Source organism: Crotalus tigris, unplaced genomic scaffold (assembly GCF_016545835.1).
Source record: "Crotalus tigris isolate CLP2741 ecotype Arizona unplaced genomic scaffold, ASM1654583v1 scf7180000017644.4837335, whole genome shotgun sequence".
NCBI lineage: Eukaryota > Metazoa > Chordata > Lepidosauria > Squamata > Viperidae > Crotalus > Crotalus tigris.
In genome coordinates this window covers 3,408,892-3,469,839 of record NW_024096536.1, presented here as the reverse complement: position 1 = coordinate 3,469,839, position 60,948 = coordinate 3,408,892, and the positions used below count along the sequence as shown (strand labels likewise).

General features: G+C 39.2%; 2 protein-coding genes and 1 non-coding gene across 6 annotated transcripts; 2 read left to right on the top strand and 1 right to left on the bottom strand.

Annotated features, from left to right (window-relative positions):
• Nucleotides 1–655: 655 nt before the first annotated feature.
• On the bottom strand, nt 656–805 carry LOC120304731. Its single transcript, XR_005555810.1, has one exon. It is a non-coding gene; the product is annotated as a U12 minor spliceosomal RNA (small nuclear RNA).
• Nucleotides 806–1,111: 306 nt separating this feature from the next.
• On the top strand, nt 1,112–19,826 carry POLDIP3 (DNA polymerase delta interacting protein 3). Of its 4 annotated transcripts, none has more exons than XM_039335619.1 (9): nt 1,112–1,249; nt 2,011–2,398; nt 6,989–7,063; nt 10,052–10,147; nt 14,693–14,875; nt 15,820–15,897; nt 17,477–17,606; nt 18,585–18,651; nt 18,951–19,826. In XM_039335619.1, exons 1-9 carry the CDS (start codon nt 1,137–1,139, stop codon nt 19,123–19,125), a joined length of 1,305 nt encoding a protein of 434 aa, XP_039191553.1. In that variant the 5' UTR covers nt 1,112–1,136; the 3' UTR covers nt 19,126–19,826. The 4 variants fall into 4 exon arrangements, with proteins under 4 accessions (XP_039191553.1, XP_039191552.1, XP_039191555.1 ...); XM_039335618.1 differs by having other exon boundaries at nt 6,986–7,063; XM_039335621.1 differs by lacking the exon at nt 1,112–1,249 and adding an exon at nt 1,422–1,538 and having other exon boundaries at nt 6,986–7,063.
• A 2,967-nt stretch (nt 19,827–22,793) lies between these two features.
• On the top strand, nt 22,794–43,671 carry RRP7A (ribosomal RNA processing 7 homolog A). Its single transcript, XM_039335617.1, has 7 exons — nt 22,794–22,908; nt 27,702–27,844; nt 34,969–35,094; nt 35,810–35,933; nt 38,593–38,690; nt 39,296–39,494; nt 42,857–43,671. Exons 1-7 carry the CDS (start codon nt 22,845–22,847, stop codon nt 42,940–42,942), a joined length of 840 nt encoding a protein of 279 aa, XP_039191551.1. The 5' UTR covers nt 22,794–22,844; the 3' UTR covers nt 42,943–43,671.
• The last annotated feature ends 17,277 nt before the right edge of the window (nt 43,672–60,948 follow it).

Below are 60,948 nucleotides of genomic sequence, written 5' to 3'. Positions count from 1 at the left end.
TCCGTTGCTTCTTGTCTTGCCTTCAGGCGCCTTGGAAAATAGCTTGACTCCCGCTTGACTCCCTCTGCTTTGTGGCAGCCCCTGAAATATTGGATCACTGCTATCATGTCCCCCCTCGTCCTCTTCATTTAACTAAATTAATTAAATGTTCTTCATACTCCAATTCCTACCACTCACCATGCCCAATACCAGCAGACCTGAGTGTTTCTCAGTAGGGCCTGGTTGGTCCTTGAAGCACTAATGAATTTCGTAAGAGTAGAGCCATGCTCGTCTATGGCGGCAAGAAATCGGAAGGAGCATGGGTAGAATCTTTTCCAGCTAAAATATTATTAAAAGGCACACACTTTTTTCAGCTGCAGGCTCTCTTTATCAGATGCAGAAAACGGGTGGGCTGATAAAGGATTTAAGTTGGGATGAAATGGGCAAAGGGAGAAGATTGGTTGGCCTGTATCCCTAATAACTTAAGCTACGTCCTTAACGCAATGAGAACATTTCCACGTTAATGCAATTTAGGTTAACAGATATATACAGTACAAAGACAAATATATCACGTAAAAGTACAAAACGACAAGAACAAAACTTCGAATAACAAACTTCCATACAGGAAATCACTTATTTCACGAAATAGACGCTTCTCTTTTTAACAGTAAGCTCGCGGGCAGATCAGAACACCCAGGCATCCCGCTAAGTAGGCGGGTCACCTTTGGGACAACCTGTACCCGTTCAAAAATTCCTCTCACATTGTTAGTGAGGACTCGGGCGTCACCCCGAATCGTTATTTTCCTTACTCATAAGTTTAAGGCATACTAGTTTCACTTAGAGTAGGAAAGGTGACTGACAACAGAGTCGTTTCACAGGAGGGTGAATTGTATAAGGTGAAAGAAAAAAAATATAACAGTTTAAATCTTTACTGTTTACCCGCTCACTCGCTAATATAAGCAAAATGTTTTAGAATCTGGAAGAAATATGTATCTAATATCTCATTTTATATATGCAAATTAAAATGGTTGTCGCTTTGGGTTATGGGAAGCTAGCTCCTGCGAAATCTCCAATTCTTTATTACGCGTGATTTGTCTAAAGCCGCGAGAAGCTGAAACAAACGGGTGTAAGTGTGAGACCGGAAGTAGTTGTATCTCATGTCCGGGTGTCGGTCGCTGCGACTTTTCTCCCGGCCTAGAGGAAATATGGCGGACCTATCTTTGGATGAACTGATCAAGAAGCGCGGCGTCAGTGTCAATACAAAAGGGAGGTGAGTTGAAAGAACCATCACTCTGCAGACAAACTACGAGGATGGAACTCAGCGTTGACGACGGTCAGCTTCCCACTCCCCATCGTAGCACGCAGAAAAGATCCGTACTGTGTCCGGGAGGGAAGGCCCGCCCAGAGCGACATCCTGTCTTCTGATTGGTTTATCGTCTTGTCAGTCGTTATCTGCTAGAGAGTTCGGTTCTGTTGACCCACCGTGAACAGTGCGGGGGTGTCGGGTGGCAGGAAGGCAGCGCCAGCGGGTCTCCGGGCGAGAGGGGCACGGGACGCAGGTAGCAAAAGCAGCATGCTGTAGGTGAGGGTTGAGTAGGATGCTTTTCAAGGGTCTCCCCCAGCCGCAGGGTATCCTGCAGTTGCTCCGTTTCAAAAAGTGGTTTCTATTAGCTCCATCTTTTAAGTACTGTAGCTTCTCTGGGTTTTCGTCTGTTTTTTTTTTTCTTTTTGGACTGGGGCTCTTGGTTCTATGTAATACAAAAAAGTGTGTAGAAGTATCTAAAAATATTTTACTGACATATTATCCAAAAAGTGCATCTCTGGAAAAGCTACACTGCACATAGGCTGTCATTTACACCATAAACTGGTTTCAGAGACTTCTTGGAATTGTGGGCAAAACCAACATGCTACATTTTCATTAAGAACTATAAATCTGTTATCTATTCAGCCTTTTATAGTGAATTGGAAGTATTTGATTGATTTTTTTTTTCAAAAAAAAGCTTTAGTTAATATGTGGCGTTTCTCTTTCAGACTGAACATGAGGCCGGTCTTTGGAGGCATTAGATCTCGAATTGGAAACCAGCAAACCTTTTTAAGCAGATCATCAACTAGTGTTGGGTTTCAGCAGACATTTGATGCACGTCAAAAGATTGGTATCACTGATGCTAGGCACAAAATTGGTGTGAAAGATGCCAGGGAGAAACTGCTTCAGAAAGACGCAAGGTTCAAAATCAAAGGGAAAGTTCAAGATGCCCGAGAGATGCTAAACTCCCGGAAACAACAGAGTATAGAAAAGGTGACCAAAGTTATTGATGCTAGAGAGAAAATTAGTTTGAAAAGAAGTGCTCCAGTTGCAGTCCCCATCAACACCATTGTGGAAACAGTATCTCCTGCTGTAAAGATCACAAAAACAATACAAGTAAGATTGCTAATTCACTTTGTTTTTCTAATTTCAGGAGAAATGACTTTGTTTTCCAAAGAAAAATATTGACAAAAATAACAATGCGATTTATGTCAAACTCTTGACAGTTCATTTCAAATGAATCTCCCAGAATTCCTTATACCAAGATTTTATTATTTCATTCATTTAAATTTATTGACCACCCAACTCCAGTGGATTTGGCTGGTGTACAAAACAAAACAGTGAGAAACAATATTAATAGGCAGCTCAGACTGAAACACTTCTAACAATCCACAAAACAAAATAGGGATGTTAAACAATGACAAACATCAACCCCAGAATCCGAGCCAGGTTTTCAATCCTTTGTTAAACCTTAGGAGAGAGGGTTCCCTATCTCTGGGTGGATTTTGTTCCAGAATGTGGAGGCCACAACAGAGAAGGCATGCTTCCTAGTTCCCACAACATGGCATAATTAAATGGGGGGAGTGCACCCACTCTACTGGAACACACTTGGCAAATTATTGGAGATAAGTGGCCATCCAGGTATCCAGGACTTGTGCCATACAGGGATTTATTGGTAATAACCAGAACGTTGAATTGCATTCTCAAGATAACTGACAGCCAATGCAGCTTGTTTGCAATGGTGACACTTGGGCATATCAACATGCACTCATTACTACTACTGCAGCTGCATTGACAGCTTCATCTGTGCCACTTGGGTTTTAAATGAAGAACTGTACCCTGAACTGGCAGCAGATGACCTCTCTCAGTGGTTTCATGTAATGTTGAACAGGAGAAAGGGCATGAACCCTAAGGCATTCTCCCCCTCCTCCATCAATATCGACTAGAACCAGCCTGAAAAAGGAGTGAACAACTGGAGCCCAGTGCCTCCCACTTCTGATCCTTACAATCCAGAAGGATAGTATGGTCAACAAATTCAAAAGCTGCTGAGAGATTAAGGAGCACTAAGATGGGTGCACCACTCTCATCAGCAAGTGTATCCAACACTGTCTCTATACTATACATTGGCCTGAAGCCAGACTGAAACAGGTTCAGATTTATCAGAAAAGAATAGGATAAGGTCACAGAAGCCTCAGCAGTGAATAGAACAGAACAGAACCTTGGAAGTCTTGTAGTCCAACACCCCCCCCCCACTCAAGCAGGAGAACCTATGCCATTTCAGACAAGTGACTGTCTATTCTTAAAAACCTCTAGGGATGGAGCGCTCACGATTTCTGAAGGCAAGCTTTTTCACTGGTTAATTGTCCTCACTGTTAGGAAGTTTCTCCTTAATTCCAGGTTGCTTCTCTCTTTGATCAGTTTCCAACCACTGTTTCTCGTCCTGCCCTTTGGTGCTTTGGTGAATAATGTGACCCCCTCTTCTTTCTGGCAGTCCCTCAAATACTGGAATACTGCTATCATGTCACCCCTGTTTCTTCTTTTCTCTAGACTAGCCAAACCCAAGTCCTGCAGCCGTTCTTCATATGTTTTAATCTCCAGGCCTTTGATCATCTTAGTTGCTCTTCTCTAAACTTTTTCCAAAGTCTCAACATCTTTTTTGTAGTATGGTGACCAAAATTTATTTATTTATTTATAAAATTTATAAGCCGCCCCACTCCCGGAGGACTCTGGGCGGCTAACAATAAAAACAGTCATCCAGGGGTCAGATTTTATAAACCCCAGGCCTGCCGGAAAAGCCAGGTCTTAAGCAGCTTACGGAAAACCAACAGGGTGGGAGCGGTCCTAATCTCCGGGGGGAGCTGGTTCCAAGAGGTGGGCGCCATCACAGAGAAAGCCCTCCTCCGCGGCCCCGCCAAATGGCACTGCTTGGCCGACGGGACCTGAAGGAGGCCCAGCCTGTGGGATCTAACCGGACGAAGGGAACTATGAGGTAGTAGGCGGTCTCGCAAATAGCCTGGCCCTGAGCCATATAGGGCTTTAAAGGTAATAACCAACACCTTGAATTGGACCCGGAGACCAATAGGCAACCAGTGCAGCTCACGGAGGATAGGTGTAACGTGGGTGTATCGAGGAGCACCCACTATCACTCGTGCGGCTGCATTCTGGACCAACTGTAGTCTCCGAATACTTTTCAAGGGTAGCCCCATGTAGAGCGCGTTGCAGTAGTCCAGAGGTGAGGTGATGAGGGCATGAGTGACTGTAAGGAGAGCCTCCCGGTCCAGGTAGGGTCGCAACTGGTGCAACAGACGAACTTGTGCAAAGGTCCTCCCAGCCACAGCTGTCAAATGATGTTCCAAATTCAGCTGTGGATCAAGGAGGACACCCAAGTTGCGAACCCGCTCTGAAGGGGGTATATTTGGCTGCAGTATTCCAGATGTGGTCTTACTAGGGTTTATAAAGCGATACTAATACTTCATGTGATCTTGATTCTATCCCTCTGTTTATATAATCCAGGATTGTATATTAGCTTTTGTGGCTGCTGCTGCACACTGCTGGTTCACGGTTAAGTGATCGTCCACTAGGACTCCAAGGCCCCTCTCACAGTTGCTGTTTCTCAGCCAGGTCTTGCCTAATCTGTATTTATACCTTCAATTTTTCCTGCTTAAATGTAAAACTTTGCTTTTCTCCACATAAAATTCATTTTGTTGGATAGAGCCCCATTGTTCAAGTTTGTCAAGATCTTTTTGGATCCTGAGCTTGTCTTCAGGGATGTTGGCTATTCCTGGTTTTAGATTAGAACCCGATTTATCTCTCAACTACTTAAGACCAGGACATCAATATTTTATAAATTGTATCTATGTGAACTGTTGAAGAGGTTGTTTTCTTAACAGATGAGTGAGGCTGACACTCTCCAATTCTGAACTTACAGTGGCAACATTTTTGTAATGATAGGAGAAATAAATGCATGTAAGACCTCTAGTCATCTTTTCTCTAGATCAAATATGAGGAACTTGCTCTTTCATTCACCATAGTAAAATAATATTTGTCTTAATGCAATGTTCCAGGTGTATGGGAAATACTACTGCAGTTAGGTTTATAACATAGATATTTATTTTACTTACATCTAAGAACAATATGAATTATATAGAACTGCATTATTTATATGACAAATTTGTAATCTCTCCTGTATTTTCCTCTTGTATAAATTTCAGCAAGAGGGGCAACTTGATGCTGTATAGCTGTTTGGGGCTTCAGTTCTTATCAAGATAGTATGAGCAGTATTTAGAGAACATCAAGTTCATACCCTTATGATTATATGAAAATTTATACAAAGCATTGATTTATGTTATATCTTCAGTAAACAAAGCAGCACTTCATTTAAAAAAACAAATAAGATTCCTTGAGTTGAACTAGGCTCCTGGTGATTGCTACTATGCAGTTTTTTGACAGTACATGGAAGTAACATGTCTTTTTAAAAGTCTAGCTGATAGGTTTGCAATTCCCAGATTTTCCCCTTTGACAACTTTGATCAGAACTGTTTATTTCCTACAATCAGTCCAGATAGGCTAGGTGCTATCACTCACTAAGGCAGCTTTTTTTGTGAGTTTGATATAAGATGCCATTTGATGATTCTGTTTACTCCATTAAGCACACCATAAAAGAGAAAAGGGAAGATCTCTTGAAGAGGAAAGGTACTCTCGAAATATTAGAACTGCACTACTCATGAAGATGGCAGATTGATACAAATGTATCAGCCTGCCATCTGTCTCACAAAGCTATATTATTCAGTAATTTTCAGTTTTCCCACAGGAACAATGGTATATTGTGCACATAGAACAGATAGCGTATGCATATACATACCTATTGAAATTCTTGGAAAGATATCTTAACATCGCAAAGGTAATATTCTGTCTTATTTTCCATCAGGAGAAGAAAGGATTAGCTTAGCCCTTTTGTCTTTCTTCTCCAGTTTCATGCTAGAAGCTTCCCAATCTTCTTGTCTCTGTGCCAGGTACTCAAGCTTAGGGCACTCTACAACATGTTAAAATGTCATCCAGTTCTTCCTTCTTCGTTCAGTTGTAATCTATAGATTGTCAACTTAAAAATGTGGAGTCAAACAAATTCCAAGAATTCCCTTTGCTTTTTAAGTTCCATTCTAGGGCAGAAGTATCAGCCTGCTCCAGAGGCTGATTGATCATGGTAAATATATTGAGTTCTGGCTGTAGAATTTGCTTTTAAAACCAGTCAATTACTTTTAATAAGCTTGTCTTACGGAAAAAAGTACAGTGATTTTTCCAGAATTTTGTTATCTCACAAATAAAATCAGGCTCATTCCAAATATCTAAATAAAAGTCAGAAAGCTTGGGGCAATGATTCTATAAAGCATTGTGCCTTCTCTGAGAACCTTTACAAATAGTTTAGAAGCAGAACACAATTATGGGACAAAGCAGTTGCTGCAATTATGCTTTCCTTTTTAATAGTACAATATTATTTGTTTAATTTCTATATCACATTAAAAAGCCTTTTATTACAGATAGTGGAAGAGATTGTAGAATAATGCAGTTTAAGGCTTCAAAAATTGGGTAAATGGTTTCTTTGTTATTACGGTAGAAGCACTAAAGAATAACAATTCATATTTTTGTAATCTTTCTTGAATTTATTAATGCTGATTTTATCTTTTTCTTCTCCTACCCCAATAAACAGCAGAAGGCTACAATTCCATCGCATGCTCATTCTGCAGGTATGAAGGTCAACATTGTGAATAATCACACCCCCAAACAGGTGTGTGTCTTTATGTAACTATCAGTTCAACCTACTTGTATACATTTTGCTACTATGCGTACAATGTTGACAAATCATTGGAACCATCTTATTTGGGATTATTCATTATTGATCTGTGCTCCTTAGCTGTGTGGTATCTTTAGTTTTGCAGTGTTAGAAAGCTATTAGGATATATCAGGAAATGGCTTGGCAAAGCCAAATCTGCTGTTCCAATCCACTCAAAAAAAGGGCTGGCAAAGGTTCCCCCTCTTCATGAGATTGATGGGATATGGGTGAAATGACAAGCTTTCTGTATCTTAACTTCCATACTATGATTTTTTTCTTGCCCAGACTTCCCAGGGATAGGGGTTGATATAAGTACCATCAAACTCTTAAATATTGCCATTCTTCACTCTGCCTGCCCATCTATTGTGATACTTATCAGTAGTAGCTAATCGGCCGAGATAAAATGAAAATATTGACATAGCTACTTTGATTGTCTTTGGTTTAATTGCTATCATTTCACAAAATAATGCTTAGTTAAGTATTGAAAAGATTTGACCCCAAGTAAATAAATATCTTTGCATTTAATGTACTTGTTTTTGAGAATGTAAGCCTATGTTTTTGAGAATTTAAAATGCTATGTAGAGCAGAATGTTGCATAGCATCCATAGTTAGTGAAAAACTAAGAAGTAGCTCAACCTTCAACATTATTTTCATTGAATGGAAAACTCAAATTGGCTGCAAAGAGCAATAAATGAATTATGAAATGTTTCTTGTAATCAGTAGAAAAGTAAAGGTTGGATTTCCCCCCCCCCCGCCTATATTGTGGTTCCAGTCCTGTTCATAAACACTCCTGTTCCATTACCTATCATTTCAAAAACCACACGTCATAAATGTAAAAGTCTAATTAATATAATAATCAGTTTGTCACTTACAATGTGAATTATAGCATAAATGAGCATCTTCTGTTTCACTGTATTGTCAAGCTTTCCTGGGTTTCTGAACAGTTTTTGATATTACCTGATTGAACAATTTTGAAGCATTTCAATAAGTAAGCAATACATGAATGGAAAAATTTATATTTCTATATTAAAATAGCCCTCAAATGCTGCACAGATTTCTTCAGAATTGTGATTATCCATGTCTGATTCACCTCTAAGAAGTATTGTGCTAAGAAAAAATGGTTAATTAATTTGTGCCATAGCATAGACAGTATGTTTAAAAAGATCACTAATACATATTCTTGATAGCTAGAAGCAGAATTGAAATCTATAACAGCTTACTAGTTGAGGTTAGCTGTTACAGTGGGGCAAAAAAGTATTTAGTCAGCCACCAATTGTGCAAGTTCTCCCACTTAAAAAGATGAGAGAGGCCTGTAATTGTCATCATAGGTAGACCTCAACTATGAGAGACAAAATGAGAAAACAAATCCAGACAATCACATTGTCTGATTTGGAAAGAACTTATTTGCAAATTATGGTGGAAAATAAGTATGTGGTCACCTACAAACAAGCAAGATTTCTGGCTCTCACAGTCCTGTAACATCTTTAAGAGGCTCCTCTGTCCTCCACTCATTACCTGTATTAATGGCACCTGTTTGAACTTGTTATCAGTATAAAAGATACCTGTCCACAACCTCAAACAGTCACACTCCAAACTCCACTATGGTGAAGACCAAAGAGCTGTCAAAGGACACCAGAAACAAAATTGTAGACCTGCACCAGGTTTGGAAGACTGAATCTGCAATAGGCAAGCAGCTTGGGGTGAAGAAATCAACTGTGGGAGCAATAATTAGAAAATGGAAGACATACAAGACCACTGATAATCTCCCTTGATCTGGGGTTCCACGCAAGATCTCACCTCATGGGGTCAACATGATCACAAGAACGGTGACTAAAAATCCCAGAACCATGCGGGGGGACCTAGTGAATGATCTGCAGATTGCTGGGACCAACGTAACAAAGGCAACCATCAGTAACACACTACGCCGCCAGGGACTCAGATCCTGCAGTGTCAGATGTGTCCCCCTGCTTAAGCCAGTACATGTCTGGGCCCATCTGAAGTTTGCTAGAGAGCATTTGGATGATCCAGAAGAGGATTGGGAGAATGTCCTATGGTCAGGTGAAACCAAAGTAGAACTGTTTGGTAGAAACACAACTTGTCGTGTTTGGAGGAGAGAGAATGCTGAGTTGCATCCAAAGAACACCATACCTACTGTGAAGCATGGGGGTGGCAACATCATGCTTTGGGGCTGTTTCTCTGCAAAGGGACCAGGACGACTGATCCATGTACAGGAAAGAATGAATGGAGCCGTGTATCGTGAGATTTTGAGTGCAAACCTCCTTCCATCAGCAGGGGCATTGAAGATGAAACGTGGCTGGGTCTTTCAGCAAGACAATGAAGCCACTCCCGGGCAATGAAGGAGTGGCTTCGTAAGAAGCATTTCAAGGTCCTGGAGTGGCCTAGCCAGTCTCCAGATCTCAACCCCATAGAAAACCTTTGGAGGGAGTTGAAAGTCCGTGTTGCCCAGCAACAGCCCCAAAACATCACTGCTCTAGAGGAGATCTGCATGGAGGAATGAGCCAACATACCAGCAACAGTGTGTGCCAACCTTGTGAAGACTTACAGAAAACGTTTGACCTCTGTCATTGCCAACAAAGGATATATAACAAAGTATTGAGACGAACTTTTGATATTGACCACATACTTATTTTCCACCATAATTTGCAAATAAATTCTTTCCAAATCAGACAGTGTGATTGTCTGGATTTGTTTTCTCATTTTGTCTCTCATAGTTGAAGTCTACCTATGATGACAATTACAGGCCTCTCTCATCTTTTTAAGTGGGAGAAGTTGCACAATTGGTGGCTGACTAAATACTTTTTTGCCCCACTGTACTTCAACACCAACCCCGTCTCTTTAAAATATTGATTTTTGCAGCTACAGTGAGAAATATACAATTCATTATTTCCATTAAAAATTATACCAACTTATCTTCTGTTTTAGTGCCTATATGATACAGAGGATGATGATGAAACTGTACCTCCCTTTCCCAACAAACAGATGAAAATCACCGCAACAAATAGCTTCCTGAACAATGCAGTAAGGATCTGGTTTTGTAATCTTTCTTTTCTGCCTTTAGTGGACATATACAGATAAACATGCTTTTTCTCTATTCTCATTGGATGGACATCCTGGTTCCAGCTTTCAGATTTGTACAGTTTTTTGCAGCTATTCTAGAACAAGGTGACAGTTACCTGTATCTGTGGCAGATGCAGAGCCTCATAGAATTAATGTGCCATTAATTTGTCTTTCCATCTTTTGAATTAGCTAGCAATTGAAATCTGTCCAGATTCCATTGTACTGCAAACTAACTCTATCCTTCATCATTCTGGTGAAAGATAATTAAAGAGGCAAGAGGTAATTTAGTCTTGTTTTACTATCAAATCACCACAGTTCTGGGATATAATTTCTGATGTTGTCTTGAAAGTCCATATTATTGTGATGAAGAGTGCATATTATAAATATTTGATCATGTTGAGACTCATGCATTGTACAAAACAGTAACTAAACAATATGTTAATATCACGCATGAGCCCAGTCAATATATTTTGATAAGACAATGGAAGATATATTGCAGATCAATTATAGAATCATCTCTAAAAATGTTGCTTCATTTTTATCTCTTATCAGTTAAAAGTGCAGAAAGGAACTTATCATTCTTTGCTGAACTAGAGTACAAATGCTTTTATTATTTACCTTAAAAGCCATATTTTATGAAATACATATGGCCAAAGGTCCTTCAAAATAAGGAAGGAAGGAAAGGAAGTCTCAATGTCCATATTTAATCTAATTAGTCAATTGTCAATTCTGTTCAGGATAAAAGAAGCTATAGTTTAAAAAACATACTTACAGCAGTAAGTAATGGTTGCCTTAAAGGAATTATTTATTTATTTTTTTAAATTTTTATTTTTAACCAACAAGACAAAACAAAACAAAGCAAAACATAACACACATACACACACAATATATACTCCTCCTTTTTTTACAGCAATTACGTAACAGTAATCTAATATTTACATTTCCCCCTTATTCTTTAAATATTTGTACTTATAGTCCCATTATTTCTTATTTACATTTTTCTTCCTTCTTCCTTCCTTTACATGTTCTATTTCTTACTAAGAATAATTCATATGATTATTATTATACATTATTGTACACATATTTTTACTTTTGACCTTTCCATATTTATTCTCCTCTATTATTTCTAGTCTCCAACCAGACATACACCTTGTTCCATACTATATAATACTCTGTGTCTTCCTTTTCTTTTATCTCTTTTGTTAATTTGTCCATCTCAGCACAGTCCAGGATTTTTCTTATTACTTCTTCCTCTGATGGTATATTCTCATTTTTCCAGCACTGTGCATATGCTATTCTTGCCGCCGTTATTATATGTAAAATTAAGTACCATATTTCTTTACTATATTTTCTATTTAAAATACCCAACAAAAAGATCTCTGGTTTCCAGTCTACAGGTTGGTCTATTATTTCTTGGATCCATTTTCTTATTGTAGACCAGTATTTTTTTGCAACTGGGCATGTCCACCATAGATGATAATATGTTCTATGTACTTTTTTACATTTCCAACATGTTGGCGAATTATTCTGGAACATCTTGGCAAGCTTTGCAAGTGGAAGATGCCATCTGTAAAACATTTTCAACTGGTTTTCCTTGAATGCCACTGACATAGTCAATTTTATATTTATTTCCCATATTTTTTCCCATTTCTCCAATTCTATATTATATCCGAAATTTTTTGCCCATCTAATCATTGTGTCTTTGACAACCTCGTCTTCCATTTTATATCTCAATAGGTATTTGTATAAATTGCTAATTAATTTTATTTCTGTTCCATGTATAATTTTATTCAATTCTTGCGGCTCTTTTTGGATTTCATATAATTTTTTGTCCTCTGTATATTTAGATTGAATTTCTGTAAATGTCCACCAATCAATCTCTCTGCCAATGTCTTGTTCCAATTCTTGTTTTGTTTTCAAATTTCCCTGTTCATTTACTAATTCCTTGTATCTAATTATCTTATTTATATCCAATAGGTTTGGGTATTTCAGAGCTTCTGTTGGGGATAACCACATTGGAATTCTTGTACAATGTTTTTGTTTTATTTTTTCCCAAGTGTGTAGCAATGCATTCCTAACTATGTGTCTTTGAAAATATCTGTGTATTTTATGTTTTTCGTCCCATAGGAATGCATGCCACCTTGCTTGCAAATCATGTCCTTCTATTGTTAAGATTCTGGTATTTTTCAAATCCATCCAGTCTTTTAGCCAAGTTAAGCTTGATGCTTGATAGTATATTTCCGACTCTGGTAACGCCAATCCCCCTTTATCTTTCGTGTCTTGTAAAAGTTTTAATTTAATCCTGGGTTTTTTCCTTTGCCATATAAATTTAGTGATCAATTTATTTAATTCTTGAAAGAATGTTTTCCCTAATTTTATTGGAATAACCTGGAACAGAAATAATATTTTTGGCAATACATTCATTTTGACTGTAGCGGTCCTCCCTAAAAATGAAATTTGCAAATTATCCCAATTTTCTAAATCTTTTTTTATCTGGTTTATATTTTATCATAATTGTCTTCCTTAATTGAGGAGCATTTTGCTGTAAGCCAGATCCCTAAGTATTTTATTTTCTTGTGCCTTTGTAAGATTTTTTGTTATTTATTTGGATTTATTCCTATTAATCTTAAGTCCGGCTACCTCACCAAATTCTTCTATTTTTTGAATCAATTTAAAGCCGGTTTCTAATGGATCTTCCAAAATAAATACCAAGTCATCAGCAAAAGCCTGGACCTTATATTCTTCCTTTTTAATTTTTAAACCCTTTATTTCTTGGGGTCCTCTCTGATTTTTGTAAGAAGTATTTCTAATGATAAAATAAATAGAAGAGGAGAAAGTGGGCATCCTTGTCGTACTCCTTTGGTTATATCAATTTTTTCTGTCATTTCTCCTTAAAGGAATTATTATTGGTTGTGGGTTTCAACCAAAATTAGTGATCTGTGCTTAAGTCATTTTGTTTGCTTACTCTTCTATTTATCTACCTAGATGGCTTACATAAAGATTAAAATAATAGAATTAAAACAAATAAAAAACAATCAAATGGCAAGAATAACTACAGGACATCAGGGAAAAGGATCAAATTCAAAGATCAAAATATGATACCAGGGAGTAGATTATCTCATCCTACCAGTTTCCTCATCCATTTTTGTTTTTATTATTTTAGCTCTAAAGCTGTGTAACAAAATTGCATGCAGTAATCCAGAAAGATTCCTGCTCTAGTTTTAGAATATATAATTGAATTTTGTGATAAAGAGAATTGGTCGGAGGGAAAATGATGTTTATTAAAACATATAATTAGAATATATTTTCTGGATGAATAATATCATATTAGAATTCAGTGTTCTATTAATAGATGGTGGGGGAAAAATTTCTTCAAAAGTATTGAGAGTTTTATGAATGAGAATAAGCAGATTTAAATGGGTAAATCTGGTCCCACACTGTATGCTAAATTTTTAGAAAGGAATAAAACATAAGAGATTTCTTCTGCTTGATTAAAACCACACTAACATCTGGTTTGAACATTTATTCAGTGGCGGTGTATTTAGTTAACTTTTATTAAATCATACGTAGCTGGTTTCACAAACATATTATCTGAAATTCGAACAAACCATATTGTGCCTTAATATGATGTGTAAATCTTTGGCTTGCTGGTATAATAAGGCTGTGCAGCACCTTGAAAATAAATCCAAAGAATTGCTTGGGTCCCTGTGTAAGCATAGCATCTCTCTGTTATTTATTAAAGTAGCTCAACCTTTTTCAGGCTTCTGTGAAAATAGTGGTGGTAATTTGACAAAACCAGTCATTAAAGTTAAAGTAAGTCTTAAGACTATTTTGTAGATCAATTTTCAAGAAAGATGGAGCTTATTAATTTTTGTTGCAATATTGTTATTTTCTTGTTTCAAATATATCTGAAAAATGAGAAATATTTGAAAAATTTCACTTTTAATTACTATACTTTGCTCAGACATTTTGTACTTTTTTGTTATCCTCTGTCTATCCTATTATTATATCACAGGAATTATTTGAAATGCCTCCTATAATATATTTAGTATTGCCATTATATAAATATTTTGTTTTCATTAATAGTATCTGTAACTATGTGATTTTAATATATATATTCTAAATTTGATGAAACATTTATTGATAGAGGCAGTGTATTTCATTAAGCTTACTGTGGTGTATGACATTTTTAGAAAAAACTAAAGTATAATAGTGTGATAAAATTAAATCTTTATTTTTAAAAAAAACATGAAATGCTTCAGTTTTTAGTACAGTCTAAAACTCCAGCCAGTAGATCCTTGTTAGATGAAAACTAAAGGAAATATTTAGTGGGTTAGTTTAACTCAACAGCTATAATTCTTGTCTAGCCCACATGAGTTTGTTCCTGCAGCTAAATTATCTGACATGGGAGATCTTGCTATGTAGTACTATTTGGCTTTTGGTCTTCGGGGAAAAAATAAAAAATTGCTTCTGGCATTTCCAATATTTTATGTTTTGTTTGTGCAGGCTGGACACAGTGGCAACAAGTTTTCTCTCTCAAAGACAGTCCCTCTTACAAAAGTTGTCCAGAATGATGCATATACAGCCCCCCCGGTCCCTCCTTCCCCCATCCGAACAAAGGCCCTCACAAACATGTCTAGAACCTTAGTGACCAAGGAAGAACCCCCTAAAGAGCCTACAGTGGTCGAGGTGAGCTGGAGAGGGGGAGGGGATGTCTTTGTGTGCTGTCCATAGAATTGTAAAATTCTTTTAAAATTAATTTTATTCTAAAATGAGATGAACAGATATTCTGTCCTTTTCCCAAGTGCAGAGATGTAAACATGAGGCTACAGTCACCAAAGCACCTCCAGAGTACTGTTTCCAGATAATTCTGGAGAACTATATTAATTTTGCTGAATTGTGTTTAAATTAAATTAAATTGCGTTTAGTTTTTGTGTTGCTCATTTTTTGACATGGCAGTTTCCTTCATGCCACATTGAGTGTGTGTGGTTCACAATTATGAATGTGCTCTCCCTCACCCCAGCCAAAGTGCAGAATTGTATATAACATGAGCTATTTGTGGAATCCAGTATAAATTTTTGCTGTCTGAATATGCTTTATATGGTGGTTGGATATTAGTTGGGGAATATAGGTAGTCCTCAACTTTTGACCACAGTTGATCCTGAAATTTCTGTTGTTAAGCAAAATGGTTATTAACTGAATTTTGCCCCATTTTACGACCTTTTTGCCAAAGTTGTTAAGTGAATCACTGATTCATTGCAGTTCTTAAGTTAGTAACATGGTTATTAAATGAACTTGGCTTCCCCATTGACTTTGCTTGTCAGAAAGTTACAAAAGGTCGTCATATGACCAGTTGCAAATTCAGTTGCTTGTGCCAGTTGCCAGGCAACTGAATTTTGATCATATGACCATGGGGATGCTACAACGGACATGTGAAAAAAGTCATAAATCGCTTATTTCAATGCCGTTGTAACTTGGGTCACTAAACAAATGGTTGTAAGTCAAGGACTACCTGCATTCTGAAAATAGTAGAAATTTAACTAGATTTTAAATTTTCACTTTGCTTATGTGCATTATTATATCATTGATGTTTCTTCTATTTATTGCTGATGTTTGCCTTATTTTTATTATAGCCAGCCTTTAGTCCTTTAGAGGGTACTAAAATGACTGTGAATAATTTACACCCCCGTGTTACAGAAGAGGATATTGTTGTGAGTATTGTATGTTTTTGAAGTCTGAGAGTACACATAATTTTCAACTTATAATCACAATTGCTTCCAGAATTTCCGTTATAGATTGGTGCAGTCATAATACAAATCACCGTATGATTGGACCCGATTTTATGACCATTTTTACTATGGCTGTTAAGCAAATCACATGGTTGTTAAGCGAATCCAGCTTCCCCAGTTGATACTTCCTGTCAGAAAAGGTCATAAATCGCAGTCATATGACAGCAAGATGCAAGATGGTTGCCAAGCACCCAAATTGTGATCACATACTATGAGGCTAGTACAATTGTAGAAGTGCAAGGATAGGGCATAAATCAATTTTTCCAAGGTCATCGTAAATTGGAAATGTTGTTAAATGAACAGTCATAAGTCAAGGAGTGCCTGTAGCCTGTTTTCTGAATGTTTCCATTAAATAATGTAATGAGGGACATGTTTTTGAGAAACTGGAACGTTTTATCAAAAGCTAACAAGTAACCTGCTTAAGCTGATCTCCTTCATCCCTTAGATATCTTCAAATGTACAATAATTGAAATACCAGAACGAATTTAATAGTTCCAAGAAAAGCCTTATGTATGTGACACTGAAGTAAAAAAGCCTAGAATTCTTCAGTTTCTTGTAAGCTTGACACTGTATATAAGTATACAGTAGTTTCAAAATCTAAGGCAGTGGTTCTCAACCTGTGGGTCGGGATCCCATTTGGGGTCGAACGAGCATTTCACGGGGGTTGCCAAACAACGCAGTCCGCCATTTTTTTCCCCTTTTCCTTAGCTGTGCTACTCCATTTTATTCTGTTGGCTTTTGAAAGCCAGTAGAATAGACTCTCTTGAATAGAGTCTAATTCTATTGGCTTTCAAAAGCCAATAGGAATTGTCCAGGCTGTCTCTGCCCTGCTGAGCCTGCCAAAAGTCCCATTCTGCAAACGGTGCTGCACCAGTTGAGTAGTCCTTGACTTACGACTGGTTGGGGGTTGCGGCATTAAAAAGGTTGAGAACCACTGATCTAAGGAATCTAGAACATGCAGGCAATGCTGTAATACCTCACTCATAGACCTTTTTTGCTATAATGCAGAAACTCTTCAATACTAGATGTTTTCTTAACACAAATTTAATTTACTGATAAGGCTTCATAAATACAAAAACTGGAAGAGATATCTAAATTATGTTAGACAAATATTTGCTCCCTCCATATTTAGAAAAAGCATGTCTTTGATTATTGTGTACTCTCAGCAATTACAGTAGAGCAGGGAACTTTATGTCCTGACTACATGACTATGTTTGGCTTGCTAATGAGGGACACAGAAAGGTGGAATAAAGGCATCAAAGCAGTGTTGTATTTATTATTTTATTTGTTGCATTTCTGAACCATTTTTTCCCAATGTGATGGTGCAGATACAGTCTCTTCCATCTCAGTACCAAATATTTCTGTTTACTGTCTTAAAACGAAATACATGCATTAGGTAGTATCTAAATCTAGTATCTTGCTGATATTGCTTTAACAGTCCTTTGTTGTTTAAAGCTATGGCAATACTATATTCTTTATTCCAAAACAACTTTTTCCTCAGGAATTATTCTGTGTGTGTGGTGCCCTAAAGCGAGCTCGTCTGGTAAACCCTGGGATGGCTGAAGTTGTCTTTGTGAAAAAGGAAGATGCCATCACTGCATATAAGAAATATAACAACAGATGCTTGGACGGTGAGTATGAACTTCATATGAAAGGTTGAGCTTTTGTTTCTTTGTTCTTGCTTTGCAAAATATTTTAAACATTTTCAGGAAAACAGAGTCAAACAATAAAAAAGATTTCTATTTTACCAGGATTTTACAGATTTTTGTAATTGGCATTTTTCAAATTAACAGTGATTTTTCTTTTTATTATCAAGAGGAGAAAAATCATGGAAGCAAGCCTTCTGACAGTAAATATATAGTGAGGAAAATATGAAAGAAAGAATAATCACTAATATCTGAAAATAAGACCTGGTCTTATATATTTCTTTCTCCAAAAGGGGAAATTAGGTCTTATTTTTGAGGGATTCTTATTTTTTTCACTGTTTTGCCATGCTCAGCAGCACTGACAGCCTGATCCAGCAGAAGTCCACCTGGCTGCCACTGGCCCACTTCTGCGGCCACTCGCTGCCACTCGCGCACATCACCTCTGGCCTCCAGTTCACCAGCAGAGGCCTTCAGGAAAGGCCTCTGCAGCCGAGAATTAAGCCCTGAGTTGACGCGCGTCACTTGCTGGCTTCCATTTCCCTGTAGAGGCCTCTGCCAGTGAAACAGGACGGCGGGCGACACGGCGAGCAGCTGTAGAAGTAGGCTGGTGGCAGCTACGGGGGCTACTGATGGACAGGGCTGTTGGTGCCGCCATCGCAAGGCAAGGCAGGTGTCGGGGCTTGGGAGGTCTGGCTGTGAGGGCCCTGAGGTAAGCGGGTGTGGGGCACCTCATCCCATCCCCCACCTATCTTGCCTCACCTTGTGGCACCGCAAACAACCAGACGGACTGGACGGGCGGCCAGTTGCTCAGCTCTTAACTAGTGCTTATTTTGGGGGTAGGGCTTACATTAGGCGCATGCATAAAAATCAAGGTAGGGTTTACTTTCGAAATAGGGCTTATTTTCAGGAAAACACGGTAGCAGTACTTTAAAGCATCTTTTGATCTTATTTTTTTCTCACTAGGACAACCAATGAAATGTAATCTTTTCATTAATGGAAATGTCATCACATCAGACCAGCCTATTTTGCTGTAAGTGTATTACATTCATAAAGTTGAAGATCTTTAAAGACAGAATATAAATGTAAGATGTAAATAATTTTTGCTTTTCTTAGGTTATCAGCCTGAAAATATGAAAACCTATTTGAGTTCAGCATTGATAGCAACCATTTCATTCCTGATTATCACTCGGTGTTGGAGATTCTGGCACTCCTAATTTTGTTCTTCCTTTTTCTTTCCATTATTCTTGTATATAAAAAAAAATATTATTGCTTGAGTCTACATTCTGTAAGGAGGCTAAATATAATGTTATTTCTTGTAATTTTGCCTAGTCGATTGAGTGACACTCCTTCAGTGAAGAAAGAAATTGAACCACGTCGGACAAACACAGGAACGTCTTCAAATCCCCCAGCCGAAGTGGATCCTGACACCATCTTGAAGGCACTCTTCAAATCCTCGGGGACTTCTGCTACTGTGCAGCCTACAGAGTTCAAAATCAAACTTTGAAAAGTAGCCGTCAAAAGTGGACTAGTAAACTGAGTGTGGAAAATTGGGAGACATGGGAACACAATTGTTGTGTTGGACTACACTCAAACCTTTGTTTTTCTACAGTTGCTACCTTTCCTGTACAGTAGTGTTCCCCTAAATGTGTTTGTTCTGTTTTCATAGTTGGAATTTTTCTCCCAATATTTCTAATGGAATAATTTCCCCTTTCTCTACCGAAATCTGTATCATCATATAACTCTCCCTTTTTTTCACCTGCCTCCCCACTGCAGTATCCAGCCAGTTAAAAGTACACCTAGTTAAAGGTGTGATGAGCATTTGTCGTGGCTTTCATTCTTTTAGTAAAAATGGTGACCCTTTTGCTTTATACAATTAATAAACATTTCATTTCAATATATCTGTGTCTGTGGAAGAGACTTGCTATAATACTGTACTCCCAGGCATTGATAATAGCTGTATGCTACTCTAAAATTGGTAAAAAGAAAATAAATAGCAAATGAAATGTTCATGCAGCAACTAATGGAAGAGATTATGAAGGAGTGAGAATATGTGTAAGTATATAACATATTCTACACTACTTTCATTGCCATGTATTCATGTTGTTAATATGTTGATGGAGGAATATTGTTGTGATCTTCAGGATGTTACACAGAAATGCTTTTTCTATTGGATTTGTTTGAATGCCAGTAAAGTACTTAGCTTCATTATCTAGTATTTATATTTTTTCCAATTTTTGATGAGATTTATACTGCAAAGGAAAGTATCTTCCAGTTAAACAGTACAAGATAGATAATGATACAGTAAGCTGTTTTTATGCAGTGCTTTAGAATCACAAATAGTTCTGGTAGCCCTGATCTCAATAGAATTCAAGTCAGACCTTTATTTTGTTACGTTTTTCTGAGATGTTGGCTCTAAAACAATTGTCCATAAGCTAATTCAATGCAATTTTGTCTCAGGCTACAAAACAGCTGGTCACTTAGCAGTTGATTGTTAAATATAAAAACAAGGACTAGAGGTTGACATAGTGGTAATAACAGTGTTCCAATATCTCCGGTTGCCAAAAAGAAGAGAAGGACAAGCTGTTCTCCAAAGCACCTGAAGGTAGGACAAGAAGCAATGGATGGAAACTAATCCAGGAGAGAATTGACCTAGAACAGTGTTTCTCAACCTTGACAATTTTAAGGCATGTGGACTTCAACTCCCAGAATTCCACAGCCAGCATTGCTGGCTGTGGAATTCTGGGAGTTGAAGTCCACATGCCTTAAAATTGTCAAGGTTGAGAAACACTGACCTAGAACTAAGGAGAAATTTCCTGACAGTTAGAAAAATCAATGAAATGGCCTGCCTCCAGAAGTTGTGGGTGCTTCAACATTGGAGGTTTTAAAGAAGAGATTGGACAACCATTTGTCTGAAATGGGACAGCTAGTCCTTGACCTACAACCACAATTGAGCCCAAAATTTCTGTTGCTAAGTGAGACATTTGTTAGAGAGTTTTGCCCCATTTTATGACCTTTTGTGCCACAGTTAAGTGAATCACTGCAGCTCTTAAGTTACTAACATGGTTATTAAGTGAATCTGGCTTCCCCATTGACTTCGCTTATCAGAAGGCTGCAAAATGGGATCACACTCCAGTTGGGACACTCCTATCATAAATATGAATCAGTTGCCAAGCATCTGAATTTTGATCACGTGACCATGGGGATGCCGGAATGGTTGTAAATGTGAAAAACTATCATAAGTCAGTTTTTTCAATGCCATTGTAACTTCATACATTCACTAAATGAACTGTTGTAAGTTGAGGATTACTCTCCTGCTTGAGTAGGCTTGGAGTAGAAGACCTCCAGGGTCACTTCCAACTCTGTTATTCTGTTATTTGAAATATCAATAGAAAACATTGCCCATTCTGTTCTTAAGGAGTTAACACGTTTATATATATTGTATCTCTTAAGTCCTTTTCTCTGGATAAGATTCTGCTGCTGCCTTGTAGCACTATTTCTATGAAAAAGTGGTGAGGGCACCTTAAATGAATTATTCAACATAAAATAGAGAAGGGTGAGCAGTGAAAGAAGTTATTTAAAACTAAGAAAGATGTATTTTATGTCCATGTGCAATTTTACCTGATGTACAAATTTTTGCTAAAAGATTTTTTAAAAAATCTTTTAAAAAAACCACCATGATAACACAATGAAATAGCACTGGATAACTCCTTAGACATTGAATTTTTGTTCTCTCAACTGCAAGATTTAAACATTTCCATGTGTGCTAAAATCCTTTAATAATAGCTTATTCCACTGTAAGCCTGATGCTCAGTAATTGTTCTTCATTCTGTAGTGTCTGGGTCTAATTTCACAAGGATGTGGCAGTCAAATTGTATCACTTCAGGATATGAATCATTGTTCCCTATGGAATTTGCTAATCTGGATTACTAATTTTACTCTTACTGGGGAAATGTACTTTTGAACAAATAGGTATTTTTTGTGCAGAAATGCAATTCCTTGTGTGTGTCCTTCACTAACAGCAGTGGGGTTGGTTACAGAGAAGGTTAACCAGAGGACATGATGTAATATGTTTCTGAATAAATACTGTACTTGTTATACAGAGAATATTCTACTTTTTTTAAAGATGCAAAACATGAAATTTGTAATATTTGATTTTGGGTGTGCCTCTAAACAATAGCTGATAGCCTAAGTCTACTTAAGGATGTGGGTTTGTTCAGTACTCTCCTATGGATGAGGAACTCTTTTAGAGGATTTTTACTTTAAATTTGCAAATCAACTTCACCCTTAGATATTGCTTTTCATATTCAGGAAAATTTTGATGGGAGTTGTTTGAGAAATCAGAATAATGGTGATTAAAATAACTACATGAGCTATACCCTGAATATATGTTTAACTTTTTCCATTACAAAACGAATTTACAATTCCATTACAATTCAAACTTTGTTTAAACTGAGGATATTGGCTCATTTTTACCCCAATTAGCTGGAAGCTCCTAGCCAACCATGATTTAAGTTGATCAGGGATCAGACTCATCAGAAATCCTATGATTCGTGAGTACATCGGGAAGTCAGCCGAAAAAACAGCAAGTCCCTTCCATATTATTGTCAAGAAATTGTCCTCATTTTGAAAGGAAAATCTTCCATATGCTGATATACCCGTCCTATCAAACCGAAAGATTCCTCTGTGAATGCTTCACACACATGGAAGGCTTCCTACGATGCTTTTAAAAACGATGTAATATTGGACACTACACTAGAAATTTTCAGCTCCAAAATTAACCCTGGAAACTAATTTCCCGTGTGGTTTTTGCCTCGGAGCTTTTCTATTTCCAGAATCTCCCCTTTCCTCGCCGATTACGAAGATTTCATGAATGTGAAAACAGGCTTTGAAAAGGGGGCTTGGCAAAGCATATGTCACTTGCCTCTATCTCATCACAATCCTAAAACCTTCTTAAAAAAAAAAAAAAGACAACAGGGCGGTACAGGGCTAACCCAACTCAGGCACACGCATAGGGCTGAGTTTTCGGAAATAAAACCCCTCCTGGCTTGTGGGACTTCGTTCCGGGCAAACAGACGCGTTTGACAAAAACACCCCCACCCTCCGAAGGCTGCACAGATGCAGGCACGAAACAACCCTTTGATTTTCCCGGGAAAGCGATTGGTCCCAAGAAACCTCGCGATACTCAGCAGTTGTGAAAGATAACGCAATTTCCTCCGAGCCAAAATGGCGACCTCCGGCTCGAAGTGTGTGAAAAACGGAGAAGCTGTTGCCACCCTGGGATATACAGGTGAGTAGAAAATAGGGCTGGGAGATGAAGAAAGAAATCTCTGTTAATGCTGAAGCTGCTCTCGGTTGCTTTACGGTTTCAATGGCCTCCGATCTCGTTTTGACAATGTGCTGATACTCCTTTTGTTTCTTTCGCTAATGGGGCATATATATATAATTTATATATAGATGCAAAGTGCCTGCAAATAAGTCAATAGAGTGCTGCGCTTCTTCTTGTAGTTGGAAACTGGTTTTCTGCAGGAAGAGATAATGGAGGCAGTAATTCAATAAATTGACCTTTCTGCGAAGTAGCTTAGACGGGAAATCTAAATTCACGTGATCTGAGTATTCAGTAAATGCATACATGTACATAAATATCCACAAAAGAATATGCTTCCACTTTTTAGCAGCATTATATAAAGTGCAAAAAGATGTAAGAAATAGTAAATCAGTAAAATGAAGCAGGAGATAAAAAAGATAACTAAATCAAGCAACATCTGCAAGGAGAGCAGAGGGGTTCAGACTGACCAAAGCAATGGAGTAGTGTTGTGATGCAAATCCCATTCCTTTTTTCACATAAACTACCTAGTTGCCCAAATATCTGATGTGGTGCAATATTTATTATTTTTATACCACCTTTATTATTTTTTATAAGTAACTTGAGGCAGCAAACATATATAATACTCCTTCCTCCTATTTTCCTCACACCACCATTGTGAAATGGGATCCTGCAGATGCTGCTCCCAGTGCCTTTCTATCCTTGCAATTCTTCCTGTTTCCACCAAAACTATCATACATCCTCTTTTGTCTGTCTTGTTTTGAAAATGATATCAATTCTATCCATCACCATGTTCTTGTTCTTTTCTTCCCCCGTCATCTAGCCATTGCTCATTCATATATTTGTTTCAGAATTCAGTTTTCTTTCATTTTCTCTGTAAGATCGAACCACTTAACATACTTTTCTCATGAGTAACTCACATTTATATTGATGTTCATTCAATACCCAGGTTTTACTTTGTGTCTTGTTTTAACTATAAATATTTCTTAGTATTCCATTCTCACTTCATTCAGTATTATTTTCACATTTCTAATGGTATACTGAGATTTGACATATGTAGCAAAATGGGCAGAAATTTGCTTTTATACATATCCATAGTTACCTCTTTCAAAAAAACATCCATTCCTGGCAAAGACACTTATTGCCTATTAATTTTCGCCAGTGTTTGTGTGTCTGTAAACTTCTGTATTTTCCTGCTAGTAAACATTTTGTCAGATTTACCCAAAATCATCTACTTACTCTAGTTTCTCATTATTTATTAATAACTTGCAATGTTTCACTCCTTTTTCCTATAAAAAATAATAATCTTTGATCAATTTTCAAATGTGTATTTTTGCCTCATTTAGCATATGTGTTCACTGCAATTTATACAGGTTCTCAACAATGTGAGATTTTCTGCATTCATGTTTCCAGCTAGTAAACTTCTAATGTACTCAATCATTCTGGATACATAGATACAAAAAAAGGTTTTGCTCGATTAAACATTTATTTTATTTATTTGCAGTGCTTCTATTTAAATATTTTCCTATACAGAAATAGACATAAAGTGGAAAGGAAATATTAGAGATTCATGTAATCCATATTCCTCACTCCACTCAGTTCAGCAAAAATAGTTTACAGTTGTCTGGAGTCCATGAACATTAAGGTGGACAGATGCAGCAAATATATCTGTAGAAGTGGAGACAGATCTTACATATATATTTATGTGCATTTCAATTTCTGAATTTTAATGTTCTCTGTATGGAGAGAAAAGTCTGCTTGAGCTTCTCTTGCTTCAGGAAGTCCCCCCCCATCTAATCAAGAGTCAGTGAAATTAAAAATATTTCTCAAGAAAAAGTGTTATTAGTTAAGAGAGAGCCCGTCTCTTTCCAGAACATGCTTATTTAATCAGTCCAATCCTCTTAAAAGGATTTAGCAAACAAACAGTAAAATGCAAAAATAAATATTTCACAAAAGAAAAATAAGTAAATAAGCCTGTACCTATCTTACTTTGTACAATTACATACAGACCTAGTAATAAAACATTTTCTTCTTTACAAATGATTGTTTTTTCATTTATGAAATGTTTGCCAATATTAGTTTTTCTTCTCTCAAGTTACTTGATTAGCAAATGCTTTTCTTCCTTTTTAGCTATTCCAGTCAAGTTTTCTGAGAAGCACCAGTCACCTCATTATCTCTATCTCAAGCATTTAGCAATAATAATAGCACATATACCATTTCACAGTGCTTTACAGCCCTCTCTAAGTGTTTTGCAGAGTCAGCATATTGCCACCAAAAATCTGGATCCTGATTTTACCAACCTTGGAAGGATGAATCAACCTTGAGCCGGTCAGGATCAAACTCCTGGCAGTGGGCAGAGTCAGCCTGCAATACTGCATTATAACCATTGCCCCATTCTTTAGTCCAGTGGTTCTCAATCTTCCTAATGCCGCAACCCTTTAATACAGTTCCTCATGTTGTGACCCCCAACCCCCCATCCAGCTGGTATCAAAAACTTGACCAAAAAAAGGAAAAAATGGGAAAGTAGGTAGTCCTCAACTTACAACAATTCGCTTAGTGACTGTTTGAAGTTACAACAGCACTGAAAAAGCGAATTATGATCATTTTTCACATTTATGATTGTTGCAGCATCCCAGGGTCATGTGATTTACATTTGGATGTTTGACAACTGATTCATACTTATGACGTTTGCAGTGTCCCAGGGTCACGTGATCAATGGCCAGGGGGCGTGGCCAGCTGATCACTCAGGTTGCAGTGCCTGTGGGGGGGGGAATCCATGGGTCTCTGGGATGGGACTGGGATGGGTGCCTGCCTTCCTTCCCTCCCCTTGTCCCTTCCTTCCTTCTTTCCTTTCTTTCCTTCACCCCCTCCTTAGTCTCTTCCTCCTTCTCTCCCATTGTCCCTTTCTTCCTTCCTTCCTTTTCTTCACCTCCTGCTTAGTCTCTTCCTCCTTCCTTCCCTCTCTCCCATTGTCCCTTCCTTCTTTCCTTCCTTTCCCCTCCCTCTTAGTCTCTTCCTCCTTCCCTCCCTCTCTCCCCTTGTCCCTTCCTTCCTTCCTTCCTTCCTTCCTTCCTTCCTTCCTTCCTTCCTTCCCTCTTTGTCCCTTCCTCCCTTCCCTCCCTTCCATTATTCCTCCCTTCCTTCCCTCTCTCATTGTTCCTTACTTCCCTCCCTCTTTGTCCCTTCCTTCCTCCCCCCCTCCATGCCCAGGAAGGGACAAGCGGAGGGAAATAGGCTGCCAGCGTGGCTGGGGGCTTTACTGCCGGCAGACCCGCCTGTGCACTGGCAGAGACAGAGGAGAGCTCCGCCCAGCTCACTTGCTCAGCTTCGCTGAAAGACATGCCGCTTGCTAAGTTAGCAGAAGCTCCAGGATCAGTGCCGGGCTACAGCTGATTCACGCTTCTGCTAAATTAGCTGGCTCGAGCAAGTTTGCTGGGCAGGAGCCAAGGAGAGCAGCTACAGCTGCAGAAGCGTGGATCAGCTGTAGAGGCTCGCCCCAATCCTGGACAAGAGGGAAGGAAGGAAGGACGGAAGGGGAAAGAGGGAGGGAAGGAGGGACAAAGAGGGAGGTGAAGGAAGGAAGAAAGGAAGGAAGGAACAATGGGAGAGGGAGGGAAGGAGGAGGAGACCAAGAGGGAGGGAAGGAAAGGAAGTTCCAGCCAGGAGAGGCATGCCAGCCCGGCTGCCAAGAAACAGAAGAGCGCAAAGCCAAGGAGAAGAAGGTGGCGGTTTCCTCCCAATGGGGGCTTCTTTTCTCCACCTCTTCCCTGGTTTGTGGGGAATTTCTCATCACCAACGCTGACAGGTGCTGCTTCGAGCCCGCTACGAGCTTTCTCGCCCCCTTTGCTTCTCCCCCCCCCTTGCTTTCGTGAGGATTGTGGCGCCCTTGGGAAGCCAATTCTGCTTTGAAGCTTAGGAGAGGAGGAGTCCCTTCCTCCTTCCCTCCCTCTCTCCCTGTCAAGCCCCGGCGGGCTTGACATGAATGGGTGGAGGAGGAGTCGAGGACGGGCGGGGTGGCAAAGGAGACCAGCGGCCATCGCCAGACCTCCCGGCTGAGAAGCGCAAGTTCAGGGGTCGCCAGCTGATGGGCGCAGGAGTTGGGCGCTGCGGCGGCCTCCCCTTCGCTGACCTGCATGCACGAGAAGTCAATCCGGTTGCTGCACAATGAGTCCCTGGGGAGGGCAGGGCCTTGCTCTGCGCCTGCACTCTTCATGCACCCCCTGCAGGGCACATTTGGTAGAGTTCGTGCAGACTGCCGCCAAGCAGCATATTTTCCACAAACAAGTGAGGTGGAGCAGAGGAAGGGAGGGAGAGAAGGCAGTTGACAAGCCCTGCCTAAGACCATCGGAAATATGTGTTTTCTGATGGTCTTAGGCGACCCCTGTGAAAGGCTCGTGCAACCCCCAAAAGGGTCACGACCCACAGGTTGAGAACCGCTGCTTTAGTCATTCATCAGTACAGTTGTTAGTGCAAATAAACTTGTGGGATGCTACTCTTTTCCTGAAGATGAGAAAGGCTCTAATTCAACAATATGAAAGGCATTAGGTTGGGAAAAGCTGTCTTAGACTGTCTTTCAGGATTGCTACCTGTTGCAGAGAAACTGTGATCCAATTTTGTTTAGGGGCAAAGTATTCTATTTATTGAAATAATTGTGACAGCACCTGCAATGATTGCTTTTTTATTTATGAAATGTTCACCAATATTAGTTTTTGTTCTCTGAAGTGACTTGATTAGAAAATGCTTTTCTTCCTTTTTAGCTATTCCAGTCAAGTTTTCTGAGAAGCACCAGTCACCTCATTATCTCTATGTGAAAGAACACAAAGTCAGAGAGGGCAGAGATCCCAAGAGGCCTCAAAACCGAACACTTTTTGTCCTAAATATTCCTCCATATTGTACAGAGGTGAGTTATTTGGGGAAGGAGAGGAAGATTATATAAACTATGGGGATTTTGACATTCAGAACAGAGATATTACAAATGTCAGTAACAAGATAACTTTGAGAAGATAATATTGGATTTTTATGAATAACATTCTGATTGGAATATAATTCTGCTAATGAAAATTTGTTATCTTTTTCATTCTGTTAATTGATCTTATTTTAATCTATCTGAACTTCTGCCTAACAAAGTCCCTCTAACTTGGTGCCCACATTTCCATAGCTCAGATATTAACATTGAGAACATCAAGTATGGAACAACTGATTCTAAATATTTGCAGCATTGGTTGGGCTGAATGTCCAACTAAAATATGAAGAAAGCTTTGCTAAGAGAAAGTTTACTTTTTTAAAAAAAAATTGAGCAAATAAAGAAGTAGTATAGTTAAAGGAATACATAGGCCTCTTTTGCTCTTCCCTGCCTCCTATCCATGAAAGACAGAGTTAATTCTACCTCATAATTGTGATCAGGCTTACTGCCAAAAGAAAGGTGCAGTATGCTAAGACTCCAGAAGAAAGGTACAGAATGTAAGAGCTCTTAAGAAAGAATACACCGTTTTCAGGGGGCCATGCTGACTTTTTTTTTTTTAATTGAAAATTTTAAAAGTTTTTACAAATAAGGAGAAAAAAAAAATAAAAAACAAAAAACAACCCTACCCAACCACCCCAACCCTCCCAGTCCATCCCCCCCACCTTCCCAGAGCTGAATATAGGCTTGATTAAAATTTCTAAAAATCTTTAAAAAAAATTAAAAAAATATAAACCATTAATATATCTAAATACATTACCTAAGCTTATAAAATAATTAACAATAATATATATGTAAAAAAAACAAAACATAGATATTAAAAAAAAGAGAAAAAAATTACTTAAAAAGAAAGAGAATAAAAGAGAAAAGAAAGAAGAAAAGATATATATATATATATATATATATAAAAGAAGTAAAATAAGATGAGATAAAAATAAAAAATATAAGGAAAGAGAAGAGAAAAAAAAATACAATCTATAAAATATTAAAATTTATATATAGGTTATTGAAAAACTAAGTAATATTTTTTTATATCCAACTTATGTTGTATAAAATCTATCCATTTTTCCCATACTGCAAAAAAATTCTCTTCCGATTGATCCTTTAAAAAAGCCGAAATCTTTGCCATTTCCGCCAAATAAGAAACTTTTAAAAACCATTCTTACAAGGTAGGCAAAGATTCCTTCTTCCAGTATTGCCCTACTAACAACCTTGCGGCTGTGATTAAATTTAACATTAGTATAACCTCCTTAACATCACAATCAGTAACAATACCCAACAAAAACAATTGTGGGGTAAATTTTACCCTCCTTCTAAAAATTCTTTGAATATTCCACCATATCTTAATCCAAAAAGCTTTTATATTTTTACACGACCACCAAATATGATAATAAGTAGCATCCAAACAACCACATCTCCAACATTTAGGCTGTAAGTCAGGATACATACGAGACATTTTTTGTGGATCAAGGTGCCATCTATAAAACATTTTATAAAAATTCTCCTTTAAGTTCTGGGCTTGTGGAAATTTAACATTCCTCACCCAGATGGTTTCCCAAGTGTCTAGTAGAACTGGTTCACCAAAATTTTGTGCCCATTTAATCATACATTCTTTAATTAGTTCTGGTTCTGAATCCAGTTCTACTAGCACCCCATAGATTCTCTTAATATGAGTTCGTCTTTGGTCTTTTACTTGTTTAAAAAGATTTTCATCTTCTCTAAGCAAACCCATATTACGATCTATCTTCCATCTATCCACTATTTGTCTATACTGAAACCATGAATATGTAATATTTTCATGTGCTAAATCTTCCAAAGATTTTAAGTGCCAATTTTTACCATCCCATCTGAGTAATTGTGCATAAGAAACACTATCCATCTTAACTCCTCTCCTTATCCCCTCTATCGCATGCCAAGGTATAGCCCATAATGGTATTTTAAAATCACTTTTATAATATTTCCTCCAAACCCGAAGTAAAGAAATCCTTATAATATGAGATTTAAAAACCCGGTCAACTTTTTTATTAAAAATTAAATAGGCATGCCATCCAAAAAGTAAATCCCAACCCTCCAAGTGGAGTATTTCTACATTTGTTAAATTAACCCAGTCACTAAGTAATGTTAAAGCCACAGCATCATAATACAATTTCAAATTCGGTACCTTGAGTCCACCTCTCTCACGAATATCTTGCATAATTTTAAGCTTTACTCTTGGTTTTTTCCCTGCCCAAATAAATTTATTGATACCTTTCTGCCATTCATTTAAGTTAACCTCATTCTTTAGGATAGGTATCATTTGAAATAAAAAGAGAAACTTTGGCAGGACATTCATTTTAATCACCGCAATTCTTCCCATAAGGGATAATTGCAACTTCTCCCAATTTTTCAAGTCTCTTTGTACCCTGACCCACAACCTTTCATAATTATTTTTATACAACTTTGCGTTAGAAACAGATAAAGTGACCCCCAAATATTTTATCTTATCAACAACTTCAAAATCTGTCAAGTTAACCAAAGTCTGCTTATCCAAATTAGTCATATTTTTGGATAATATTTTAGTCTTATTATTATTAATTTTAAATCCCGAAACCCGTCCATATTGGTAAATCAATTGTAACAACTCTACTACAGAATAGGTAGGTTGAGACAAGGTAACCACACGTCATCTGCAAAAGCTCTTAGTTTATATTCTTTTTTATTAACTTCTATTCCTTTTATTTCCTGGGATTCTCGAACTTTAATCAGCAGAATTTCCAAAGTTAAAACAAACAGTAGTGGTGACAACGGACATCCCTGTCTTGTCCCTTTTTCTATTGTGAAAACCTCTGACAAGCCCCCGTTAACTATAAGTTGTGCCATTTGTTTTTGATATATAGCACCAAGAGCTTGTAAAAATTTTTCTCCAAAATTCATCTCCTCAATTAATCTTAACATAAACTGCCAATTCAATTGGTCAAAGGCTTTTTCAGCGTCTAAAAATATCAGTCCTGCGGAGACTTGGTTATTCTTATCTAAGTATTCTAGTAAGTTAATAATTTGTCTAACGTTATTCTTCATATACCTGCCAGTTATAAAACCCGTTTGGTCCTTATGTATAAGCTGGTGGAAAACCCTCATAAGCCTATTGGCTAAGATTTTTGCAAAAATCTTATAATCTACATTTAAAAGAGATATAGGTCTATAATTCTTTGGTAAAGTAAGATCTTGATCTTCTTTTGGAATTAAAGATATGAAAGCTCTGCCCCATGACGGAGGAATCTCTAAACCCTGTAATATATTATTAAAAAGCTCACATAAAGGTTGAATCATCTCTTCTAACAAAGTTTTGTAATAAATAGATGTCAAGCCATCCGTACCCGGTGCTTTACCTAATTTTAATTCCTTAATCACTGTCACAATTTCCTCAGTGGTAATTAAACCATTAATTTCTAGTTTCTAATCTTCTGTTAATTTGGGAAAGTTGGCTTCACTTAAATAATTATTTATATCTAAAATTTGTACATTAGTACTCTTATATAGTTTTTGATAATAATCTAAAAAAGATTTCTTGATCAACTCCTTCTGGTACACCAATTTACCTTTATAATTTATTTTATCTGTAATTCTCTGTCTCTGTTTCTTTCTCAATTGATAAGCCAACCATCTCCCTGGTTTGTTGGCATTACAAAATGTATTTTGTTTCATGTACAATAAGTTAGTTGCGGTTTGATCAGCCATCAACATATTAAATTGTGTTTTGAGCAATTTTATAGATTCTTTAACCTTTTCGTCTGTGGGATTTAGAATCAAAGATTTTTCTTTTAATTTAATCTCATCTTCCAAATCCTTACGTTTCTGAATCTGCTTTTGTCTCTGCGCACTATTCATTTGTATCAAAATCCCACGCATGAAGGCTTTACCTGCATCCCATACCATTGACATTGAAGTTCCTTTATGCATATTTAAAACAAAATAATCCTTTAGATGTTCTTTTAATTTTTGAATATTCTTTTCTTGTCTAAATAAATTCTCATTCATCCTCCACGATCTCCTCTCCTCTTTTTCATCAACCAACTCCATCCAGACTGGACTGTGATCTGTCAACATCCTAGGAAAATTTTTTACATTCTTTACCCTAAAATATAAATCAGTTGTAATAAAAAAAAAGTCAATTCTTGAAAAGGATTGATGTCTATCTGAAAAAAAAGTAAAGTCTCTCTCCTCCTGGTTGCGTTCACACCAGTAGTCTCGCAGCTCCCAGTCCTCTTTCAAGTCAAAAAAAGCTTTGGGTAGTTTAGCCTGTTTAAAAAAAGTGGAAGATCCTTTTTTATCTCTTTGTATATCTAAGACACCATTCCAGTCTCCCATTAATATCACAGATCTATAATCCAACAAAGTTAATTTCTGATGCAACAATCTATAAAATTGTTCCTGTTGTTGGTTTGGTGCATATAGTCCCACTATAAGTATTTTCTTACCATATAAACCAACTTCAATCATAACATATCTCCCTTGAGAATCAGATTCTACCAAACAGGCTGATAAGTTTTGCTTAACATAAATAACTACACCCCCTTTTTTCCCAGGAGCTGAAGATACAAAATGAGATCCCAAACGAGAATTGACTAAATATTTTTGATCTTTAAATAAAATATGTGTTTCCTGCAAACAAATAATATCATTATTATGTTGCTTTAAGTAGTGAAAGATTTTCTTTCTCTTATTCGGGGAGTTAAGGCCGTTAGCATTCCAAGTCAGGAGCTTTACCATCTCCCTTAACCAGAAGCCTGGAGAAGACTGCCTGAAGGTCTGCCATTGAAGAATGTGTTGCAGAACTCTTGGGTCTTGCTCCTCCCACCGGCAACAAAGCACTTTCTTGGAGAGATTCTTTAACTTCTTTCTTTTTTTGTTCCTTTTCCTTGCGTCTATGTGCTGCACGGGTCATTTTTTGCTCTTTGATCTCTGTTTGTCGCAACCATTCCGTCTGTAACTTTCCAGCAACCATCACACCTAATCCTTCAGACTGCTGTTCTGCCTCTTTAGCATCCAGAACTTTCTGCATCATAGATGACGATGAGCCTGCTCCCAGGACCGAAGTATAAAACTCCTTTGCTTTAGCGACTGTGTTAAGTCTGTAACGCGTCCCCGCATGGCTCAAAACAATACCCATCGGAATCTCCCATCTGAATGGAATCATTCTTGTTTTAAGTTCATTGGCTAAAAAAGAAAAGTCTTTTCTATTTCTTAAAATTTTAGATGGGATCTCCTTTAAAGTGATAACATCTTGAGCAACAATCTGGAACCTCTTATTGTAAAAAGCTTGTATGATTTCATTGCGCAGAGATCTCTTTGCAAAATAAATCACAACATCTCTTGGTAAGTTCTTCTGTTTTGCGACCCAGGAGTTAACTCTGTAAATTTTTTCCACTTCTCTACGTAATCCATCTTTCTCCCTATTCAAAATGATGGCAAGGTCATTAACCACAATCTCTATCAAATCTTGATTCATATCCTCTTTCAAACCCCTGATTCTTAGGGCATATTCCATTTCCCTATACTGAGACATAACAATATCATCTTGTGAAATTTCCATCTTTTTTTCCATACCTTCAAATTTATCTTCCAGGATATCAACTTTGTCTGCGACCTCTTCCACTCTAGAATCAAGCTTCTCAACCACAGAGGCCAATCCTGATAGAGCCGTAACTATATCTTGCCTCAAAATAGTATTATTCTGCTCTAAGAGGTTCTTCATTTCTCCTCTAATTTGAATTTTGTTCTGATCAAAAAGCTCCTTCATTTCCCCTTTAGTTTCAGATTTGTTCTGATCTAGAAGCTCCTTCATTTCCTCTCTGATTTGGGATACAGCATTTCCCATTATATCTTTCATATCTTGTACAGATAATACTGGCAAAGGAGTAGATGGTGGTGTAGCTTTAGGTTGTTGTACTGGTAAGATTGCAGGAGAAGAAGCCACCTTAGGAACTGTAGGAACTGCTTGCCTCTTTGAAACCATTTTTTTAAAAGGATCTTGTTCCCTCTTTCTTCCTTCTTGAAAAAAAAAAATACTAGAATCCTCAAAAATTAAAAAGGAGCAAAGGAGAGTCCAAAAGAAACTTTAAAACCACAAAACCACTTTCAAAAAAAAGTTTAGAAAGTTTAAAAGAGAAAGAGCTATATAGTCCATTACATTCCGTTTAACTTGCTTCTTTCCGGAAAAAAAAAAAAAAGGGCACTTTCAAATCGCCATTTTACTTTCACTCTCCAAACCGACAAAGAACAAAAGAAAAAGAAATCAACATAAACTAAAAAGCAAATAAAACTCAGTAAGTAAAATCCTTTATCCGGCTCTGTCCGCTTTAAAAGTCACTCACCCGATCGTTTTAGGTGCGGAGATGGTAGTGGCGTTTCGCTTTGCTTCCGAAGAAGCAAAAACAGCTGGGAGGCGGAGATAACACGAACTCCGAGGGAGCTCTCTTTTCACCCCCCAAAAAGAAAAGTCCTGGGGGGTTTAAGAGTCTCTACCTCTATTCGTGTACTTCTCTACCCTCTCTTTTCGCCCGGGAGGGGGATTTCGAGCCGCGGGACAGCTGGTATACGCTGTGCTCCGCGGTTCTGACGCCGTCCCAGGAGGACGGCTACAATGTAGCCGCCATCATCGACGCTGACCACCGGAAGTCGCCATGCTGACTTTTTGAATGACATGTTGGTTGCTGGAGGCCAAAAATTAAGGTATAAAAAATAGTGAGCAGGATAAATGGAATAAAAATAAATACAATTAAATATATGTAATATATCTAGCCATTTATTTTATAATTTCCCCCTTCTCTCACATTAAAAATTATATAAGCATGGAAACTTTTAGAGGATTCTGGAACCAATATCAAAGGTTTTCAAAGGCCACGTTCATGAGTTGGTCCTCAAGCTATGAGCCCTGATTGAAGAGAAGAAAGATGTGAGCAATAACCTGCCTGCTACAGATAGCTGAAAATGTTGGGCAGAATAGAAGAAACGATTTCATCTTTCAGAAATGTCCACTCTTTAACTATGCCATGAATTATGCTGAAACCTTTTTTTTCTTTTAGGAATGTTTATCAAGGCTGTTCTCCAGCTTTTGCCCTGTACAATCTGTGGAGGTGTGTGAAAGGCCAAAGCCAGGAGATGGGACAGAAACACCCAGGACCAAATTCTTCAATAACAAGATACTCTTGGTAAATTGGGAATGTGGAAGAAAATAGCACGATGAAGGAAGCTGTGGTGTTACCTTTTTAAGAGGGACAAATGAACACTTTTGAAAAAGACCAAAGCAAATGTTTCATTTGATGGTCAAGTATTGCCTTATCCCTCACATTGTTCTTGATTCCTTTATGAAATAATCAGGTAGTGTTTATGTTGTGCATCAAGATCTTTAGAGTGACGAACTTACTATGCACTGTTGTGGTAGCTTTAGCTGAAAGGAATTGGGTCCCTTTCTAGATTGCTTCCGTTTGGCTGTGCTCATTTTATAATCTGGATTATCCTAGATATTTTTTGAAGGCTGATTGCTTGATTCTTTAAAGGAGGCAGAGGCAAGGCCCTTGTTTTGGACCAGGCAATTTTTGGATCTGACTTATTTTAACAACTAATGTGCAATATCATATTTAGCTGAGTTTTTTTCTCTGGGTTCTAGGTTAGACCAGGGTTCATAAGTATTTCCAGACCTATATGTGAGAGAACAACCTGCAACTAATCCCAGGCAAGATAGACATTGATTCTAGGGGCTGACTTGTACTTTACATATATGTGAATTTTGTTTGTAAAAAATATCATAATGGCGTATGAACAGTCAGGATGAGGCTGGAGCAGCTATCTCTATGGCAGCTATCGCCCTTAGTTTTTGGATCACATGTAAGTGAAACCTGAAACAAAATGCTTCTTGCTTCACAGGGATTCCAAGTAGCTTATGTGGTATTCAAAAGACCTGCTGGAGTACAGGCTGCCAAATCCTCATCACTACAAAGACCCCATATAATATCTTCAGAGAGCCATCCTGTGCAGACTGGCATTCACAGTAAGTTAAGCACAAATGCTACACATTTTCCTTTTCCAAGCCTGGCATACAGAAGTCTACATTTAGGGCTGTACTCAGTCCCTAAACTAAGAAATATTGGACAGAACTCTCTTCACACATTTGATTTCAGACTTCTGATTTTTTTTTTTTTTTTTTTGCCTGATTTGATTTATGGTAAAACATTTAGAATGAAAATCAAAAAGGTAATGGAAATACAGAAAGGATTTGAGTTCTGAGCAATGAAAAATGAAATGCAAATATAATAAAATATGTACGCTAGCTAAAAGGCTGTTTGTTTTTTTCAATTAATGATTCTGGATGGTTGAAGATGCTGGTTACTGCCTATAAATCTCTTCATGGCATAGGGACTGGTCACTGGAGGAACTACTTAGTTCCCTTCGACAGAATCAACAGGCTTTAAGTACCATCCCTTCTCTGTGCCTGCCTTCCTGGAATGTGTTGTCTTCCTGGAATCTGGATGACTCTACCCTGACAGCATTCTGGAGGGTCTTAAAGACCTGACTCTTCTCCCAGCTCTGGGCTAGGATAATTGTAGTTCATGTTGGTTGTGTGCTGTTTATGGGTTTACCAGATATACTGTCTGTTTACTGGTATAAGATTATACTTGCATTATGAGCTGCCCAGTATCAATCTGGAGTTAGGCAGTGCCTTTATCAAACAAACAAAACAGGTAAAATTAAATCCAATAGACAAACAGCTTGAAGAATAGCCTTGACACACAGGAAGTTATTGAATAGCAAGTATCTTTGCTTAAAGTAACATTAATAAAAATAAAGAGGCCTGATAGTGTAAATTGTTCTTCTTAATCATATTTTTCCTAACTGAAAATCCAAATAAATTTTAGCTTACCTAAGACTTGTTTTATTTATGTCAAAATTAGAGGTTTTGATTTTGGTCTACAATGTATTGCAGGCAGTGATGGACATTCCTTGTTATTTCCATGACATACTGTTGGTCTATGAACTGCATTGGCTATCAGTAGGTTTACAGATGTAATTCAAGGTGCTGGTTATCCCCAGCATTAGAGTCTGGTCGTCTGAAAGACCACTTACCTCTTGCTGACAGAATTACAATGCTCTGAGTCCCATCAATTAAACAGTGCTATCTGGTGGGACCCTATCAGGAAGTGAACCTGCCTTCTGGAACCCCATTTCCGCAAGATTTGCATGTCCCTCAACATTGCCCTGTTTAAACAAGCCCTTCAGACTTGTCTCTATCTGCAGGCTCTCATTTAATGTAGCTGGACATCTCAGAGAATATTTAATAACAGTTGACTGCAATTGCCCTGCTATTGGAGATGCAGTTCAATAGACTGACTCACATGATTTGACATCTCTTATTGTCATATTTTGGATTTAATAATTTGATAATGTAATATTTCTCACTGTATATCAAGGGTATTTTCCCAGTATTTAGAATTTACTAAGGTTTGGGAATTTTTTGCAAACAGGAATGACCAAAATAATTACTATATAACACAGGCAGTATAATACTGATTTCCAATGGCGGATTGCTGTTATATATTGGAATTAACTTCTCTGTGGGTGTAGGTGTATGATAAAAGTGCAAGGCAAATTGATTAACATTTTTTGGCGTTGCTGCTTATGATATAAATGCCCAGATGTTTTTTCTTTAATCTTTAGTAATCTTAAATCACATTTATTTGTTAGATTTCTATTCAACTTCTTGTACAAGCACTCAAGGCAGCATGCATAATGTTCCTCCTTCCTGTTGTTTTCTCACAATAGTCCTGTGAGTTAGGCATGAATTGGTCCCAAGCCAGCATTTATAGCTAAAGGAGGATTAGGACCTGGATTGCCCTAAAGGCAATCCAGCCTCACAGCACTATATCCCCACTGGCTGTCATATTGAGTGTGTGAATGTATTTATATTGTTGGTTTATTTGATGTAATTAAAATATTATAAAACATAAATCTTTATGCTTAGATAAACCATGTTTTCCTGAAAATAAGACCCAGGTCTTATTTTTGGGAGGAATCTTTTCCACTCACCTCGTGTTGACAGCACTAGTAGCCCCATCCAGCCAGCCCACTTCTTCTGTGGCTGAAGGAGCAGCTTCATTCTGCAGCTGAGAATGGAGCTCCGGCCTGCATTTTGCAGTCAGAGGCCTTTGCGGAAGGCCTCTACAGCCGAGAACCAAACTGTGGATTGAATCTGTAGCTCGGCTCTCTGCTGCAGAGACCTTCCAGCAAGGTCTCTAACTGCGAAATGCAGGCTGGAGCTCCATTCTCAGCCGCAGAATGAAGCTGCTCCTTCAGCCACAGAAGACGTGGGCCAGCGAGGCAAGTCTCGATCCATGGGAGACCTGGATGCAATGGTAAGCTCCACCCCTGCCCTACCTTGATTTTTAGGCAAGCACCTTGCCCCAAAACTAGGGCTTATTTTTGGGGTAGGGCTTATATTAGGTCCACCCCCCCCCCAAAAAAGCAAGCTAGGTTTTATTTTCAGGGTAGGTCATACTTTCGGGGAAACACGGTAGTTCAGTTTGTCGTACAACACTGAATCTTGTTCAGAATAGATGAAGAAAAATTTCCAGATTCTCAAAGGATTTTCCCCTCTTTTTATATCTTGAGAATTGCACTACAAAGTTACTGATTACTTTGTTCTAACTTTTCAGAATGGATTGCTAGATACGCAGCCTCAGTTGTGGATCCTGCTGAGCTGAAGACAGAAGTTGACTCTTTCATGCAAAATTATGATCAAAAGATTGCAAAGGTAAAGCAACCAAGGACATAATTGTTGTTGGGAAATATTGCCTGTCCTCAAAGTTCTTGATCCACCTCCTCTGGAATGGGTTAGGATTAGTAATGGCTGGCGTGCTGCAGTGATTAAAATGTGTAGGTGGAGTTTAGTTCTTCTCAGCCAGAAAGCTCATTGAGTGATCTTGGACTAGTCATTATTTGTCTGAGCACATTATCTCACAAAGTTTATTTGAGAATATGTAAAGAGGCAGAAGAGAAAAGCAAAAGTGGGATGTAAAGTGATAATATAAATGTCTTCAATCTAAAAATTACAGTGGTTTTTCAATACATTATCTATAGTTTTTGTACCACATTGTGTCCACCATCCTGAACTTGGCCAGGGCATTTTTCTCTCCAACATGTATCACATGTCTAAAAAGTGGTTATTTGGACAATTACATTATCCACATTTCATGAGAACAAAACTCCTATTATAAGAAAGCTCACTTTGCACAAAACTGGGATTTCTTCAAGTTAAGAATGGCCTTCTGGATTGTAAACACTTCTTGAAATCAAGTATGACATCAAACTGTTTTCATACAAACTTGAGATTTTTTTTCTTTCACATTCCTGGAACAGGAAGAAGCCAAAGCTGAAAGGGAAGAAGGTATTCCTGATAAGGAAGGGTGGGTGAAAGTGACAAGGAAAGGCCGAAAGCCTGGCCTTCCATGGACAGAAGCAGCCAATTTGCAGGCTCTAGAAAGAGAGAAACGCAAGCGAGCACGCAAGGAACTGCTCAATTTCTATGCTTGGCAACATCGTGAAACCAAGAAAGAACGTGAGTTCTTTACCTTTCATGAACTGTTTCATACATAAAATTCAGGCAACATTTTTTATTAATCACTTGGATGAACAGTTGTAAGGAATATTTATCAAATTTGCAGAAGAAAACTATTGGGGTGGAATATCCAATAAGACAGAAATAACATTTGAAATAATGTTGTTAATTAGAAAAATTGGCTGAAAGTTATATTATAAATTTCAACAGATCAAGCAAAATTCTTCAGATGCACAGATATAGAATGTAGGCTACCTGATCTGGTAATAACACCAGAGATTTCTGCAGTGGTTTGCCATTACCTGCTTCCAAGGGCTAAGAGATAATGACTGGCCTGAAGCTGAGATACTGTTTCTAAGGCAAGAATAGAACTCAATCTCCCAAGTTTCAGCCTGATATCTTGATCACTACACTAAACTAGCTCTCTAGGATATAGCACATTTCCTAATTATAAAGGAGCATAGTTTGGATAACATCAGACTGTTGTTTAGGTAACATAGTCCCTTTGTAGGCAACCTGGACAACAACTAAAAGTTGTTAATATCATTTTCAAAAATTTGGGTGATCAGTGATGATGCAGTGAAAACATACGTTGTTTTGGTGAAGTTAGAGAAGGAAAATTGAAACAGAGAGTTTGTTTTCATTTGTTCTGCTTCTTAAGTCAATAAATTATGGACAGTGTGGAACCCCATTATCTCTTAAAAAATAATATTCAAGTTACTCTAATAGCACTATAAGCATTAATAATGACTAAAATTTTGAAAGATTATGAGCAACAATGAGGGAAAAAAAATTGATCTCCTGCTGATTTTGTACGTTTGCCCACTGACAAATAAATGATCAGTCTATAATTTTAATGTTAGGTTTATTTTAACAGTGAAAGACAGAATAACAACAAAAAAATCCAGAAAAACGCATTTCAAAAAATTATAAATTGATTTGCATTTTAATGAGTGAAATAAGTATTTGACCTCTTCGCAAAACCTGACTTAATACTTGATGGCAAAATCCTTGTTGGCAATCACAGAAGTCAGACGTTTCTTGTAGTTGGCCACCAGGTTTGCACACATCTCAGGAAGGATTTTGCCCCACTCCTCTTTGCAGATCCTCTCCAGGTCATTAAGGTTTCGAGGCAGAAGTTTGGCAGCTCAAACCTTCAGCTCCCTCCACAGATTTTAATGAGATTAAGGTCTGGAGACTGGCTAGGCCACTCCAGTACCTTAATGTACTTCTTAAGCCACTCCTTTGTTGCTTTGGCCATGTGCTTTGGGTCATTGCCATGCTGGAATATCAATCCACAACCCATTTTCAATACCCTAGCTGAGAGAAGGAGGTTCTCACCCAAGATTTGGTACATGGCGCCATCTGTTGTCCCTTTGATGCGGTGAAGTTGTCCTGTCCCCTTAGCAGAAAAACACCCCCAAAGCATAATGTTTCCACCTCCATGTTTGGGGTCATAGGCAGCATTCCTTCTCCAAACACGGCAAGTTGAGTTGATGCCAAAGAGCTCGATTTTGGTGTCATCTAACCAAACACCTTCACCCAGTTCTCCTCTGAATCAGATGTTCATTGACAAACTTTAGATGGGCCTGTACATGTGCTTTCTTGAGCAGGGGAACCTTGCGGGTATTGCAGGATTTCAGTCCTTCACAGCATAGTGTATTACCAATTGTTTTGTTGGTGACTGTAGTCCCAGCTGCCTTGAAATCATTGACAAGATCCTCCCGGGTAGTTCTGGTCTGGTTCGTCACCGTTCTCATGCTTATTGAAACTCCACATGGTGAGATCTTGCATGGAGCCCCAGATGGAGGGAGATTGACAGTTATTTTGTGTTTGCTCCATTTGCAAATAATCGCACCAACTGTTGTCACCTTCTCACCAAGCTGCTTGGCGATAGTCTTGTGTAGGTCTAGAATCTTGTCTGTGACATCCTTGGACAGCTCTTTGGTCTTGGCCATGATGGAGAATTTGGAATATGATTGATTGCTTCTGTGGACAGGTATCTTTTATACAGGTAACAAGCTGAGATTAGGAGCACTCCCTTTAAGAGAGTGTTCCTAATCTCAGCTTGTTACCTATATTAAAGACATCTGGGAGCCAGAAATCTGGCTGATTGATAGGGGATCAATTACTTAGTTCACTCATTAAAATGCAAATCAATTTATAACTTTTTTGAAATATGTTTTTCTGGATTTTGTTGTTGTTCTGTCTCTCACTGTTAAAATAAACCTACCATTAAAATTATAGACTGATCATACATACATACATACATACATACATACATACATACATACATACATACGTATGTATATTTCTCATATATGAGAAATAGAAGAGTTGGTTATAGGAAGGGTTTACCAAAGAGAAGCTACTAAAAATTGAAATACAAAAAAGCAAATAAAACTGGGTTCCAGATTCAAGCTATATATCACACAAGTCTTTTTAATAGAAGACTTAAAGGCATTTTGCTGTGCTCAGAGATAAAGAATTAAAAAAAAACACAAGGTAATTTCCAAATGGTAATTTCCCGTTACACAGAATAAAAGCATTTTTTTTAATTACTGGACAAAAAAGAGTTAAGATCCAGTTTAGCTCTTGTAAGTTTCTCTTAAAAATTAGGTACTTCTAGCCATCTAAGGTGATAAGAGTTACTGTCCTATAAATAACATTGAGGACAGCATCACTGGATACTTCTTTGTTTACTTTGGCAGAAGGTATTTATCCTAGCCCCCAACAGCCTTTATAGTTGGCAGATAAAGTGTAGTAGAAAAAAATATTGGACTCTAAAATAAAATTCATTATATGGCATGGAGATATTTTTCTTAAAGCTAAAATTGTTGAGTTTTAAATTTTTCTTTCTATGCAATATGCTGCACTCTTCAAAGGGCCACATTACTTTGGAGATATCTGTTGGGAGATATATACTGTTGAGGGGACTAGACTTGCCAGAGGATATCCATAAATCCAGATCAAATGTGATCTGGAACAATCCTTTTTTTATTTTGCTCTTTCTCTCCCCAATCAAAATGCTGTTTCCAGGGGGACAAATTATTCCCAGTAGATCACTTGAAAAACAGATGGAACTCAATCTCAATGGTTAGTATCAAATATGACAGAATGGGATAGGAAGATTGTTAAATGCACAAAAATGTTTTCATATTCTCTAACTAACTCTCTCTATGTTGTCTGGTGACATAACGGCAAATAGGTTGAAGCATTTTTCTTACTCATTCTTATTTTTCAGTAATAATTTGGATCACTTTGAGTAGTTACCTGCTCACAGATAATAGGTTTGAAAACATAGATGCTTTAAGAACAATATTCTCACCTCTCCTATCTAATATCTTTTGTGATTCTTTCAGACATAGCCCAGCTAAGAAAGAAATTTGAAGAGGATAAGCAGAAAATTGCTCTCATGAAAGCACAGCGGAAGTTCCGCCCATACTAACTTGGAGAGGTTGCAGCTGTCCCCAGGCAACAGTAGCCAAACTAAGAAATTAGTTTTTCATTAAGAAACCATCCCTGATCTTTTGGCTGAACTCATGCCTCAGCTGCTGAATAAAAGGTACCAACTGCAGTCACTTGTTAAGTCTCTATGAAGCTGATAATTCAATGTCAAAGAATTTCTATTGACAAACTGCGTCTTGATTCCATGCTAGGACTTCCTAGCGTCATGAACCTAGGACTTCTCAAATAATTTTTATAATGAACCATTTTGCAGTATATTGCTTTAGCACACTTAATATGAAGGGCAGCTGTTCAAAACCCCCCCCCCCAATTGTTTTATTGTAAACGATAAATGTCAAGGTTTTTTATTTTTAAAAAAAAGAGATAAAAGAAGAAACTAAATTTTTTAAAAATACTAAGATATTATACCAGTAAATGGATAAAGAAGTTCCAAACATTGTGCAGTTGATACACAATATATCAGTGATGAGAAATTAAAAGCCAAAATGCATTATTTTTTAACAATGAAGAAAATAATGTAAAAAATATTATTGAATCTCTGAGCTGAATGCTAAAATCTTCACTGTTCTGTTGTTTAAAGATAAAAATGGAGAAAAATTACTAAAAACATTATAGGTAAATATTTAGTTTTTAATCTCTCCTTTTAGTTGTTCTCTAACTGATGTACAATATTTATTAAAAATAAATAAATTATATTTTTAGTTCCTTAGTCATTTTCTTATTCTTAAACACCACACATTAAATGCTTAAATTTATCTTATGATATAATTTGCAATATCTATGGAATCCATTCTGGTTTAAATTTGGTCAAACCTGTTTTGTTGTGCTGCTAGTATTTCCATTTCTGCTCATTTATGTTAAATCTTCAGTAACATATCTCTTTTCTAGGTTTATTGGTGCCTTCTCAGTAGAATGGAATGTCCCCACCCCTCAGGGTATGGCTCATTACCAGGCCATTACCAGGCTGTGGCCCTTTCTGAACCGGGCCATGCAAGGGGCGATTGAGTGCACGCATGCACGCAGCTCCACTTGCATGAGCAGCGGGCAGGTGGGCACACTTGCAAAGCTTCACTTGCAGGAACAGTAGGCGCGCGCCCTCACTTGTACAAATGGAGCTGCACGCCTGCCACTCACACAGAACCATCCCCTCTTCCCCCCACTGGTCCGCCAAACTGGAAAGGTTGGAATATACAGGTAGTCCTCGACCTACGGACAAAATTTCAGTTGTTAAGTGAGACATTTGTTAAATGAAGTTTGCCCCATTTTACGACTTTTCTTGCTTTACTTGTTAAGTGAAAAACTGCAATTGATAAGTCAGTAATTTGGTTGTTAAGTGAATCTGGCTTCCCCATTGACTTTGCTTGTCAGAAGGTCACAAAAAGTAATCACATGACCATGGGACACAGCAACAGTCATAAATATGAACCAGTTGCCAAGCAAGGTGTTGGGGCATGGTAAGCCTGGCTGCAGCAGTCCTAAGGTCAGCAGGTGCGGGGCGTGTGGGACAGCTCCACCCCATCTAGCTTGATTTTTAGGTGTGTGCCTTGCCCCAAAACTAGGGCTTATTTTGGGGGTAGGGCTTATATTAGGCCCACCTCCCCCCCAGCCAAAATCAAGCTAGGCCTTATTTTCAGGATAGGTCTTATTTTCCGGGAAACACAGTAAGAGAGTTCTTCACAGAGCTGGCAGGGTTAGACATGGAAATGGTGTTGAGAAAACTTCGGTTCTTATGCTACTAAAGTAGTTGAACAGCACCAGATGTTAATAATAATAAAAAATCTGTGCCTATTTTTGGCTTATAGTGATCTAACATGGAACAATCATTCAGTAACTATTCTAAGTTACAATAATGCTGAGGGAAGGAACTTACAACTAATCCTCGGAATTTTATAAAGACTTTCTGATAAGCAGTTTTGGATAATGAAGGAAAAAGTTTGGGAATCACTGAATTAATCATTGAAGAATTATGAGAAGAAATATTAAATATTCTAAAGACAAATAGCATACACCTAAACTGCCTCTGAAGCTAAAATGCCTCCAAGGCAGAATAAAAGAAACACAAGATTCTCGAAAGTTAAGAGTATCATTTCTTTTCCCATCCTGTTATTATGAGTGCAACCCTTTGAGTTTATGCACATCATTTTGGTGGAATTAGGGGGATTATATGAGGCAGAAGATCTACAGAATATTGCTTCCATCAACCCAATTTTACTCATTTAATAATTAAAACTAGAATTAAACTGTTTCCAAACCCGAATGCCCTTCATATTTGTGGATTTCAATTCTTAGCAATTGCCAGACTGGTAGAACAGGAGATGAAATCTGCACACCTGGAATGTACTGAGCTCTGTTTGAGGAAGGGTAATTAAATTGGAAGCTCAGCAAATCACGATGGACTCAACACTGCAACTGCTAGCACATCAGAATCCAGATAAGTTCTGAGTCGGGATGAAATGAAAAATATGCAATCAGTTTGTCAATAATATATTTGAGAAAAGATAAACATCTCACTGTTGCAAGATGATAGAAAATCACAACAAAAAGACAAATTTTATCTGCCCAGGCCATGCGATTCTGAGATATAGAGATGTGCACAACTAATAGTCTGATGTAGACTACAATTATAACATCTAAAATATTGTATATTGGTTTTATGGACATATATCATCGCTACATCTATACCATTAATGGCACCATGCCTATAGGAGCTATATTCTTTACACTGAAATTAGTATGATTATTTTTACTTTTAGGAGTAAAATATTTTAAAGTTTATCTGTGTTGTATTGCTCCTGGGGCCAATTTGAATATTAGTTATTTTCTGGAAAGAGCAGATGTGAAATCAACTGTAGTTTAGCATAGCCACAAAATGTTATGTGTGAATTGGAAACATGTGGGTCTTATCCATATATTTAAGTGGATTCTGTCATATACATACCATAGAATAAAATCTTTGCTGTTTGCTTTCAATATTTATACCCATACTATACACATATACTTGTTTTTCCAAGGCATTATGAGTAGAAACGCTGCTCAAATGTATCACATTCTGAACAATATTAGGAGCAATGGTAGTACTGAAAATATTGAATCTATATACTACTAAAACTCTCATTGTGTTTTATCTGTTTGTCTATTTATATCCTCACAGGCCAAATGGTGCATTATGCTGCCACAATCTTTGAATCGAGGTTCTTAAATTTACTAACTTAGGATAGGATAAGGATAGACTAATTAATTTATCCTTAAATTTGCATAAAGGTTTAATACAGGGAGGAAGGAAATTATCTCTGCATAATAAAACTTAACTTTCAGAAGGTTCCTAATGTCTACAAAATCAATGATAAGCAACTTTCTAAAGTAGTCAGGAGTCAAAAAAGGCAAACTCAGGGTCTGTTTGAAGGCTTCAAATTGCTGTTTAGGCAGGATGCAAACCTGTGAGTGATCCTTGTCCTTTCTTTGATAGGGAGAAGAGTTCTGAGGAACCAATCCATTCAGTGGCTCTTCTTTTTTGCCTTGGTCATCAACTCCAGTTAAATATTGATTTATTTTTGAATATTTGGCTCTACAATTATTTTTCTATTTATGATATATACGGTCCTTAAATTATCATAGGACCATACAGCATTGGGGTAAAAAAAATATCATCTGCAATTTAATATTCATTTTGGTCACATCGAGTGCATCATCTTTCTCTCAAAGGATGACCAAATGGTTTATAATAATATATAATTAGAATTATATTACTGCTGCTGGAATAAATACAATTCTGTATGTCTTGCAAGAAGACCAATTCATTTCCAGTTACATTATTTAGGAATAAAATGCAAAATCTTCACTTCTTTTAGTGCAGGAGGGAGAAAATGACTGTGGAGGATATAACAGCAATTCTGAAATATCTGAGTATTACTACAGTGAGGGAGAAAGTAAAGGGAAGAAGATAATGTTTACAAGGAAATGATAATAAGCACTAGAGATTGCAGTATAATTGAACAAAATGCATGGAGGCTATGCTATCCTTTAATCTCTTTTATAAGCCTTCCAATAACCCATCATGCACAAGTGTTCTGATATTGAAGAATATCAATAGTGCGACCTATTACACACAAATCAACACTTTCTGGTTCACCACTTGTATATTTCTGTGGCCCAACAACACACTACTCATGTCAAAAGAGCCATTTCCATAAAAAACTTGCATTCAATAGTGAGTTTTATTTGGAGGGATTCCTTTGAGTCAAAATCCAATCATTGCACATTACTTAAAGTGTGAAGAGTACTCACTGCAGGCTTTCATTTCTAAGGTGACCAACAGTCCTCCTTTTGTGAGTTCTGTCCTCCCTCAAAAAGTGTCCTCCTACATGTCCTCCTCTTCAATATTTGAAAACTAATCTGCAGGGCTTTTTTTTCTCATAGAACGCTCAGAACGGTGTTCCGGCACCTTTTTTTGATGGTTTTTTTTTCAACTTTTGCATGAGCTGTGCTACTCCCCCTATTGGCTTTCAAAAGCCAATAAGAATTGCTGCTGAGCGCGCCAAAACACCCAGCCGGCAAACTTTGCACATGTAAGTTGTCTGCAGCGAAGGCGAAGTGGCAGGAACATTGCACCCCTCCCTGCTACCCAACTACACCATCTCCTAGTTAGTCCCAAAGATACCTGGAGGAGACTGGAGCGGCAATGCCGTGGTAACTTTCTCTTGATCTTCGGCCCTGCTAGGGCAATAATGGCTGCGGGCGCAAGAGGAAGGGGCAGCGGGGCTGCTGTGGGCGGGAGTGTGAGGGGCAGTGGTGGCTGGCTGCCCCCTATACTGTGGGAGCCGCGTGGCCTGCTCTACACGGAGCTGTGCAGGGTGGGCGGTGGTGCTGGCAGGGCGGCTGCAGGTGGGGTGTGTTGATGGCGGGCTGCCCCCCGGAGCTGGAGCCGGCGCAGCTGGTGCTTTGGGAGCCATGGGGCCCGCTCTACACGGCAGGGCAGCAGTGCTGGTGGGGCGGCTGCGGGCAGGGGCGCGGCATGTAAGCATAATTACAATATAAAATGTTATTGTTACAAATGTTTTTTATTATGCATTTATCATATTATAGTGTATTCTGTGTTGTTGTTGCAATAAATAAAATGTTTCTTTTATTTACGATATTTTTTTCTTCAATTTATTTGTGTCCTTTTCATTGTAAAAAAGTTGGTCACCTTATCATTTCACAAACAGTAGTAACACAATCTTTTATCACAATTTCCCCCCAGTAATATGGAGATGAACTCATGGGATTTAATTCTTCTGTTGAGGTAGAAATTTATTGCAAATTTATAGGAAAGAGAGTAGATAGAATCATTTTTTTCCAAGCTGAGTCCCCTTCAGATGTATGGCCAATTCCTAGAACTGGATATGAAATGAACATATTGATAGAAAAAATCAGGGAGTTGAAATCCACACATCCAAACAGCTTCCAAACTGTGGATACCTGGGGCAGAAAGGAGCGTCCACCTCCCAGGAAAAATTTCCTCAGATTAAAAAGTATACCCAAGAATAAATTCATAGTGTTTCTGGCTGGTTAACTGATGGCAGCAATTGAGACTGGGTGGTGCTCTATAGACAGGAGTACAAAAGCATTCAGTTTCTAACATGTCAGTGCTGGATTGTTGAACAAGCCTCAGGCCATAGTTTAAGTATCTAATTCTTCTAGTTTCTCCAAACTGTTACTAGACTGTTTCAGATTTGGAATATTCTTGACAAATGACTTGCTTGGATTGATGATGTGACTTTTTACTTAATTTTGGATTTCATTGTCTAGTGCTGCCTTCCTTGCCTCTACTGCTGCATTATACATTACTGCTTGTACGTTTTTTCTTAGAAAGTTTCCCAGTCCTAGAAATGTTTTACATTTTAAGTCCATCAAAAACAAAGAACTTTTCATTTAATTTCATTTAATTTTCACCTTGAAACCATTTGTCTAAAATATAAACACATTGTGTATCAAAGCCATCTTTCAAAAGCTCACTTCTCAAGAGTTGTCTGTAGAACAGGATAGGTATACCTGATCCATATGCTGTGGCACGCCATTTTCTGTTCTGAAACAAGAATTTTAGGCTTTATTATTAGCATTTTAATAAAAGTGATATTCACGTTTTAGCAGGACATCCATCCATACCTCCTTTTGAACTTTAGGAAATCATGTTTTTACTTTAACCAAAATCATCTTAGTTGTACAAAACTAACTTATTCAGAAAGTTAAAAATAGGGCTGTATTCCAAAGTCTGACTAACTATTGCAAGTGTTAAAGAAACAAGCTTGAATGAGAAAGAGGGAGATATGTCTTTTCTCATGTCTAACCAATGTATTTTATTAAGTTGCTGGTGCATGTATACAGTGCATGTATCACTGTATAAAGGTTTGACTCCTCCCCCTTAATGAAATGTTTTTTATTTTGCCTGAAGTACTTATGGTTCTTATTGGGGCCCCCTGAAAAAGCCAATCTGCAAAAATATTAGTGTTTTTCTCTCAAATTCTGGGACTTGATTTTTCCCAACCTCACACCACTGCCTGAGCTTTTTAAGGGCAACATGAGCATTGGTTGGATGTGATAAACCTAGTATATTTATGCCATTATGAGTTGTGGGAAATAATCTGGAATAGTTTTTTTTTCTCCTGTTGTTCCTAGTGTGGCAAAACATGGCTCTGGTTTCAATAATTCATTGAGTTTTCCCACTTAAACATTTACTATTAAAGATATGTAAAATAATTTTATAAAAAGATTAGAATTTTAAAAATTGTCTAGTGTTAAAACAGAAAAAGACAAGGATCAGTTGTTGTGGAGAAAATTAATAGCGGTTAAGTAATGAGACCTGTCACTGGAAGTTTTCAAATTAGAATTAAATGGCTCTTTCTCATTTATAGTATTGAAAGAAGTCAGAGTCCCAGAGAAGGAAATATTTAAAAGGCAGAAAAATATATTTCCTCAAAAGTATTTTAAAAGCAGAAACCAACCTTGCCCCCAAGTCTCTGTCCCAAGCAGAAGCCAGCCCTATACAAATGCAAATGTAAAACCATCAGAAAGTTGGAGCCTTTAATCCAAAAGTATGATTCTAGGAAATGCTTTACAATTGTACAGATGATATGATGCACTTTGAAGGCATGGATACAACAATAGGAAATAATCAAAGTCCAGTGCCCTTTGGGACTCTTCACTAATACCTCGCATTGGACTTTCACTGCCATTAACCCCCACCCAGGATTACTATGAATATTGGAGATAAAACCTTCAATACGGAGAACAAATTGGGGAAGGTTGAGTTAATTATAATCTGTCGGTGAGAGTATCTGGACTAAAGTTGCTGCCAAAGTATAAGAGGACAGGAACTGCTGGGATTAGCATGAATAGCTGAATTGGATAGCTTGGCCCTAATAGAATCGATCCCATATTATTTATTCCGGGGTTCAAATTGGTGGGGGTGGGGGTATTTGCCAACTCTCAAAAGGGGTGCAAGCTACAGTGAGCTCTCATCCTCGCTGAAATGAAGCCGGGTCGCTCTAAAAGACTCGGCTTGGATTTTCTCCGCATAGACTTTCCTAGCTGGAGAAGTAGGAAAAGGGAGGGGGAAGAGAAGGGAGGAATCAGGAAGAGTTATCCTCCTACACTTCAAGGCATGACTGGGAGATACCAGACCCTAATCAACCTCCGCGTGTGCCTCGTGGCTGAAGCCTCCGCAGCCACAGTAACGGCGAGGAGAGTCAAGCATTCCCTGGCAACGGCAGCCGCGCTCCTCCTCTCTGTCATCAGCCATTTTTGTCTGACATAATGAAAAAAAGCTGCCGAGTATTGTTCTAAAATGGGGGGGGGGGAGTTTAGGAGGAAAAGAGGGGTGGAAATAATTCAGTCGATCACATGAGTTGACAGAATTTCTAACCATTTTTTTTTTTATCGTGAGGCGAAATTGTATCTGTAGAAAAGCAGAGAGCCCCCCCCCCAATATTCCCACGCCCATAGAGGAGCTAATAGATGGGGCAATAGAAAAAGCATCTCAAGGTAAGCGTTTCCTCGTGGAAGGCATATTTTGACCAAAATTTGCTTCATCCCGCATCTCTTGGCCTGGGGAGACGGGGGGGGGGTGCTGGTTTTTCACGTGGCTGCGATGTCCGAGAAGAGGATTGGATGGTGGTGGTGGTGGAAGGAACTTTGTCGTCGGGGCTGCTTCCCCCAGGTTCTCTTGCTGGAGTTGCAAAAAAGCCGCACGAGCGGTGTCCCTCATCTTTCCAGTCTGTCCCTCCCGAGGTCTTTAGGCGTGAATGCCGCGCAAAAGGAAATGCGGGAAGATACGCGGCGTGAAAGCGCCGTGAGCACATCCCGGGAACGGGGGAAAGCCCCGAACGTGAAACCATGTACGATGGCGCTTCAAACGAAACACAAAAGATGAAGAGGAACAACAACCCATCAATTGTAACTTTCAGCCGACTCTCTTCGGAGATACTTGAAGTTAAGAGGGTTGTGAGTGCAGGCAGGACGGAGGGACGCCTTGAGCAGGAAAAGAATGGGTTGGACTCTCGTTTCGCATTCTTCAGCTCCTTTCCTCCTACCGGAATGAGGGAGCGTGGATGAAGGGCAGCCGCACGCGGGGTTTCTGCCGCTCAGGCTTAACTCTTGGGAGCAGATCCTTCCCTCTCCTGGCTTGGAGGAAAAAACTTATCTGGCTTGGATGCAAAACGCCGGAGTAGCGATCATTGGCAGGCTGTGGAGAAATTACGGTGGTCCTCGTCAGTTAAATTGGAGTGGGGGCTAATTAATTGCCATCTTTCCCCTAGGAAGTTTTACAAGGGTTCCTCTTTCCTTGCCAGGTATGAGCTTACCTTACAGAGGCTTGTGGCCCAATTCTCCACCATTAATTTGCAATTCTGATCAAATGTCAGCATCAAAAATGATAAAAATTCAACCTAATTCACAGGATTATCACTGTTTTTTTGCACAATGCATTTGAATATTTAAAAGAAGAGGGAATCTGACTTGAAGTCCTTGGACTACAATGCCATGTTGGCTGGGGATCAAAAGGGATGAAGTCCTACAACATGTTTAAAAAGATCAGAGTTCATCACAGTCACTATAAAGTTAGTCAGATATTGAAAACTTTGATGAGCAACGACAGGTCTTTGAGGAAAGACACCTGGGCATTAAATTTCAGAGAACAAGCATTAACCAATTTTCAAAATTTCAGTCAGACATGTTTTAAATACAGTAAAGCCTCTTCTTGTTTGGAGTAAGGTTATGGTATTCTGAAAATAATAGTACATACAATGTGAAAATTGGTTAAATTCAAATATCAAACTTAACCATAATTGAACAAACTAGAATAGAGCTGGAAGGGACCTTGGAGGTCTTCTAGTCCAGCCCTCTGCTCAAGCAGGAGAACCTATACCATCTCAGACAAGTGACTGCCTAGCCTCTTTTTAAAAATCTCCAGTGATGGAGCGCCCACAGTTTCAGGAGGCAAGCTATTCTACTGATTAATTGTCCTCACTGTCAGGAAGTTTCTCCTTAATTCCACGTTGCTTCTCTCTTTGATCAGTTTCCAAGCATTGTTTCTTGTCCTATTGTGCTTTGGTGAATAATGTGACCCCCTCTTCTTTGTGGCAGCCCCTCAAATACTGGAATACTGCTATCATGTCTCCCCTATTTCTTCTTTTCTTTAGACTAGCCAAACCCAAGTCCTGCAGGCGTTCTTCATATGTTTTAGTCTCGGCCTTTGATCATCTTAGTTGCTCTTCTCTGAACTTTTTCCAAACTCTCAACATCTTTTTTGTGATATGGTGACCAAAATTGGCTGCAGTATTCCAGATGTGGTCTTACTAGGGTTTTATAAAGCAATACTAGCTAATACTTTGCATGATCTTGATTCTATACCTCTGTTTATACAACCCAGGATTGTATTAGCTTTTTTGGCTGCTGCTGCACACTGCTGGTTCATGGTTAAGTGATTGTCCACTAGGACGCCAAGGTCCCTCTCATAGTTACTGTTTTTAAGCCAGGCCTTGCTCAATCTGTATCTTTGATTTTTCCTACCTAAATTTAAAACTTTGCTTTTCTCCACATTGAAACTCATTTTGTTGGATAGGGCCCATTGTTTGTTGAGATCTTTTTGGATCCTGAGTTTGTCTTCTGGGGTGTTGGTTACTTCTGCCAGTTTGGTGTCATCTGCAAATTTGTTGAGTTTCCCTTCAATTCCCTAATCTAAGTCATTGATGAAGATATTGAAGAGCACTGGGCCTAAGACGGAACCTTGTGGTACCCCACTGCTTACTTCTCTCCATGTGGATGTAGTGCCCTTGAAGACTACTTGTTGAGTACTCGTTGAGGATGGTTTGCCAGCCAGCTACAAATCCATATGATGGTAATGTTGTTTATTCCAGTTCCGTGGAGAAAGGTTTTTCCGCAGCACGGAGGTGCGTGGTTTTGTGTGCTGCCTGCATTTCGTGGATGGGGCTTTGCTTGTTTGTGTAGCCCAGTTGCTGGCATGCCGCGTCCCGTTACTGGTCCACGGACCAGGAGTTGGGGACCCCTGGTCTATTCCAACTTTTTCTAGCTTACCAAGGAGTAGTTGTGGTCTATTTTATCAAATGCTTTACTGAAATCTAAGTATACTATTTATGTATATGTCTTAGTCTGTTGGGTAAGTTTAATCAGTGATGATTCCTTAAAAGTTAATTATACCATGACTTAATAAAATAAGTGAACCCAATCTTCTTCAGAAATAGTGAAATCACAAAAAATACAGAAAAACAAACTTGGCAAAATTAAATATTAAATTGGAATTATTAAAATTGATAATTAAAACATTTTGAATTATTTTCATATTGGGGATATGAAAGTATCCAGCAGGCCTCCACTCTTTTAGCCTTCTGGAAAGCTGTAAAGAATTGACTTTCCCCCAGGCTTGGATAGGATAAGGTTGGAGCCTAAGGATTGAATTGATTGTTGGATTGGAGATGGCAGGTCAGGCATTTTTCTTACATTTGGTTTTGCTGTTATTGTGAGTTGCCCAGTATTTTACAAGATAGGTAGCCATATAAATTTTTAAGGACCTAAATTTCATAAAAGCTGCAGAAATGAGACCAAATGTATTCCACTATCTAGGAACAAGACAGGAAATACTCTCTTGTATGCCAGATAATGGAGCCTCCAATAGGAGAGGTAGTTTTTAAAGGACCTCTCCTGTAGATCTTATTGCCTGAGCAGGTTCATAATGGGAAAGGCAGTCAGATAGTCAGATTCTAAAGTTTAACAACATATATTCAGTAAATAGCTGGCAGACCTTTCAGTTCAACCTTTATTCCTTCAACAATTTAGTAAATTGTTTGATGCATTTTTTTTCCATTTGCAAGTTTTATAAATTTAGAAAAATAGTCTGTGTAGTAAAGGTATGAATAACTATTGCAAAATATCAGCAACTTTCTGGAGCTGTAAATGGGTAAACAAGTATCTTATCAGAGCTTCCAATCATGAATCCAGTGTCAAAATGAAGATTAGGGGCAACTACTAGACTGTTTTTTGTTTGTTTTTTTTTTGGTGGAAGAATGATAACTTGAGCCTAGAAAGCTGAATCTCCATCCTAGTGTCCAATTGTTTTATTAATGAACAGCATTCTGTCTTGTCCAACACTGAATTTAGGCAACATTCCAGGGTCTTTGGAACTGAATTATAAGGAATAGTAGAACTTACTATTATCAATGTATGGATTCACTGCACTTAAAAGATGATCTTCTATGTTACAGCAATCTAAGTTACAGCTGTCTCATACTAGAATATCACACCTGAAGAACATTAATATTAAAATACTTTAACTATGAATCTTTTAAAAATATAGAAGAACAATATAACTTAATAAAATCACTGCATTTTTGAAGAAATAACCCAAATAATTTAAATTATGAGAGTAAAAAAGGAAAGTATAATTAATTTTATTTTTACCAACATCATTTACTATGTACCTTTTTATATCTTTCCCTTCTTGTAAATTATACCCGCTTCAGCTAATTCATACATGATTTAATAATCTCATCAATTCAATTCATCTAAGACTTTTCAGTCTTTTCCATCTATAGCAGTGGTTCTCAACCTGTGGATCGAGACCCCATTTGGGGTCGAACGACCATTTCACGGGGGTCGCCAAACAAGGCTGTCCGCCATTTTTTCCCCCTTTTTTTGGGCCATGCCCCTGGCACCCAGTGATGTATAAGTGGTTGGGGGTCACCACAACATGGGGAACTGTATTATGGGGTCGCGGCATTAGAAAGGTTGAGAACCACTGATCTATAGTATAGTTCTTCCCAGATCAGGATGTGTTTAGTAGCATGTTACCTAATGTGTCTTATTTCACACTCACCATTCAACTTTGCATTGCATTCAACATGTATTCAGTTCTCATTCATTCTTGGTTCTATTCTTATCTTAGTTGCACACATTTCTTAAATATTCCATTCTCACTGCTTTCAACTTTTATGTTTGTCCTAACATAACTCATTTCATTCAACAAAGTAGGCAAAAGCCAGATAAATATTCTCTTTTGGCACTCTTCACTCTTCACATTAGGTAACATGCTACTAAACACCTTTCTGCCAGCATTTATACATCTGAAAATGCATAATGTTGTAAACATTCTATTAAGGTACAAAAATGTATCTGCTTGCTTTAGTTTTTTGCCATTTATATATAACTTGTAATTGTTCATAGCTTTCTTGATTTTCTGATACATTAATTTTTAGATCCACTCCCTTTGCAACATCATACTTCATAACATTAACATTTTCTGCATATATATATATATATATATATATATATATATATATATATATATATATACACATACATACATACATACATACATATATGCATATAATATATATTAAACAGCAGAGGGAGCATCACACGTCCTTGTCTTTCTCCCTGCTGAATGTTGAACCTTTTGCTCACCATTTCATTTATACATGCTTTACTTCCATCTTATATTGATTTTATCTCAATCAACCTTCAACTTAATATTCATGTGCATCATTCTATAGTCCAAATCTGTTCATTCTGTCATATGTTTTCTCTAAATCAAGAAATGTACAATAAACTTTCACACATTTGTACATTTTTTCCGTGTCCCAAAGAATAAAAAATTAATCGGTACAGCAGTTTCCTGGCATAAAGCCACACTGCACTGTCCAAATTTTGCTCACTGTTAACTCCTGCTGTCAGAACCAAACATTTTCTCAAACATATTTAACTAACACTTCACAGTGTTTTCATTTGCTCTTCTCCAGCACTGGAGATGGATAATCCACGCAGTGGGTTGAGACTGTATTCCTGGCCAATCAGATCAGTCAGCCAAAGTTGCCACGCCTCGTCTTGGACCATGATCCTTTAGTCTTGACTCGAGCGCAGCCATTGACTGACAGTAAGACGTTTTGGCTCCACTAAATATACCCTATTATTCTAGTCTATAAGGGTGGGTGTGGATTATCCATCTCCGTGCTGAGAAAAGGCGTTCAGGTAAGTCAACGCCCCTTCTCCAGCACTGGAGATGGATAATCCACGCAGTGGGACATACCAAAGCCTATTGTCCCTTGGGTTGGGGAATAGACTGGTCCCGTGTGCAACTTTGGTCTAGCACCTGCTGGAGAACCCTCCTACCGAAGGAGGCCTCTGCAGAGGAGTACCTGTCGATTTTGTAATGACGAATGAATGGAGAGGGCGAGGCCCAAGTGGCTGCCCTGCATACCTCTTCAATAGAAGCCTGCATGGCCCATGCTGCTGAGGTGGCAGCACTCCTTGTGGAATGGGCTGTGATATGCTTGGGGACTTGCAAGGACTCCGCCTGGTATGCCCCCGTGATGCATGCCCTAATCCACCTACCGATGGTAGAGGACGAGACCTTCCGGCCCCTAGTAGCAGGGTGGAAGGATATGAAAAGCGCTTCCGAGCGTCGGAATTCCGCTGTGCGTGAAATGTAATGTCTTAGTGCCCTGCGTACGTCCAAGGTGTGCCATTGTTGTTCCAGGGGATGAGCTGGGTTTGGACAGAAGTCTGGTAGGACTATTTCCTGTGATCTGTGAAAAAGGGAGTTGACCTTTGGAATGAATGAAGGGTCTATTCTTAGGACTACCTTGTCCCTGTGAAAATGGCACAGGTCCTTCCTCATTGAGAGAGAAGCTAACTCGGATATCCGCCGAGCTGACGTGATGGCTACCAAGAATGCTACCTTATGGGTCAGATAGCGAATGTCACATGTTTTGAGTGGTTCGAAGGGCGCTCTGGTAAGAGCTTGTAGTACTCGTGGTAGTTCCCACGATGGATACCTGTGCACGGTTGGCGGTCTGATGTTTGCAGCCCCCTTGAGGAAGGATCGTATTAAGGGATGCTTGCCCAAGGATTCACCGGGGCTGGCAGAAAGTATAGTTGAGAGGGCGGCGATTTGCCTGCGCAGTGTGTTTGGCGAGAGGTCCCTCTCTAGGCCATCTAGTAAAAATTCTAGGATCTTGGGAATTGTGATCCCTTCGAGTAACAATTCCTGTTTAGAGCACCATGATTGGAAGCTTCTCCATGTGGCCTCGTAGATACGGTTCGTGGAGGGGCACCTTGATGCCTGTATGACCCTAATTACACCCTGTGAGCAAGCCCCCTTGGCTAAAATTGACCGTTCAAGAGCCAGACGGCTAGTTGTAGCCATTGTGGCTCTGGGTGGGAGATCTCCCCCTGCTTGAGGGAGATCCTCTCCGGAGGAATCCGCCATGGATTCGTGCGGGAGAGACTCCTCAAGTCTGCGAACCAAGGTCTCCTTGGCCAATAAGGGGCCACAAGGATTACCTCGGCCCTTTCCCGCAGAATCTTGCGTACTACCGCCGGAAGGAGAGGTAAGGGTGGAAACGCGTACAGGAGCCCCCTTGGCCATGGGCTCCGTAACGCGTCCGTCTGCTCTGCTCCCTTGGATGGGAATCGGGAGAAGAAGCGAGTTAGGTGGGCATTGGAAGGAGAGGCAAAAAGGTCCACCTGGGGAAGCCCGAAGCGGTGACAGACCTCCCTGAAGATCCTCGGGTGTAGTTGCCACTCCGAGTGATCTATTGTTGATCTGCTCAACAGATCTGCTTGGATGTTTGCCTCCCCCGATATGTGGTCGGCCTTTATGGAGGCCAGATTTTGTTCCGCCCAGGCCCCCAGTAGGAGGGCCTCGGCCGAGAGCGAGCGAGAGTGTGTGCCCCCCTGACGGTTTATGTGGGCCTTGGCTGTCACGTTGTCCGTCAGGACCAGTACGTGCCTGCCTTTTATGCTGCTGTGAAAATGCCTTAACGCTAGGTGAATAGCCCGCAGCTCGAGCCAGTTTATGTTGTGTCGGAGATCCACCGCTGACCAGCGGCCCTGTGTCCACTTGGTCCCCAAGTGGCCTCCCCAGCCGAATAAGCTCGCATCTGTTGTGACTACTACTCTGTCTGGTTCCCTGAAGGGGGACCCCCTGAGGAGAGCTGGAGATAGCCACCACCTGAGGGAGTGTCGTACTCTCAGAGGTATGCCTACCCTCTTCCGGGATGCACTGATTTGTTGTCTCTGAAACGGGAGCATGAACCATTGCAGTTCTCTTGAGTGCAGCCTTGCCCAAGGAACTATTGCTATGGTCGATATCATCTTCCCTAGCAGCTGGGAGAGGCAGACCAGCGTCACTGACTGACCGCGGCTTACCTGTTTTACGGCTTTCTTTATGCTGCTGAGGCGTTCCTGTGATAGGTACACCTTGCATTCCTTTGTGTCTATGACCGCTCCCAGGTGGAGTATTCTCGTAGTTGGGGTTAGATGGCTCTTTGGAAAGTTCACCGAGAAGCCGTGGTCCTGCAGCATTTTTATCACTAACTTTAGGTCCGCCCGAGACTGCTGGGCGGACGATGACTGGATTAGAATATCGTCCAGGTAGCACTGGACTCTGACTGGTACGTTTCTTAGTTGTGCTGCCAGAACCGCCAGAATCTTGGTGAACACCCTGGGCGCTGATGACAGGCCGAATGGAAGTGCCCTGTATTGAAAATGGTGCCCCCTGTAGGCAAACCGTAGAAAGCGGCGGTGAGCCAGAGAGATAGGGATGTGCAAGTATGCCTCCGTGAGGTCGATCGATGCCAGAAAATCCCCTTTCCTTACGCTTCCAAGGATGGAGCGTAGTGTCTGCATTTTGAATTTGCGGTATTTTATGTAGAAATTTAGCCTTTTCAAATCCAAAACGGCTCTCCAACCCCCTGAGGGTTTTGGGACCACGAAGAGGATAGAATAAAACCCCTGGTCTCTCTGGTTCATAGGCACCGGCTCTACGGCCCGTATGTTTAGAAGGTGCTGAACGGCCTCGTTCATGAGCCTTCTCTTTGTTGGGTTTGTGGGACAGGGGCACGGGCGGAAGCGGTTCGGGGGCTTTGAGAGAAATTCTAGAGATAGACCATGACGTATGGTGTTCCTGACCCATACGTCCGTGGTGGTCTCTTCCCACTGGGGAGCAAACCCTGCTAGTCTGCCCCCTATGGGAAGGTCTGGGCGGGAGTCATCTGGTACGGCGGAAGGGGCGGTTGTTCCCCCGAAAGGGCCGTCTTCCCTGTGTTTGCCTATGTCTTGTGTTCTGTCTGTCCCCCTGTCTTTCCCTATCCTGTCTAGCTTGGAAGGGTTGGGAATTTTGAAAGTAGTTGACCCTGGCTTCCGTACGAAAGGATTGTTTCCTTCCCCAGGAGCCGGGTCTCTTGTCCTGCCTTTTAAGCATGTGTTTAAGGACCTTGCGCTTGTCCTTGTTCTCTGTCAGGTATGGCGTTAGTGCCTCACCAAACAGCTTTGCCCCTTGGTACGGAGCCGAAGCCAATTTCCACTTGGATTTGGTATCCGCCTGCCAGTTCTTTAGCCAGAGGATGCGCCTGCTCGTGTTGTTTGCCGCCATTGCCTTGGCTGAAAACTTGGTCGCTAAAAGTGTTGCGTCCGACGCATATTCCGTGGCCGCTACCATTTTGCTGAGTTCCTGGTGAGTGCGTATATCCTCCATGGGAACCCGGCCCTGTAACTCACGGAGCCAACAAAGTGTGGCTCTGGAGAAAAAGGACGCAGAGGTAGACGCCCTGGTAGCCCAAGCTATTGCCTGGTGCGTTCTCCTGTAGTTGGACTCACTCTTTCGGTCCTCGGCTTTAAGAGCCTCAGCAAAATCTCCTGATATGGCCGTGTCCGATATCAGGGGACCTATGGGTTCGTCCACCACCGGTACCTCCAATGTTCCCTCTAGCTCCCTTGCTACGTTAAATAGCTTCCTCTCCGCATTGCTAGGAAGCGGTAGGGAGGTTGGCGCTGCCCACTGTTTCCTTATTGTGTTTAGGAACATGGTCGGGCATGGTATGCGGTGTTGAGTGGTTACCTTTTCGGCGAACGTCGGCTCAGCCTCCGTGTCAACTGTGACAGGCTCCGCTGGTGTCCCATGCCCCAGATGGGCTGTGGCCTCAGCCTTGCGCAGAATAGTAACAAAAAGAGAAGGGTTAAACAGGCCGCTGAAGGACGGCCCTTGAGGTGAGGTGTCCTCCTCCTCCTCAGACATTTGAATCCCTTGTGACGTACCTGGCTGGTCCAGGTAAGCTTCCTCAGAGACCGACGAGTCTGAGATGGAGGAGAGGTCCTGATGGTCCTCCGTTTCCTCCCGATGCCTCGTTCTAAGTCCTAGAGGCTTGGCTTTTGAAGTTTGAGCCCTGGCCTCAAATGCACGGTCCACTGCCTGTGCTATTAGGGTAGCTAGCAGATCCCCTGTCAATGCAGGAGGAGTGACCATTGCCTGCGACCCTGCAGGTGCTGTGGTTAGCATGGTCCTCGGGGTTTCCTGTAACCTCCGTGGGGAGGGGGATCGGGAGAGCGATGAGAATTCGCCTATCCCACCCTCTGTTTGGGACTGTGATGAGTTCCCTAATGACCAAATGGCCCGTGGGGATGAAGGGAGACCCAGCGGTAGGTCAGGACCTATTCCCCC

Bases quoted from the DNA above. Each gene is read 5' to 3' on its own strand.
- POLDIP3 (XM_039335618.1), top strand. From the start codon at position 1,137: ATGTCCGGGTGTCGGTCGCTGCGACTTTTCTCCCGGCCTAGAGGAAAT. The intron at 17,607-18,584 runs GTGAGTATGAAC...TTTTCTCACTAG, and splicing joins TAACAACAGATGCTTGGACG to GACAACCAATGAAATGTAAT. The intron at 18,652-18,950 runs GTAAGTGTATTA...AATTTTGCCTAG, and splicing joins TCAGACCAGCCTATTTTGCT to TCGATTGAGTGACACTCCTT.
- RRP7A (XM_039335617.1), top strand. From the start codon at position 22,845: ATGGCGACCTCCGGCTCGAAGTGTGTGAAAAACGGAGAAGCTGTTGCC. The intron at 35,095-35,809 runs GTAAATTGGGAA...CTTGCTTCACAG, and splicing joins TCAATAACAAGATACTCTTG to GGATTCCAAGTAGCTTATGT. The intron at 38,691-39,295 runs GTAAAGCAACCA...TTCCTGGAACAG, and splicing joins ATGATCAAAAGATTGCAAAG to GAAGAAGCCAAAGCTGAAAG.